This window comes from Lontra canadensis, unplaced genomic scaffold (assembly GCF_010015895.1).
Source record: "Lontra canadensis isolate GAN:19392208 unplaced genomic scaffold, GSC_riverotter_1.0 scaffold319, whole genome shotgun sequence".
Taxonomy (NCBI): Eukaryota; Metazoa; Chordata; class Mammalia; order Carnivora; family Mustelidae; genus Lontra; species Lontra canadensis.
The window spans coordinates 11,954-84,042 of NW_022631313.1; the positions used below are offsets into that span (position 1 = coordinate 11,954).

Genomic DNA, 72,089 nt, shown 5'->3' on the forward strand with positions numbered 1-72,089 from the left:
TGCTATTTTTGGCCATTCTAACTGGTGTAAGGTGGTATCTCAATGTGGTTTTGATTTGAATCTCCCTGATGGCTAGTGATGATAAACACTTTTTCATGTGTCTGATAGCCATTTGTATTTCTTCATTGGAGAACTGTCTGTTCATGTCTTCTGCTCATTTTTTGACATGATTATCTGTTTTCTGTGAGTTGAGTTTGTCTCCAAAGGCAAAGGAAACAAAAGAAAAAATGAACTTTTGGGACTTCATCAAGATCAAAAGCTTCTGCACAGCAAAGGAAACAGTCAACAAATCAAAGAGGCAACCCACGGAATGGGAGAAGATATTTGCAAATGACAGTACAGACAAAAGGCTGATATCCAGGATCTTTAAAGAACTTCCATGCCTTCAATTTCATTCTTGACGTGTCCTTGCCTCTGCAATGAGTCTCTCGCAGGCAGGGTATTGAAGTGTCTTGCTTTTCTTTTAATGTATGTTGGTACCCTATTATCTTTTGATTGGGGCATTGAGTCCATTTGCACTCAGAGTGATATTGAAATATACGAATTCAGTGCCTTTGTATTACCCACAAAGTTGCTGTTTCTGTAGATTGTCTCTGTTCTTTTCTGAATTTTTGTTATCTTTGGGCTCTCTCTACACTCAGAGGATCCCCAAAAATGTTTCTTTCAGGGTTGGTTTAGTGTTCACAATCCTTTTTAAGTTTTGTTTGTCCTGGAAAACTCTTTATCTCTCCTTCTACTCTGAATGACAGGCTCCCTGGACTAAGTGTTCTTGGCTGCATAATTTACCCATTTAGCACATTGAATATATCATGTAGTCCTTTCTGGATTTCCAGATGTCTGTAGACAGGTGTGCTGCCACCTTATGTATCTACCCTTAGAGGTTAATGTTCTCTTGTCCTGAGCTGCTTTCAGGATTTTCTCTTTATCCCTGCAATTTGAAACCTTGACTCTTTGATGTCAAGATGTTGACATATTTTTATTGATTCAGAGAGGAGTTCTCTGTACCACCTGGACTTGAATACATGTTTCCTTCCACTAGGTGGGAAATTCCTCAGCTCCAATTTGTTGAAATAAACCTTCTCCCCTCTCTGTCCCTCTCATCATCTCTTGGTATCTCTATTATCTGGCTATTAATTAACTTTATGGAAGTGCTGAGTTCTCAATATCTCCCTTTGTGATCCAATAGTTTTCTTTCTCTCTTTTTCACCTTCCTTATTTTCCTTTATTTTATCTTCTAGATTACTGACTTCCTCTTCTGCCTCATTCACTGTCCTTCTCCTAGTCTTCATTTGGGCTTGATTCTCTGTAATAGCATTATTAATTTGGGTCTGTCTACATTTTTGTCCTTTTATTTCTACAGTGAGGGATTCTCTAGTGTCTTCTATGCTTTTATTAGTCTGTCTAGTATCTTTTGAATCATTGTTTTAAATTCTAGTTCAGATATTTGATTTATATCCACAGTGATTCAATCCCTGGTAGTGAGTACTACCTCCAGTTCTTTCTTTTCAGGTGAATTTCTCCACCTCATCATTGTGTCCAGGAAAGAAAAGAAGAAAGAAAAAAAATAAAATACAATGAAAAGAATAAAACTAAATAATATAAATTTAAAAGCGAATAAAAATTATTAAAAAGAGATAATAAAGAGAGAGGACAAGATGGCAGGGAAGTAGGAGGAGGCGCCCTTTCAACCTGTACCCTAAAGTGAGCTGATTACCTTCCAGAGAACTCCGATCACCCACGAAATCAGCCTGAGATCCAAATTGTACAAGTCTGGATCTCTACAGGGGCAGAAGACGCCAATGGGCAGGTAAAGCGGAGTGGGAACATAGGAATGATATCGGAAGATAAACAAAAGGGGGAGGGAGCCACCAGAGGTGATCCATTGGAAAGTGCTATCTCAGTGAGAGAGTGCCCTGCATCTGGGGACCAGCATTAACTTGCAGTCTGGTAGAAAGCACTCAAAAAGAGCAAAGGATCATGGTGGGGGGAGATTGTGGGAATTGGGGCAGCTAGGGACAGGGGCTTAAGTCCCCAGACCCAGGACAGCCTCCCCTGGCGCTGAGCCAGAGAGAGTGCGGGAGGAGAAACCAGGTCTTGGTCCCTGAGCCGCCAGCGCGCCCAAAATTGCGTGGGGTCTGGCTCCTGTGAGGGGCTGGGAGTCTCGCCCGACGGCAGAATGCCAAGCCCTGCTACAGAGCCTGAGACCCATGCGCCCCTCACCCTCCCCTGAGAGAGGTGTACAAAGGCCGACCCGGCGCTCTTAGACCCGCACCATTGTTTCAGAACCTGAGACACGCGCCCCAAACTCTCCCCTGAGAGAGGTGCGCGAAGGGCCAGCCTGGTGTTTTCAGACCTGCGCCCCGCCCGCTCTCAGAGCCTGAGACGCGCACCCGTGACCCACAGCCTCCCCTGAGAGAGGTGCTGCAAGCCGGGTGCTCTTAGACCCAGAAAGACCAGGCACTCCCAGCCTGGGCCAGCGGGAAAAACTCAGTGTGCGATCACTGCTGGGAACCTCTCTGGAGTTCTGGAGCTGCCCAGACAGCCACCGATGCTGTGGTTTTGGGTACAAGCAGAAGATCCTGCATCCCCAGGGACTCGGAACCTACTCTGCCAGCGGCCAAGGGGGGATTTATATGGGCTCTGCAGCCAGACTGAGGCTTCTCTCTGACAGGGAGGTCAGGGTGCAGTTTGCTTTCCTCTAAACCTACAAAAACCATCAAAAGCCGTCAAGGTGAGAGGAAAAAAAAAAGTGAACAAACATAAAAACCTCCAGAGAACAAAAGCCTGAAAAACCCGGTTTCCTCAGAGCCCACCCCCTTGAGGGGGGCAGGAGGACTTAACTCAGGGAACATCATTGACTGAAAACCCACGTGGCAGGCCCCTCCCCCAGAAAACCAACCGGGAAAGAAAAAAAAAAAAAGACTACAAGAGAACAACCACCACTACTTCATAGGACAACTTTTATTTTTAATTTGTTCCCACTATTCTGGCTCATTTTTTATATATAGATAATTTTTCAACCTATTTACCATCATAGTGAGTTGTCCAGTACATCAAATTCCATAATAACCTTATAACCTGAACTTTTTGATACATACACCTGTGTTTTTCTTTTGCATTTCTATTTTTTAAATTTCTTTTTTTAATTTTAGTTTAGTTTACTCTAGTTTATTCCTTTTTTATTTTTATTTTCTAATATTCATATAGAATTAAACTTCAAATTAATCCCCTTTCCCCAATCAATACTACCCCTATAGGTAAACCAATTTTTAATCCCCCTTTATCTTAGGAAAGTTGAGTCCTTTAACAAAGATATCAAGATACATCCAAGAAGAATCAAAATAACCTTCCTCGCCCACACTGAGAATTTATAACCACTCTCACATCTTTTTCTGCCACCAGTGTTTCTGTGTTTTTGTTTGTCCTGATAGTATATAAATCTTACACTTGGGGATCTTTTTGACAAGGTTCTTCCTTTATTTGCTTATATATATATTTTTTTCTATTGTCATATACTTTTATCAGTCTTTTTGTTTGTCTGTTTTTGTTTGTATACTTCATAAATCTTATCCTGGGGCCCATTTGGGCTAAACCTTTTCTTTTATCTTCCCTTTCTTTCCTCTCTCTCTTTCTCTCTCTCTCTTTCTTTCTTTTTTTCTTTTTTCTATCGTTTGGGTGGGGAATCCTGATTGCTCAGAAGTGTTCCAGGGTGCACCTTGACTGCACCACGGTCGATACATCCAGCTACATCTGTTCAGTCATCTCTCACCAAAATGACTAGGAGGAGGAATGCCCAACAGAAGAAAAATACAGAGGATGGGCCTTCTGCAACAGAGCTAATGGCTATCAACATAGACAATATGTCGGAAAGAGAATTCAGGTTAACAATTATCCAGGCAATAGCTAGGTTGGAGAAAGCCATGGATGACCAAACGGAATTGATTAGGGCCGAACTGAAAGCGACCAGAGATGATGTTCACAATGTTAGGGCAGAGCTAAAAGCTACCAGGGCTGAGGTTCACAATGCTCTCAATGAGTTCCAATCTAATCTAAATTCTCTCAAAGCTAGGGTAACTGAGACAGAAGATAGAATTAGTGATCTGGAGGACAAACAGATAGAGAGAAAGGATCAGGAGGAAGTCTGGAACAAACAGCTTAGAAGCCACGAAAACAGAATCAGGGAAATAAATGATGCCATGAAATGTTCCAACATCAGAATTATTGGAATCCCTGAAGGGGAGGAGAAAGAAAGAAGTCTAGAAGATATAGTGGAACAAGTTCTTCATGAAAATTATCCCAATCTCGTGAATGGACCCAGTGCTCATGTACTAGAGGCCGAACGGTCTCCACCCAAGATTATAGATTCCAAAAAAACATCAAGGCACCTGATAGTCAAATTGAGGAATCATAATTATAGATATAATCTCTTGAAAGCCACTAGGACAAAGAGGCTCCTTACTTACAGAGGAAAGCCCATCAGAATAACGTCAAACCTGTCCACAGAGACCTGGCAAGCCAGAAAGGGCTGGCAAGATATATTCAGGGCACTAAATGAGAACATGCAGCCAAGAATACTTTATCCAGCAAGACTGACATTCAAAATGGATGGAGAGATAAAGAGTTTCCAAGACCGGCAAGGCTTAAAAGACTACGCAACCACCAAGCCAACACTGCAGGAAATATTAATGGGGGTTCTATAAAAGAGGAAAAATCCTAAGAAGAGCATTGAACAGAAATATAGAGACAATCTACAGAAAGAAAGACTTCAAAGGTAACACGATGTCAATAAAAACGTATCTATCAATAATCACTCTCAATGTGAATGGCCTAAATGTGCCCATAAAATGGCACAGTGTTGCAGATTGGATAAAATGACAGGACCCATCCATATGTTGCCTACAAGAGACCCATTTTGAACCTAAAGATACACCCAGACTGAAAGTAAAGGGATGGAGAAGCATCTTTCATGCCAATGGGCCTCAAAAGAAGGCCAGGGTAGTGATTCTCATATCAGATAAATTAGATTTTAAACTAAAGACTGTAGTCAGAGATACAGAAGGATGCTACATCATTTTTAAAAGGGACTACCCACCAAGATGATCTAACAATTGTAAATATCTATGCCCCCAATATGGGAGCAGCCAATTACATAAGAAAACTGTTAATCAAGATAAAGAGTCATATTGATATGAATACATTAATAGTAGGAGATCTGAACACGCCTCTCTCAGAAATAGACAGATCATCAAAGCAGAAAATCAATAAAGAAACAAGAGCATTGAATGACACATTGGACCAGATGGACCTCATAGATATATATAGAACATTCCACCCTAAAACAACAGAATACACATTCTTCTCGAGTGCACATGGAACCTTCTCAAGAATAGGCCACATACTGGGTCACAAATCAGGACTCAACTGATACCAAAACACTGAGATTATTCCCTTCATATTCTCAGATCACAATGCTTTGAAACTGGAGCTCAATCACAAGGAAAAGTTCAGAAGGAACTCAAACACCTGGAAGCTAATGACCACCTTGCTTAAGAATGCTTGGATCAACCAGGAGATCAAAGAAGAACTTAAACAATTCATGGAAACCAATGAGAATGAAGACACTTCGGTCCAAAACCTATGGGATACAGCAAAGGCAGTCCTATGGGGGAAATACATAGCCATCCAAGCCTCCCTCAAAAAAACTGAAAAATCCAGAACACACCACCTGTCTCTACACCTTAAAGAACTGGAGAATCAACAACAAATCAAACCAACTCCACACATAAGAAGGGAAATAATCAAGATTAGAGCTGAGATCAATGAGGTAGAAACCAGAGATACAGTAGAACGTATCAATGAAACTAGAAGCTGGTTTTTTGAAAGAATCAATAAGATCGATAAACCATTGGCCACACTAATCCAAAAGAAAAGAGAGAAAGCCCAAATTCATAAAATTATGAATGAAAAGGGAGAGATCACAACTAACACCAAGGAGGTAGAAAGAATCATCAGAAGTTATTATCAACAGTTATATGCCAATAAGCTAAGCAACCTAGATGAAAGGGATGCATTCCTGGAAAACTATACACTCCCAAAATTGAACCAGGAAGATAGTGACAACCTGAATAGACCGGTACCTAGTAACGAGATTGAAGCAGTGATCAAAAACCTCCCAAAAAACAAGAACCCAGGACCTGATGGATTCCCTGGGGAATTCTACCAAACTTTCACAGAAGAAATAACACCTATTCTCCTGAAGCTGTTTCAAAAAATTGAAGCAGAAGGAAAACTTCCAGACTCTTCCTATGAAGCCAGCATTACCCTGATCCCCAAACCAGGCAAAGACCCTACCAAAAAGGAGAATTTCAGACCAGTATCACTGATGAATATGGATGCTAAGATTCTCAACAAGATCCTAGCAAACAGGATCCAACAGCACATTAAAAAGATTATCCACCATGACCAGGTGGGATTCATTCCTGGGCTACAAGGATGGTTCAACATTCGCAAATCAATCAATGTGATAGAACAAATTAATAAGAAAAGAGAGAAGAACCACATGGTCCTCTCAATTGATGCAGAAAAAGCATTTGAAAAAATCCAGCATCCATTCCTGATTAAAACGCTTCAAAGTATAGGGATAGAGGGATCATTCCTGAACTTCATAAAATCTATCTATGAAAAACCCACAGCAAATATCATCCTCAATGGGAAAAAGCTTGCAGTCTTCCCATTGAGATCAGGAACACGACAAGGATGCCCACTCTCACCACTCTTGTTCAACATAGTATTAGAAGTCCTAGCAACAGCAATCAGACAACAAAGAGAAATAAAAGGTATCCAAATTGGCAATGAAGAAGTCAAACTCTCTCTCTTCGCAGATGACATAATTCTTTATATGGAAAACCCAAAAGACTCCACCCCCAAACTACTAGAACTCATACAGCAATTCAGTAACGTGGCAGGATACAAAGTCAATGTACAGAAATCAGTGGCTTTCTTATACACTATCAATGAAAATACAGAAAGGGAAATTAGAGAATCGATTCCATTTACTATAGCACCAAGAACCATAAGATAGCTGGGAATAAACCTGACCAAAGAGGTAAAGGATCTGTACTCGAGGAACTACAGAACACACATGAAAGAAATTGAAGAAGACACAAAAAGATGGAAGACCATTCCATGCTCTTGGATCGGAAGAATAAACATTGTTAAAATGTCTATACTGCCTAGAGCAATCTATACTTTTAATGCCATTCCCATCAAAATTCCACCGGTATTCTTCAAAGAGCTGGAGCAAATAATCCAAAAATTTGTATGGAACCAGAAGAGACCCCAAATCGCTAAGGAAATGTTGAAAAACAAAAATAAATCTGGGGGCACCACGTTACCTGATTTCAAGCTTTACTACAAAGCTGTGATCACCAAGACAGCATGGTACTGGCATAAAAACAGACACATAGACCAGTGGAACAGAGTAGAGAGCCCAGATATGGACCCTCAACTCTATGGTCAGTTAATCTTCGACAAAACAGGAAAAAATATACAGTGGAAAAAAGACAGTCTCTTCAATAAATGGTGCTGGGAAAACTGGACAGCTATATGTAGAAGAATGAAACTCGACCATTCTCTTACACTGTACACAAAGATAAACTCAAAATGGATAAAAGACCTCAATGTGAGACAGGAATCCATCATTATCCTAGAAGAGAACATAGGCAGTAACCTCTTTGATATCAGCCACAGCAACTTCTTTCAAGATATGTCTCCAAAGGCAAAGGAAACAAAAGCCAAAATAAACTTTTGGGACTTCATGAAAATCAAAAGCTTCTGCAGAGCAAAGGAAACAGTCAAGAAAACAAAGAGGCAACCCATGGAATGGGAGAAGATATTTGCAAATGACAGTAGAGACAAAAGGTTGATATCCAGGATCTATAAAGAACTCCTCAAACTCAACACACACAAAACAGATAATCATATCAAAAAATGGGAAGAAGATATGAACAGAAACTTCTCCAATGAAGACATACAAATGGCTATCAGACACATGAAAGAGTGTTCATCATCACTAGCCATCAGGGAGATTCAAATCAAAACCACATTGAGATATCACCTTACACCAGTTAGAATGGCCAAAATTAGCAAGACAGGAAACAACATGTGTTAGAGGGGATGTGGAGAAAGGAGAACCCTCTTACAGTGTTGGTGGGAATGCAAGTTGGTGCAGCCTCTTTGGAGAACAGTGTGGAGATTCCTCAAGATATTAAAAATAGAGCTTCCCTATGACCCTGCAATTGCACTACTGGTGATTTACCCCAAAGATACAGATGTAGTGAAAAGAAGGGCCATCTCTACCCCAATGTTTATAGCAGCAATGGAGACAATATATTGAAGCCTTAATGTCTCTATGAAAAACCTTGTAGAACTAACAGATGGATTAACATCTATGAAGTGAATAATACCGCAGAAAGCCCTGAATAGCCAAAGCCATTTGGAGAATGAAGAAAACTAGATGCATCAGGCTTTCTGAATTCACAGTGTATTACAAAGTTGTAGAGATGGAAATCGTATGGTATCAACCTACAGACAGACACACAGATCAATAGAACAGAGTAGAAAGTCCAGGGGAAAAAAAACACACATACGTAGTCAATTAATTTACAACAAAAGCTCCAAGAATATAAAACAGGGAAGCAAGAGTCTCCACAATAAGTGGCTTTGGAAACACAGGGCAAGCTCAAGTGAAGCAATGCAACTGAATGTCTATCCCACCCGCTCTACAACAACGAAGTCACCATGTGGCAAGGACTTCAACAAAACAGCTACATCCATAAAATACCTAGCTGAAAATTGGGCAGAATATTAACAACACCCCTGCCTTTTTTAACAAAAAGCTCCATGACCAAAATTTGAACTCCAGATTCTAAAATGAAGAGTCAGACGCTGTGCTGACGGAGCCAGCCAAGAACCTATTACAACTATGGGGCACAGAGGTGCCGGAGTAGATCTATTCATTCATCCTCTTTAACACAATCTTTTTTTTTGGAAGACTGTTTCTTGAGATCCCTCTTGACACTGATTTTTGGATTTGACACCAGAAGCAAAGGCTACAATGAAAAATAAACAACAGGGACTGCATCAAACTAAAAGCCTTCTGTGCAGCAAAGGAAATCTCCAGTCATCAACACGTTGAAAAGACAACATACTGAAGAGGAGAAAATATTTGCAAACTACCTAACTGATAAATGTCTCATATCCATAACATTGAAGAACTCAGACAACTCAATAACACAAAAACAGAGAGCAGTTACAAGATCAGCAGAGTTCAGAATAGATACTTTTCCAAAGAAAACACACAGAGGGCCAACAAATACATGAAGAGATGTTCACCAGGGAAATGCAAATCAAAGCCCGAAATGATGTCTCCTGTCACCTGTCAGAGTGCCTAGTATCCAGAAGACCAAACAAGAAGGTTGGCCAAAATGTGGAGGAAAGGGAGCTGGCTCTATTGGTGGGACTGTAAATGTGCCCTGTTGGTAGGACTATAAAGAAAACAGTATCAAATTTTCTCAAAAAATTCAATGAAGCGGCACCTGGATGATGCAGTCAGAAGAGTGAGTGACTCTTGATCTCGGGGTCATGAGGTTGAGCCCTACATTGAGGGTAGAGAGTACTTAAAAAATGGATATAGAACAACCATATCAGCCAACAATCCCCCTCTTACGTATTAGAATGAAGCCAAGTCTTCTCTCTTCTACAATAAAGGTATATAGGAGTGCCTGGGTGGGTCAGTCGTTTAGTGTCTGCCTTCAGCTCAGGTCTTGATCCCAGGGTCCTGGGATCGAGCCCCACATTGGGCTTCCTGCTCAGTAGAGTCTGCTTCTCCCTCTTCCACCCGCCCCCCTGCTTGTGCTCACTCTCTCTCTCTATGCTGTGTCTCTGTCTCTGTCAACTAAATACATAAAATTGTAAAAACATAAATAAATAAAGTAAAATAAAATAAAATGAAGGCATATAGTTTGATGTGCCCCGCTGTTTCATTCCAGCACTGAGTGTCTCTGCTCCTTTGAAGTAGACTGTGAAGGGCCCTGGCCCCCAAGCTAAGGTTTAAAGTCTCAGGTTATCTGCCCTCCAGAGCTCTACTCAAATCCTGAGAAGTTAGCTCTCAGTCTATTTCCCTTGTACCCACAGCTCTGTCTTCCCCAATCTCTCAAGACTCAGGCCCCCACCCCCTGGGAACTTGACATAGCTTGTGGTTTGGCTGACCCAGGACTTGCTGAGTCAGCCCTGGGCCCAAAGTTATGTCCTGGCTGCCCCTACAAAGAGGCCTGGGTCAGAGAAACTTAGTAACTACTTAGCAGAATTCTCTCACAAGCACAGGCCCCCAACCTGTATACCTGCTGATCAGGGAGCATCTCCCAGCCATTGCAGTCCCACTGTATCCAACGAGCCATCAGGTGTTCTGTGCAAATTCCTTCCACTCTTGTCCCTCAAACAGCCGAGACTCTCCCCAGCAGGTGAGAACAGGTTAAGTCACATGCACATGATCACCAAAATCTTGCTGGGCTTTAAGTCTTCTGTTACTCATGAAGATATTTCCTTCCTGGCTCAGCAGTATCTGGAAGTGACGATACTTTACCGAGGCTTCTGACCTTGAAACCTCAGACCCTTCATTGATCCCATGATCTGATGTGCCTGGTGTCTTCCTTCTGCCCTCAGGAATCTTTTTCTCCATAAGGTCCAGCCCTCAGCTCTGAGTGCTGAATTCACCCATGGGGTCCACTAGGTAACTCTCATGATCCTTAGAGCCTTCCTGTGGATGGCATGGGAACAATAATCTAGAGTTTATGGATTTCTAGGAATTTCTGGAGTGAATAAGGGACATATATCAATCCAGCTGTCTCAGATTTTGTTCTGTGGAGGGAAACACTGACACTGGCAGGGCAAACAAAGTCCATTCAAATGCAATATATTTCATACATGCACATGATCAAAAAGGGAAATTCAAACCATAATTTGCCTCATTTTATATTTATATTTATTCAAAATGATGACCTAAGTTTGCTTAATTCAAAAGGTCCACAGAAGACAGCAAGAGGCTATTTTAAGTGGTCACTTTGACAGAAACTTAAGTGGTGCTTTTCCTCTCCCATCGCTGAGCTTTTCTTCCTCCACCTTGCAACACACAGCCTGTTCTTTCTTCCTCTTTGGAAGGAAGCCAAGTGGCCACCTTAATGCTCAATCCCTGAAGAACTTCTTTTGCTTCTTTTTTTTTTTTTTTTTTTGTAGGATAGTGTCTTCTGGTAATCATACAGAAACCATGACTGGCCCAGGTGAAGAAGACAGACTATCAACAAGGGAGCTGCATTTCCACTTTTGGCAACATTATCTGAGGTGAAATGTTAGATCTCAGTTGGGGAAATTGGGAATGAATTTTCCTCAACTCCTTCCAGATGAGGGTGTGGGATGTGACTGCCCCAGGGCCTGACTGCCACAGCAAGGAGCACTGCTTCAGAACTCCAGACTTTGAAGACTGTGGGAGGATTAACTCTGAAACTGCCTGTCATCAAAAGAGTTTGGGGATGAGGGAAGGAGAAACAGGGAAACATCAGTGTGGGATATACTCACTGGATGCTAAAGTACTTGCTGCTGAGCAAGGATGGGGCCTGGTGTCTTGCACCTAGCATGTGCTCCCCACAGAAGGCTCCAGAGCAAGGACTAAAGCCACAGTTGATGCCGAACTCAGAGTAGAAATTTACAGTCCCTTCCAGGCAGTGGAGATGTGAGAAAAAGTGCGTGGGCTTCTTAATCAAGGCACCAAAACTTCAGTGCCCCGTTTCTCATATGCTGGCCCTGTGCCTACATAGTCAAGTCTCTGTTCCCTCACATAGCACACAAGGACCACGAAGGTGCCTTTTCTTTACTCAAGCTAGATCAAATGCCATGAGGGAAATCTAAAGCCTGCTCAGAGGTGAGGTTTATTGTTAGATGAAGTTACTACTGATGCAGTAACAGAGATTCTGAAGTATGTTTTTTGTTCATTTACAACCCTGGGAACAGGTTTTTCAGTGGTGATGACATTCTCCCTGGGTTTATTGAGGTACCACTTGGTGTACAATTAACTCCTGAGGCCTAAGCAGCACCAGGCTTCCCTCAAGAGAAGGCACAGGGTCCAAGTGGATGCTCATTACTCACAATCCTTGCCTTGACCTCTGGGCATTACCTATAGGACTGGCATTTGGGAAAGTACCATAAACATGAGTTAAAAATTTGCCATACTAGCATTTGTAGGAGCTTTCACAGTGATGACCCCGTGCCAATGCTCAAGTGGTTCTTTAGATAAACAGAAAACAGAAGGAAAATAAATAGATAAATAGAAAGATAATGAAAACATCCTGTCCCTGTCTATGAAGCCAGCATTACCCTGGTCCTCAAACTAGATAAAGATCCCATGAAAAAGAAGAATTTCAGACCAATATCCCTGATGAATATGGATACCAAGATTCTCAACAAGATCCTAGCTAATAAGATCCAATAGTACATTAAAAAGATGATTGCTATGACCAGGTGGGATTGGTCTCTGGGATGCAAGAGTGGTTCAATATTCGCCAATCAATCAATGTGATAGAACAAATCACTGAGAGAAGAGAGAACCATATGGCCCTCTCAATTGATGCGGAAAAAGCATTTGACAAAATACAGCATCTGTTCCTCATTAAAATGCTTCAAAGTGCAGGGATAGAGGGAACATTCCTCAACTTCATCAAATCTATCAATGAACAAACCACAGTGAATATGATTCTCAATGGGAAAAAGAGGACAGCCTTCCCTTTGAGGTCAGGAACAGGAGAAGGATGCCCACTCTCACCACTGTTGTTCAACATAGTACTAGACGTCCTAGAAACAGCAATCAGACAACAAAAAGAAATAAAAAGTACACAACTTGGAAAGGAAGAAGTCAAACTCTCTCTCTTTGCTGATGACATGATACTTTATATGGAAAAGCTAAAAGAATCCACCCCTACACTAATAGAACTCATACAGCAATTCAGTAATGTTGCAGGATACAAAACCAATGCACAGAAATCCGTTGCTTTCTTATACACTAACCATGAAAATATAGAAAGGGAAATTAGAGAATTCATTCCATTTACTATTGCACGAAGAAACACAACATACCTTGGAATAAACCTAACCAAAGAGGTAAAGATCTGTAGTTGAGGAACTAAAGAACACTCATGAAAGAAATTGAAAAAGACACAAAAAGATCGAAAAGCATTCCATGCTTATGGATCGGAAGAATAAACATTGTTAAAATGTCCGTACTGCACAGAGCAAACTATGCTTTCAATTCCATCCCGATCAAAATTCCACGAGCATTTTTCAAAGTGCTAGAACAAACAATCCTAAAATTTGTATGGAACCAGAAAAGAGCCCAAATTGCCAAGGAGATGTTCAAAAAGAAAAACAAAACCGAGGGCATTAAATTGCCTGATTTCAAGCTTTGCTACAAAGCTATGACCACCAAGATCACATGGTACCGGCACATAGACCAGTGGAACAGAGGAGAGAGCCCAGATATGGTCCCAAAACTCTATGGTCAAATAATCTTTGACAAAGAAGGAAAAAATATCCAGTGTATAAAAGACAGTCTCTTCAATAAATGGTGCTGGGGAAATTGGACAGCTATATATAGAAGAATGAAGCTTGACCATCCTGTTACACCATACACAAACCTACACTCGAAATGGATAAAAGACCTCAATGTGAGGCAGGAATCTATCAAAATCCTAGAGGAGAACATAGGCAGTAACCTCTTTGACATCATCCACAGCAACTTCTTTCAAGACATGTCTCCAAGGGCAAAGGAAACAAAAGCGACAATGAACTTTTGGGACTTCATCAAGATCAAAAGCTTCTGCACAGCAAAGGAAGCAGTCAACAAATCAAAGAGGCAACCCACGGAATGGGAGATGACATTCATAAATGACACTACAGACAAAGATCGTTAAAGAACTCCTCAAACTCAACACAGAAAAAACAGATAATCCTGTCAAAAAATGGGGAAAAAGACATGAACAGACACTTTTCCAAAGAAGACATACAAATGGCTAACAGACACATGAAAAAATGTTCATCATCATTACCATCAGGCAGATTCAAATCAAAACCACATTGAGATACCACCTTACACCAGTTCAAATGGCCAAAATGAACAAGACAGTAAACAACGTGAGTTGGAGAGGATATGGAAAAAGCGGAATCCTTTTACACTGTTGGTGGGAATGCAAGTTGTTGCAGCCGCTTTGGATAAAGAGTGTGTAGATTCCTTAAAAAAATAAAAATAGAGCTACCACATGACCCTGCAATTGCACTACAGGGTATTACCCCAAAGATAGAGATGTGGTGAAAAGAAGGGCCATATGTACTCCAATGTTCATAGCAGCAATGGTCACAATCGCCAAACTGTGGAAAGAGGCAAGAAGCCCTTCAACAGACAATGGATAAAGAAGATAAGGTCCATATATGTGATGGAATATTATGCAGCCATCAGAAGGGATGAATAGCTAACTTTTGTATCAACATGGAGGACTGGAGGAGATTATGCTGAGGGAAATAAGTCAAGCAGAGAAAGTCAATTATCATATGGTTTCACTTACTTGTGGTGCATAAGAAATTACATAGAGGACCTTAGGAGAACAAAAGGAAAAGTGAATTGGGGGCAATTGGAAGAGGAGAGGAAGCATGAGGGACTGTGGCTCTGAGAACTTCTCCCCCATCAACTCTACACTTACTCGCTTCACGTTGTTCTTCCAGCAAGACTTTAGCCCCAAGAAGGCCGACACTCCATCTGCCTGCTTCGGGCCGCATTCCCACTCACATTATCCCCAGGCCCCATGCACAGCACAGGTGAGATAATTAGCAGCTCTATAAATGAAGCCCCACTCTGGGCTCCTCATAGGTGCGAAACGTGGGGCGCATGAGGTGACGGTTACCTTTTGGCTAACAAGTGTATTCCTAAGACAGAGGTCCGCCTCCCACCGAGGCCCCAGCCCCCGTAGATGGAGGCCTCTGAGCCCCGCCCCACAGTTATCTCTGTGCAAAGAAGCATCTTCACAAGGCCCCCGCACTCCCCTGCCATCTGTGTCCAGGAGGAAAAGGCTTCAGGCCACTGGCCTTGGGCACAGGGGTTCCGGGATGCTGTGCCTGAGGAGAGATGGAAGCGGGGTCCACAGATGCCTAGAGGAACCGACAGCCTCTGAGATGCAGGTGAGAGGGGCTGGTTCCACTGGCTCAGTGACACTGCTCCTGTCAGCTCACTAACAACCTTCCCGCTCATTGGCGCGTCTGCCCAGTCGCCCCCTCGGCCTGTGGAAGGACTCATTGGATAGCCCCTACATCCACCAAATGCAGACCTTGGCACGGGAGTAAGAATCCTTTTTGGGAATTGTAGTCTTGGGGGCACGGGGAGTGCCCGGGTGTCCTTTTATTGTTCAGAACGTATTATAACTGTCATTCAATAGATCTAAAGCACTTCTAAGTGGATCTAAAGCACTTCTTTACTAAAAAATGGACAAAATATATGTATAGAACACCTTAAGTATGCATAATAATGAACCCGTGAACTATTTCCAAGTAACTTAACCGCATCCCCAAATAAAGCTGAAGAAGGTAAGACTACATGTTCAGCAAGATGAAATTTACAAATGTGTGGCACCCAATTGAAGATTACAAGGTGTGCAGAGATGACTCATAATGAAGATCTGTATCCAAAATTTATAAATAACTCAGAAAACCCAAGAATAAGAACACAAGCATCCCAGCCTTTTAAAAAAAATGGGGGGCACCTGGGTGGTCCAGTGGGTTAAGCCTCTGCCTTCAGCTCAGGTCATGATCTCAGGGTCCTGGGATCGAGTCTTGCATTCGGCTCTCTGTTCGGCAGGGAGCCTGCTTCCTCCTCTCTCTCTCTCTGCTTGCCTCTCTGCCTACTTGTGATTTCTCTCTGTCAAATAGATAAATAAAATCTTAAAAAAAAATGGCAAGAGATTTGAACAAACACTTCACCAAAGATTTGTGGATGACAAATATGCATTTGAAAAGAGGCTCACCAACAGAATTCTTAAAAAATGCAAATTAAAACCACAGTGAGATACCCCCTCACTCTTATTAAAATGGTACAAATGGATCACATTCAGTGATGACAAGAATGTGCAGGACCTGGAAGTCGACTTCACCAGTGGAAATGAGAACTGGTGCCGCCATGTTGGGACACAGTCTGGCAGTTTCTGAAACTGTTAAACATACACCTACTATACGGCTCAGCCATTCCACCACTGGATATTTACCTAAGAGAAATGCAAGCATATCTTGGCACAAAGACTTGCACACAAATGTTCATAACAGCTTTATTTGTAACAGCCCAAAGCTGGAAACAAACCAAATGTCCATCAGTAGGTGATTGGAAAAATCTATCCAATGAAATAATACTCAGATATGGGAAAAAAAGAAAACACTTTTTTAATGCCCTCTTGAATACATACTACACCAACAAATCTGAAAATAATTACAGTGAGTGAAATAAGCCCAATTTTTATGGGAGTACATATTAGTATAAATTCAGTTTACATTAAATCCTAGGAGATGCAAACTAATGTTTGGTGTCAGAGCAAATCAGTGCTTGCTGGGGAATGGAAGGGTGGGTGGTAGGTGGGGTTAGGGGACAGGGGTAACCAAAGGGGATGAGGACACTTGGGAATGATGGGTAAGAACAGAATCTTGGCTGCAGTGGTGATTTCATTTCATGCATATATATGTCAACACCACACTGTACATTTTAAATACATGCAGTTTACTGTATGCCAAGTGTCCCTTGGTGAGGCTACTAAAAATATTACTGGGGGCGCCTGGCTGGCTGGTAGAACTTGTGACTTTTGATCTCAGGGTTGTGAGTTTGAGCCCCACATTGGGTATAGAGGTTAGCTAAAAATAAAATCTTGAAGAAAACCATGTTAATGGGTTCTGCATTCTAGAGATTCTGACCCAACTGTTATTTCATCTTCAATATTAGTTACACTTTGGCAAAAATACTTTAAAAGTTTATTTTTAAAGTTGTACCAAGGAAACCAACAGATATCAACATCAACTCAATGAAAAACACTGTGGTACACACTAAGATAAAGGACAAAGTAAAAATGAAGCATTACCATTCAGTAAAGGAAACCAAATCTCATCTAATTCTCAATGGTGGGGAAAACCGCTTAGAGTCCATCACTCCGTGTTTGCAAGTCAACTCCACCCCTCACAGTGCCGTGGCTTCCAGCAGCCTAATCCTCAGGTTCAGAAACTTGAACAGTCGAGTCAGGTGTTCTCCAAGCTCCTCTATCAGTGGTCGGCACCCTCTAAGAGCCTGGGAAGAGGCAGGTGTCTTTACAGGGGTGCCATCTGCTGTCTCAATAAGGCAGGGCAACAATAAGCAGGGCACTGCTTTCTTCCAGAGAGGGACCTCACAAGGGATCTGCTGTTTTAGATTCACTGCCTGTGAGCTCCCCTTGTTCTGAGTCTGAACCTCCAGTCTCAGAGGACGTGGTGCTGTCTGATTCCTCAGAATCACTGGAGGAAGGGGTCTGCTGCCTGGACACGGGATGGGCTGCTTTTCACGCTGTTTCCTCCTCCTGCACAAGAAGTGTCGTGGCTTCCAGCTTTTCCAGGTCCAGGCCCAGCTGGGCCTTTGTCAGGATTGCTTCCTTTAAGGCTTCTGCAAGAGCTGCTAACTTTTTGGATTTCAAATCCATTTGAAGAAATATTAGGAGTATTGATTAATTGGCCCAGGAACAACTAAAGAAAGCTAGATCCATACTTCAAGTGACACTGAGATAAATACATCTAAATAAATCTATTTATATAAAGTATAAATATAATATAAAGTATAAATATAAAGTATCTACAAAGTATTACAAGGAAATGCAGGAGATTCCCTCTATGCCCCTAGAATGAGGAAGCCATTTCTAACTACAACTTAAAATCCAGAAGCCACGGGGCACCTGTGTGGCTCAGTCAGTTAAGTATCTGCCTTTAGCTCACGTCATGATCCCAGGGTTCTGGGATCGACACCCACATAGGGCTCCCTGTTTAGCGGGGAGCCTTTTTCTCCCTCTCCTTCTGTCACTCCCTCAGCTTGTGCTCTCTTTCTCTGTCAAATAAATAAATAAAATCTTTTAAAAAACCAGAAGCCACCAAAGAAAAGCAAAGACTGACAAGTTCAATTAAAAACAAAAACAAAACAAAACAAAACAAAAACCCCACCAAAGTTCTGTAAGACCACCACCAACAACAACAAAACAAAACATCAAGTCAAAAGGCTAATACAAAATTGAGAAAAATATTGCCAGCTCATGTCACAGAGCAAGGCCTAATCTCCCCAAAATGGTTCCTAAAAATGGGCTATAACAGTTCTTCAGAAAAATGGACAAAAGACATAAGCAGATAATTCCCACAAAAATAAATATAAATGCCTGTAAAACATACAAAATATGTTCAACTCCAGTCAAATAAGAAGTACAAACTAAAGTCACACTGAGATACATTTTTCATTTATCACAGTAGCAAACGTCCAAACACTAGCCTAGCATGACTAGTCGGGCTGTGGAAATGGCACCTCCCTATACTGCTGATGAGAAATTGAACAGGTCCCACCCCTGTGAAGGAGATGTTGGCAATAACTTACAAAATTGAAAGTGTACATACCCTTGACCCAGCAATACCACATCTGGAAATTAAACACATATGCTACAGGACAGAGGCCAAGATTATTTACTCCAGCATTGCTTTCTATACCCGAAAATGGGAACCAACCAAATGCCCACGATTATGGGACTGGTTAAACAAGTTGTGGACTCTCCTCTCCAAGCAAAGGAAGACTCTATGGCTGGGTAAGGAGCAAAGCTGTTCATTGCCTTAACCCATATACCCTGTTCCACAACAACAGCAAAAGGCATGCCGTATGTATATGCTATCTTTTATGTTAAAAAAAGAGAAAGAAATATAAACACATCTATTTGCTTGTATACTTATCAGTAAACCTGGAAAGCTATAGAAAACACTAGCTTACATGGGGGGAAGGGGCGGGGACTAGAAAGGTGGAGGATGATGATGGCAAAGGGGAGGCTTTTCACCGCATATTATTTTTAAACCTCTGTGAACGTTAATACCTATTCAAAAGTTTTAAACATATAAAAAATAAAATGCAGTACACAGGGAGCAGCATAAAGTACTTTTTATTTTAATTGGAACACCATTTCGTGTTATGTCAGAGGGTATTTTTCTAAATTTGTAATGTTACCTTATACTAAATATAAACTTTTTAACTTGGATGAATTTTTTTTCCTTTTGTTATGAAAGAAGCAATGAAAAGCATACTCCGAGTGTCCAAAAACCCTGTCTTCACTCTCCCAGAGAGGAAAATCGGAAGTGACAATGCAAATGGGTGGAAGTGGTCAGCACGTTGACATGGCTTCTACATGTCTATGTTTGAAGGTGAAATGAGCATACAGAACATTTAGTGGCTTTGAGACACACTGAAGGATGGTGAGTTCACAAGGCAAGTTCACTCCTGAAAGAGCAGTCCATCCCATAACATTGAGAAAATGAAGCTTCATTTCACTGGAGCTGAAGTGATTGGTGGGGCAATGGAAACAAGTGAACAAAGGTGGTATTTTTCACCTAAGTGCTTCGATGTATCTGAGACCCTTTGGTCTCAGAATATATGCCATGATATTGACTTGGTGCAAGGGAACTCCGTCCCTGCTGCTGGCCCTCCATGAGTGCAGGCACCATCCATGGACAGGGGCAAGGCCTAGTGAGTGGGGGACATGGCCACGGGCAACAGCAATCATGGAGGGCAACTTTCTTGTATGCAAGGAGACCCCCAAGTGTCAGGGCTGGAATCCCCAGAGCTTAGGAAAAGGAAGAAGGCTAGGGTAAAGAGAAAAACTAGGATAAGATCAGGTGACATCAGCTTATGATTCACCAAAGGGTTATAAACTCTGGATACTCTCACCAGTTTGAGACATCTCGAGGAGCACAGTTATGGAGTAAGATGTTTACAATATAATTTACATCCACGTCCAAGCTGGGTGTCAGTGGTGTCCACCCACCACCTATTTTGAAACCCTGATGACCACTGGTAAAGAATTTGGTCTGAGGTAGTGGACTAGTCTGAGACATGTCTGCCTTGTGGCCCTGTCAGCCCAAGAGCCAGTTCACTGCCATCTTTTTCACTGAAGCAGGTCTTCTCAGGGTGGTAACCTACAGTTTTAAGAGAGAAAGAGCAAGGAATCTGGGAAAGAAGACCATGCCTCTTACTAAATCATAATATTAGAAATAAAATTTTAAGATAAAAGCTCTTACTTCAATGACCATACATCTCACATTCTTACAAGCCATGACAAATACTTCCGAAAATATACAAAAAATGAGGATCCACAAACGCTTACTCCAAATGACAACCTCACAGGTCAGTTTCATCTCTGTCCACATTATAGATGACATAACAGAAGGTTGGAGGGGTAAGAGACCTGCTGAAGTTCACAGCTAATGAGGCACAGTCAAGATCGGAAACCTGTGCCTTAGAGCTCCAGGGCGCTCCCTCCTCTTCCACAGGGCCTCCCACGAATAGCCAGGCTCTGAAGTTTTCAGTCCCAAGACCACATTCTTCACTTCTCCCCAGCTGGAGCTCTATTCAACATCTTCCAAATGAGCAAGTTCGGACAGATACAGGCACAGAAATCTGCAAACATTAATGATTTAGCTTAGCAAGCTTCAATGAAGTACACATCTGAGCCTGAACAACAGAGGCTTAGAACTGGAACAACTGGGTAATTTTTGTGGAAACAGTGGAGAGAGTAGATGTATTGACTCTCAAGATGAAACTATCTGGATCTTTGTTATTGTCTACTCTACTGTATCTGTCGTGTGTAACAGAACCAATTTGGAATTTCAAAGCCTCTCACCTGTAATTCTGGCTCTTTTCAGACCCAGCCTACCCCGCATATGTGAGACTAAAAGGATCCACTCTGACAGTCAGGAAAATGGCTCAGAAGAGCCATGTGACCCTGACAGGACCCCTGCCTGTTACTGGGCAATGTGAATTTTTATCCTGCATTTTATTTCTCATTTTAAGTGCTGTATTACATTTAAAGTGACTGGCTTATATAAAATATGTAAAAAAAAAAAAAATGGAAGCACCTCAATGGCACAGTTAAGCATACGACTCTTGGTTTCAGCTCAGGTCATAATCTCAGGGTCATGCAAATGAGCCCCACGTTGGGCTCTATGGTCAGCACAGAGTCTACTCGAGATACTCTCTCTCTCTCTCTGTCCCTCTGACTCATGCTCTCTTTCTCTCTTTCTGAAATAAATAAATCTTTTTCTTAAATAAAGTATGTAAAAAATAAATTCTGTGTTCATTTATGATTCTTCACCATGCTAACTCATCTCTATTTCTTATTAATTCCACTTTTACTACTAGCTCAAGCTGGCTAGTTTCCTAAATTAATATTAAAGTTGTGACAGAAACCTTAAGTTTATGGAAGAGCATTCTGAATTCACCACCTAAGGAATGCTAGAATAAAAAGGAATTAAAAATTTCAAAACATCACTGATGTTTTGTGACCTAATGGTTCAAGTAATGAAAGTTGGGTTTGTTTCTATTTAATTATTTTGAATAGAATTATTGTAGCAATCATTGTTTACATTAAAAAAAAAAAACTATTCATTTGGAGAAAAAAAAATCAAGCCATGAAGCCTTTTTGAAAAAAAAAAATCAAGCCTTTTTGTTCTTTCAACCACTGGTAAAATTAGAGCTGGTTCTAAGTCTGCCACTCCTTACAAATTCTAGAACCTAACTCCACAATGGCCTTTTCCATTTCAGAAAGCACCTCAATAATGTAGTTAGTGGTTTTTCCACTGTCACACTCAAAACAGACCAGCTAGTTCATGTCAAAAAACTCTGTCAAGGGGCACCTGCATGGCTCAGTGGGTTAAGCCACTGCCTTCAGCTCAGGTCATGATCTCAGGATCCTGGGATCGAGCCCCGCATTGGGCTCTCTGCTCAGTGGGGATCCTGCTTCCTCCTCTCTCTCTGCCTGCCTCTCTGCCTACTTGTGATCTCTGTCTGTCAAATAAATAAATAAAATCTTAAAAAAAAACCTCTGTCAATCGAGTGACATTATTAGTTAACTAGAATGCTTACAAAAACCAGGTACATTCAGATACAAAGCCATGAATACACTGAGTTACTATTGTACTTACAGAATATATTTTATATCTAAGTGAAGATCACCTACTGGTTAAGAGTGTATTCAATCAGGAGGGAAGAGATTCATCCTTTAAAGGAGACATGATTGGATCACAGTGATGTCATATTTTAATAAAATACTCAAAACGGGTTTTCCTTAGAAAGTTTTCAGAAATGTAACGCTACCATGTAACTTGTAAAAAAGCTTTCATTCTGTTTGAGTATGTGAAATAATATCTTACTTGGAGGATTTTTTTTAAATAAGAAATGGCTCTTTGACAAGTTGCAGTGAATACAACTACCATGACAGAGTAACAGTCACAGCGGGAAGTACATGACTTTACCATGGCTTAGCTAACAGAAAATGCCCTCAATTATTTCATATCCTGGTGACTGTGTTAAAGGGTAGGGGACTGCATGGTCTTATGAAAGAACCAAAACAAAGTGCAAAAGGAGTCCTAAAATGTAGGAAAACCTGGGTATAAATAGAAAGCATACATCCTGTTTTTTGTTGTAGAATTTTGTCTCCAACTGTCAATCAACTTTTCAACCACTTCTTGCAATAGAAGATCTACTATAAATCTCATAGTAACTGACTAGGTTTCATTTCCTCTGCCAAAACCCACTAACCTGCCAGGCATGACATACTGACACTAGAGCCAGCAACTGATAATTTAAGACAGGGTGCCAGTGAGGCAATTCAACAAACATTTTATACTGGATGATAGAATACACTGACTTGGCCTTTGAATTTCAAAGGAAAAACACACACACACACACACACACACACACACACAACACACCAGTTTCTGTCTGGGGACAAACAGTACAACTTTCTTTTTAAAAGGTACTGATGATAATGGCATATAATAATAATCCATGTCCATTGAGAAGAACCAGTTCCAAACTTCAGAATCCTCTGTACAAAATGCACTTATGGAGCCTGGTGTGAAAGATGATGCATTAGTTTTAAGTAGAAGTTGCTAGAGACAGTTTTCCCTTGAAAGCTACCATGAAACAGACTGATGTACAGGTGAGGAGAGAAGTGTGTGCTGTTACACTATACTAGTGAAAACTGCCCGCAGCTCAGTTATTAACAGAAACAATCCATTTCTTTAAACAAGAAGCTACCTATTGAATACAGAAAATACTGCTAGTTATTTAAGCCATATTGAGTTTGAGCCAGTGAAATCACTTTCCACCTATTTCCAATATGATGTAATACCTCCCTGGGCTGGTCTATGAAGATTGACATGTAGTCCACAAAACAGCAGAATAATTTTCTGAAAATGCCCTGTATTAGTTTCCTAGGGCACAATAAACTACCACACACTGGGGCTTAAAACAACAGAAATTACTTTTCTTACAGTTCTAGAAGCTAGAAGTCCCTTCTAAGGCCCTGAAGGAGAACCTGTCCCATGCCTCTGGCTTCTCATGCTGCTGGCAACCCTGGGCATTCCTTGGCTTGTAGACCCATCACTCCAAATTCTTCCTCTGTCATCACAAGGCACTCTTTCTGTTGTGTCTCTTTCTTTACATGCTGTCTTCCTCCTGGAAGTATCCCTGTCTCTTCTCCTCTCCTTACAAGGATAGCAGTCATACTGGATTAAGGGGCCACCACACTCCAGCATGACCTCATTTTAACTATTACTAAAATCTGCAATATCCACGGCGCCTGGGTGGTTCAGTGGGTTAAGCCTCTGCCTTTGGCTCAGGTCATGATCTCAGGGTCCTGGGATCAAGCCCCACATTGGGCTCTCTGCTCAGCAGGGAGCCTGCTTCCCTATATTTCCCTACATTCCCTACATTTCATCTATGCTTCCCCCCCCACTCTCTGCCTGCCTCTCTGCCTACTTGTGATATCTCTCTCTCTCTCCCTGTCAAATAAATAAATAAATAAATAATCTGCAATAACCCTTTTCCAAATAAGGTCATATATTCAGGTTCTGGGAATTTTGAGGAGATACTCTCCAACACACTACACCCCTTATGGCTGAAACAAAGAGTGGAGATACTCATTAATACAAGATAAGTTAAGACCAAGAAAGGTCACTTAAGGTAAATCAACATAAAAGGCGAAAATTTAATAGTAAATAGTAACCAAAGAAAGGTTAAGATTTCACCTTCAAAAAAAAATTACAAACTACACCAACAAGTTCATAAAATAATGATTTAATATGTAGGTTATGACTGCAACTATGTACCATTTCCCCCAATGAACAAAGAGTGAACCAAATATTGTGTTTTTAACAAACACAATTTTTATTCTAACAAAATTCCAGTGTAGTGCTATATGACATTCATCACTTTAGGTCAGTCTTTTAGAGCAAATCAGAGAAAAAACAATCAGCAAGGCATCATCAGTTTTCTCAAGGGTCTTCCAATCATGTGATACTCAAATGATTCTTCTGGCATTTAAAGACTTCCCACTAATGTTTGTAGAGTTTCCTTCCTCAACTATTAACTAATCTCACACTTCCAAGCCTCAGTGTCAGTGGTTGTGTGCTTCCCTCAAGTACAACTCCTGTATCACTTTCACTGCCCTTGTGAAGTCCTTGATCTTCTGCCCAATCTTCAATTCATTTGCACTGTATGGTATCAGTGATCAACAAGAAGCCGAACAACAAAAACACGGCCAGATGGGTGGGTAGGATGCTAGGAAGGAAACGATATCCTAGAATGGGGACTAAATTAAATGGTTTGATCATTAGTGAATATTTCTGCGTTTTGACTATCATCACTTCTCTTTGTAACTCTAAGTACAGAAATTTGAATGAATATTTAAAAATAAACCCCCCTACCCTCCGGCATGACACACATATGTAGCTGCACTAGATACACAAACACAGACACATTTTAGAACAAAGTAAATGGCTTCACACAAAAAAAAATTGCTATGGTAATCCCACATACATTAGAGCATGCCTCAGGCAGGTGAATGAAGGCTTACCCAAATCCAGAGAGGTTACTATTTACTTCTTCACTGATACCCATCTAAGAAGTGAAAGGGTGAAGGTGATAAACAGATTAAGAAAGGTACAATGTACCTAAAGAACTGTCTGAGGGGCGCCTGGGTGGCTCAGTGGGTTAAGCCTCTGCCTTCAGCTCAGCTCATGATCTCAGGGTCCTGGGATCGAGCCCCGCATCGGGCTCTCTGCTCAGCGGGGAGCCTGCTTCCCCCTCTCTCTCTGCCTGCCTCTCTGTCTATTGTGATCTCTGTCTGTCAAATAAATAAATAAAATCTTTGGTGGGGGGGAAGAACTGTTTGGAAGAAATTGACTCAGTCCCTCCCTGAAATGGGTTTGCATTTATGCCAGACTGAATCAGATTACAAGAGATGGAAATGAGTGTCCCATCAACTTGCCACCTTTCCCTCTACTCCCCTTGCCTCCCAGCAGAACTGCTTTCACTGAAATGCTTCACTGCAATCCTCCAAACTGATGTTCAGAGTTTATTTCAAAACCAGCCCCACAAAACTCTGGGCAGTGTGAAACTGGAAGGCCACCCTCTCCATACTGGCTATTAGGAAAGTAAAATCTGTGACCCGCCTGGCATGATGCAATGTATCCAAAGCTCCATCTTGCCTCCCTTTTCATTTTGTTGCTTTTTTCCTTCTTGGACCACACCTTTAATTAACACCATGCTGTTTTACACACACACACACACACACACACACACAGGCTTTAAATAATTTCTGGTACAAGGCAAAGAATAAACATGTAATTTGAATGAAACCAAATAGCTGGTTAAGTAAAAAATACACAAAAATGAAAACAAAACAAACAAAAAAAAAAACCCACTTCTGTTGGATAAAAAAGGATATGGGGAAGTGAGGATTATGGGTCCAAGGCTGAGACAGGTATATTCTTCTCTAAAATGATTCCATGAAGCATGACATTTTGGTATATCAGATATGAACAATTCTGACAACATTTCTACATTTCATCTATGTGAAAAGCGCAGACAGTGTTGTTTAGTAACAGAGGTGCAGTATTTTGACCTCTTAGCTGTTCAGATGAAATGGCTGTTCGGAGACCATTAAACTAAGTGGAGGTCAGTCAACAAGATGAAAAAGGCATTACTATGAAGGTGGTGGAACAAAGGTATTATGGGTGGAAATGTGTCCCCCACAAAGATATGTTCAAGTCCTAACCCCCTGAACCTGTCAATATGACCTTAGTTGGAAATAGGATCTTTGCAGATATAATCAAATCAAGATGAGGTTATATCGGGTTTGGGCAGGCCCACAATCCAATGACTTCAGGGGGACTGGTGTCCTTACCATAGTACTGAATGAAGACACAGACAGAGAAGGCCATGTGATAATGGTGGCAGAGACTGGAGTGATGTATCTACAGGCCATGGCATGTCAAAGATTGCTCATAACCACCAGAAGCTAAGAAAGAGGCAAGGAACAGATACTCCCCCGAAACCTCCAGAAGAAACCAACCCTGCGAGGACTTCTGGCCTCCAGAACTTTGACAGAACAGCTTTCTGTTGTTTTAAGCCATCCAGTTTGTGGTCATTTGTTACAGTAGTTCTAGGACACTAATAGAGAGGGGGTATACCAGGATCTAGATCTTTAGAGCTGAACGGAAATCAGACCGCATCACATACAACCTCTTGGTTTTACAGATGAAAAAATGACACCATCAAAAATATCAACAGCAGCAAGGCACAGAAAAGTTTCCTTTACCAATAAGATGCAGAGAATGGGATCAGTCTGTTTCTAATTCCCCTCTGAATCCAAACACCATTTCTCTATTATGATCATGATGTTTCCCTGTGTAAAAACCGGCAATGGCTTCCCAAAACCGTATAAAATCCAAACCCCCCAGTGAGGACAAATCCCCAGAGATCTGGCCCCTGGGTCCTGCCCACTTCTCAGTGAGGTCACCCCACCATTAGAGTCCCAGTCACTGTGTTCCACTCACTGCCCTCTCTCCATGCCAAGGACACCTTAATGCACTTGTGCCTCAGGGCCCTTGCACTTGTTGTACCCTCCTTCTGGAACACTCCTCCCCTAGGTCTTCCCATGTGATGGTCTTACTTGTTTAGTACTCAGCTAAAACCCCACCTCAGTCTTAGAAAAGCTGCGTAAAGTGGCACTTCAGAAACAATTTCATGTCATGAGACACACAGACAATGCCATCTGCCTGGCATGACACGGGGTCTGCATCCCCGCCAGCCTGAGGACTGAAGGGCCAGTACCTTCATTCCCCTGACACCCATTCACAATGCCACAGACCACCAATTAGTATGCTCTGCCCTTTGCCCTCTAACTACTTATACTCAGACCTACTATTGAACTTGGTGAAAGAGGACAAATTTTAAGGTCTACAGAAGTGGAGTTTTTGAAGGAGTTTTTCAAACATGTCCTTTTGTCTCCACTTGCTCATCTTGAAGGCAGAATGAAAATGACTGCTTCAAATTTCCTGGCATGCTCTGAAAAGGAAAGACCAGATTAAGTGATTTAATGTGTTTATTTCTTTGTGTGCTTGTTCTAAATGCTAAAATTTTCCTTGGTTACAAAATATAAAGTTAGTGCGATCTGCCGCTTTGACAATACTGAGACAGGAAAATACTTAAGTGCTGGTATGTTGACCACGTCCACAGGCTTAAGCATGCAGCTCTCCAAATTATGACAGAAGTCAAAAACTTTGAATATTCAAAATACTTATCCACTCACTGGTATGATACACGGTGGAATGTCTTCTTAAATACACACTGCCTTGGCATGAAGCAGTTAATCCTGTACAGTTCTGTGGTTTCTTAGTGACAAACCTGTTCTATAAAATGAATGACAGTGATACACTGCCTGCTCCCTGCTTTGGCTCTTCCGGAATTATTAATTGCCTGGCATATCACATCAGCACTGCCTCTTCCCACTTGCTGGGAACCATGGTCAATAGGCTCTCTAAAGGAAGTCTGGAACCTTTGATTTCCTGGGGAGAAAACAGGAACAACAGGACGGGACACAGCTCTGGGACAGACCACTCCTCCCAAGGGCCAGGCATAGCGCTAAGTGGCCACCTCTCGGGCAGGCCTGCGGTACCCTCCTCTGCTCTTACACAAGGTCACTCCATGCTGTGCCCATCAGGACAGCTCACTGATGAGAGTCAGGGCGGCGACTGAACCTGCCTCCCCTCTGCAGGGAAGACGGAGCTGCAGCACTGAGCTCCTTCCTAAAGGCAGACCCACTAGGTTTGTTCCTCGTTGGACACGGAAAGCTGTGCCCTGCAGCTGGTGAGTCTTAGCACTGGTGGCAAAGGTAAAGAGGAGAGTGCTCAGACATACACCACCTGGAGTCTACTCAATGCCCAACCTCCCCAATGCCCCCGCTTCACACTCCTGACACAACTACAGGACTATAGGACTAGCTGCGCACCTTCTTAGACTTAATGTCCTCAGACCAATCTGCTGGATTTTTTTAAAGTTGCCCCAAAGAGACCTTTAAGATTAATGCTGAGTTAGAACACTCACAAAAAATTACACTGAAGGAGGGGTGCCTGGGTGGCGTGGTCGGTTAAGCCTCTGACTCTTGGTTTCAGCTCAGGTCTCATGGTCCTGTGATCGAGCCCTGAGTTGGGCTCCACACTCAGTGCAGAGTCTGCTTAAGACCCTCTCCCTGTCCGTCTGACCCTTCCCTGCACTCTCTCCTCACTCCCTCTCTAAACTAAATAAATATTTTTTAAAATGCTTTATGTAAGAATGAAGCCACACACAGAAGAGTATACACTGTGTCATTTCACTCTACCCAGTTCTGTAACTGGCAAAACCAACAGATGGTGACAGAAGTCAGGATGGTGGTTACAGGGTAGGGCTCAGAGAATGAAAGTGCACTAAGGGACATCGAGGGCCCCTCAAGCACAATTCTTGATGTGGGTACTAGTTACACAGGTATTTTACCACAGCCGAGTTCATTCTTTATCTCCTTATAATCTGTGTGTACTTCGACAAAAATTAGCTTAAAACAACAACAAATACACGTCCTGGTTAAAAAAAAAAAAAGTCACAGGCTTCTGAATTTTGCTCTGGAAAAGCGGGCGGAGCCTCTGCAAGGAGGAGTGTGTTCTAATGGGGGGTCAGGATCAGAGAGCCAGATCCCATTTCCTCTAGGCAAACTGGCAGGACCTCTAATGCAACACTCCTCTTTGCAAACGTCTTTTTAAAAGGCATGGCACATTCTACCAAATACAAAGAGAATCTCAAAGTATGCCTAGAGAAAGATCCATTAGTCATCTCTTTCAATGTGCGAACTACACACAGAAAGTTGTTCTCTGCAGAGGTACATAGCTTACTGCTATGGGGGTTATTCCCCAGATAGTGGTGAAAGCCAGTCTGTGGGGGCGTTTCAAGCCACAGTTTTAAAGGCATTTCCCCTCACCCCACCTCCCCAGACATTTGATCTACAGACCAATCCTGGTACTTTCTGACATAAAAAGTAATAATTTCTACTAATTTTCCTTCTAGTCCTGCTTCCAAGCCCCTAAAACTGCTTCATACCTATCAGAAACCTGAAGATGAACCCCTGAAAGTCTTTATACCAATTGGATGAATATTTTATTCAAAGCAAGTGATTTTATTTAATTTGAATAGTATAGAATAAAGCTTATTTTCTTAAAACAGTTTTCTTTTTAAATGAGCATAAAAGGCTTAGAAGACTTCATTCTGTATCTGTAATCCCAATGAAAATTTACACGGTAACAAAAGAAAACTTCCCACCTGGCTTTGGGGGAAACAACAAGACCAAGTCTTCGGATGCTTCATTTATTAATATTATGATCAGGAAACTGAACAGGTGTTTTGGCTGTCTTCAGTTGCTTGTGGATCTTCTGCCTCAATGCTTACTTTTTTTTTTTTTTTTTTTTGCCAGGTGAGTATGTTTACCAACACATTTGTCCATGAAATAATAGAACTGGACATCATGGTCAGATTTTTCAAATCATTTTTCAAAGTCAAGGGATTTCTTTTTCTAATAAACTCTGCCCATGTGTAGATTACATGCACCTGTAGATTAACACTCCAAGTGAATATTTCTTGTGTTGAATGATAAAGTCTCAAGAGGAATCAACTCCTTGGCTTCCATTCTGTAAACTTCCGCTTGACCAAAAAAACTACTGAGTGCTCTTCAAATTGAACCTGGGGCTTTCCTTTACACTAAGTGCTGTACCCTTAGGAGTTACACCATCAGATTTTGGCACTTCATTCTCCTCTCACCAGCCAGAGACTAACCATTTCTGCCTCTGGCTAATTTGCTTCTAAATAAATGATCAATTTCCTCAAATAAAACTTCTACAGAAAGATCCCTAAATTCCACCACAGGTCAACAATGCTTTATCTGAAACCCTTGGACCTCTATGAGTTTTAAAATTTCTATTTGATTTCCATTTCAGAAAAGTAATTCTGGATCTCTACTATTATGTCATTTATGACCTAACACCCCCGGCAACAACCTGTAATCAAACACACTAATATTTTTCTGCCGCAAAATGTACAGTTAGTCTCTCCAAGTGGACTAAATAAAGATTATAGTTTCACAGCAGGTAAGTTCAGGTCAGTCAGGTTTTGCTGCTGATTGCCCCCAAAATACATGTACTTTCAGAACTTTCTGGGTTTCAGAATTGTGCACAAAGGGTTGAGGACAAGAACTGGAAGCAAGGAGACTGGCCTCCAGTTTTTCAGCACAACTGCCTGGGTCCAAGGTCAGTCTTTGACAGATATTTATTGAATACCTGCTATATGCCAGGTTTGGTGCATATAATGGTGAATACAAAATGCAGCCTCTGATCTGAGGATCAGATCATCTTAGTCTGTGGAAGGCAAGAAACAAGCCATCACACCATGGTGAAGTAAGTTTAGGAGAATGATTAGCACAGGATGCCCTGGGAATGTCCGGCTCAGAGGCTTTGAGAGTCTTGAGCATAGAGTCTCTTCCCACAAGAAAATCCTATGCAAAAACCATTCTGTCTTTTAAAATGGAGGCAAGAAGTCCACCAAAGTCCTAATTCTAAGCCCAGATTGATGACTTCAGTGCTTTTCTTGAAATTCCAAATATTAAATTCTTTGAGGAAAGAAAGACATATATTTCTTCTTTTCTATCCCTACTGTGCTGTTCCCTATACCAATGTTTAATCTGTCTATAAGGTATAGGAGATTCTCATTATTCACTGATTCCTTATTTGTGAATTCATCTACTTGCTAAAATTTATTTATAAACTTAAAGTCAATACTCTTCACCATTTTTATGCTCATTCACAGATATGCACAGAGGGGTGAACCTTTTAGTTGCCAAAGAGCACATTCCCAGACTTCTTGTTTCAGCTCTCAGACTGTGAAAAAGTGTCCTTTTCACAATCTAGTGAGTGACACTTTGTTTGCATTTTGGGTTTTTTGATGATAATTTCACTCTTTAAAATGGTCCCTGAACATACTGTCAAATTACTTTCTAGTATTCTTTTTTTTAAAGATATATTAATTTATTTATTTGAGAGAGAGAAAGAGAGAGAGAGCACGGGGGGAGTCAGAAGGAGAAGGAGAGAGAGAATCCCAAGCAGACTCCATGCTGAGCGTGGAGTGTGATGCAAGACTCAATTTCACAACCCTGAGATTGAGACCTGAGCCGAAACCAAGAGTCGGATGCTCAACAAACTGAGCCACCCAGGTGCCCCTTTAGTATTCTTCAGTGCTGAAAGGTTCTAATGTGTCTTATGAAAGAAAGTATTTGTGTTAAATTAGCTTTGTTCCAGCTTGAGTTACCATGCTGTTGGCCATGAGGGTCACTATTAATGAATCAACAATATATAAGGCACCTGTAAACAGAAACACAGATAGAACAAAGGTACATGTTGTTTGATGAAAATGCTGTGACCAGAGGCCCACAGGAACCTAACCCTGTATTTCCCCTAGGAGGAAAGGTTGATTTTGGGAAGTCAGAGTTTGTGGCAACTTTACAGAACATAACTACTGTGAATGATGAGAATCTACTATAATTCAGTTCTAGGCATGAAACCACAGAGGAAGGACAGCCATTTCAGGGTGGAATGGTAAAGAGCAGAGAAGGTTTCCTACACAGAGGGTAATCTACATGCAAACATCCTTAAAGCCCATGAGAGCAACCCCAGAGAGAAAAGTGGGATGGTTTGGGTGGCATGGGAACCAGAGAATCATAGTACAAGACCAGCAGCACTGACAGATCCATGGCTACATCCTTGGACTGCAGGACAGAAGGACAACATCCCACAAGGAATAAACATAAATGGCCCTTGAACGACACGGCTTTGGACTGTGCAGGCCCACTGACATGCAGATTTTCCTCAATCTATACAATAGAGAGCTATAAGGGTATTTTCCCTTATCATTTTCTTAGTAACATTTTCTTTTCTCTAGCTCACTTTATTGTAAGAATACAGCATATAATACATATACATACAAAATATGTTTGGTTGACTGCTTACGTTAAGAGTCAGGCTTCTGGTCAACAGTAGGCTATTAGTAGTTAAGGGGTTGGGCTGGGGGAGGCTCCACAGCCCTAACCCCCATGTTGTTCAAAGGTCAACTGTACTCTATCTTGGAATGTGGCAGGAAAAGAGAGATGCACATAAGATCAGATCATTGATTTACAAGGGAGCTTGACTCTCAGACTCAAATTCTGAAATGTCCATGGGTTTGGATGCTCCTTTTTTCCCTCATTAAATCTTCCAGGACAGGGACACCTGGGTATCTCAGTCAGTTAGGTGTCCAAATCTTGATTTCGCCTCAGGTCATGTACTCAGGGTCCTGGGACCAAGCCCCGAGTTGGGCTCCACACTCAGCCAAGAGTCTGCTTGAGGATTTTTCTCCTCTCCCCACCTCTCCTCCCTGTACCTCTCTTCCTAAAATAAACAAATAAATCTTAAAAAAAACTAAATCTTCCAGGACAGTAGTTCTTTCAAAGGTGTAGTGAGCCTCACACTGAGAGAGAGTCAGGTGCTGCGAGCTTCTCTGTACCATAAAAACAGACATCTAATTCCCATCCAGGCTCCTCTGGGACCAGCTTGATCCGTGGCTTAACATACACACATCCCCCTACTGGCCGCAACCACCTCTCCCATGTAAGGAACTGATGTAAGTCTGCTAAGACTTCAGGTATTCAACAACTGCCTTCAGGAGCCTTGGAACTGAAAGCCGTTCCTGACAAGAGTGCTGACAAGTGCTCAATTACAGAAAAATCAAAACTGAGGAAGGCTGGTTTTCTTGATGCTTGCTTATGCTACCTCAACAACTACTTGAATGAAAGTGGAAAGCATCTATCAGAGCATCCTGAAATGATGGTCTCTAGCCGATTCAAGGGGAATTTAGAACTATTTTTAATGAAGGCAACTGATGACATGACTAAGACTTAATTTCTCTCTGTAATAAAACCTTGCTGCTCCAAGGGTAACCCCTGGAGCACCAGAGTGGCAGGATTCAGCACCTATCACAGCAGCAGGGTCTCAGGCCCCACCACGGACCTCGTCATCAGTCTGCATTTTACCAGGCTCCACAGGGGATCTGGATACACAGAAGTCTGATGGATACAACTATTCCAACCATTCCAGAGTTGTGACTGTGTCAAAGTGATGATTATTATCACCATCTTACACTTTTTTGGTGTAAAAAATTGCTCACTCAATCTCATGAAACCCCCAAAAGGGATGGGAGTCGTGTAAGATTGTCTTATTCCTGAGTCAGCTCTGGAGGGCTAAGCATTTGCTTTCATTTCACACATTCTGGAAAGGGCAGCCTGATTATGAGCCAGGCTTCTGTCACCCAAAGCACAAATATAACCTCTAAACAGCACTCATTCACCAATGATGGTTCCACGTAAAACAGTGCAAGAAGCCCCACTCTGATGATCCTTTTGGCTCAAGAGTCATCACCATGGCCTCTCTTGATCATAAGGCTCATTCTCAGGAAAGTTTTCTTTCTCAATCTGCTTTTTTCATTCATTCATTCACTCAGTATTCATGGAAAGTAATAATGTGCCCAAGCACTGAACGAAACAGACAAGAATCCTTGTGCTCATGGAACTTACACTCTTTCATAGGAAAAGACAGACAATAAACACAGAGTAAGTAAAATACACAATGTGCCAGAGAGTATAAGTGCATGGGAAAAAACAGCTAAAAAGGTGGTGCCGGAGTGCTAGGGACAAGGGATATTCAATTTTTATGAGTGCTTCAGGAAGGCTTCACTGAAAGGTGACAGAAGGGATCCAATATATTTGAACAGCCTGAACTGTGGGACCTGGATTTTCTTGCTTTTTACCTATTTCATTTCTTCTGCGCTTGAATCTCTAGTCTGCTGAGCTATTAAGCTCACTACAGCACTCACACCTACCCCTGCCCCTAGTCCTGAAAACCCCCTGGATAGCAACTGCCACATGGCTGTTTCCAATCTCCACATCATGGATGCATGCGTCAGCTACTGCTTCTCGTATCTTTATACACCTGGGCCTGAGACCCAACCTACACTGTCCTGTGCTCAGGGGAAATAACAACAGGTCACCTTCACCTTCTTTCTAAAAAGAAGACCCAGAGGTGTAGCTAAAAAGAAGAAAAATTCTGGCTTGCCCAAAGTTCATAACACTTCATATTACAAATTTAAACTAGATGTAACTATAGGACAGCTCAGAAACCTATCATTCTACAGCTAACTTCTCTCATCTAAGAAAATGTAAAAGATGCCACAGGAAGGCCTCCTGTTCAGCCACCAAGGCAACGAGGAGTACAGATTCCAACATTTCAGCCCCTGCTATGTCCTGGTGGCAGGGATGACGTGAAAGGCTCAATTCATTCTTCTCTAGGGACCAAGCCAGCCACCTTATTGAAATCTCCCCAATTCCAGATCGGAAGATATCTGAGAGATAAAGGAGTCCAGGGCTGTCCAGACCAGCTTTACATAATCATGGAAGAGCTCTCTCTCTGCACCGTCCAACACGGGAGCCACTAGCCACACATGGCTATGGAGCACTTGAAATGTTTGCTAATGTGACTGAGAAACTAGATCTTCAATTTTATTTAATTTTAATTAATTAAGTTAAAATAGCCTCGTGTGACTATGAGCACAAAACGGGACCACACAGCTCTAATTGGAAGCCCTAATTTTCTTTGAGGAAGGTGAGGCCCAGACATAGCTGGGGTCACAGGGCTGACCACAGTCTTGAGTACTAATCTTCCGTACTGGCACCAGGATGGACGATTTTCCAATGGCTTTCAGATGCAGGAGTCCATCTGATCCTCTCCTTGGCCTCATGAGCTACACAGGTCTGTATAACTGTCCCTCTTTTCACCAGTGCTCAGCCTCGTGACAGAGGGTGAGCCCCAGGGAAGGCCCGAGCCTCTGCGTGCGGACCCACCAGGTCCTGGCTCGCACTGAAGCAGTGATACCATCTGGGTAATTAGAGCTTATTTATGACATGAAACAAGATGCTCGAAGAGGACACTTGCCAGTAAAACTGCTGGAGAATCTTTCCTATGGCGTGGGATCCGATTCTTGTCAAAACAGTTAAGCAAATTAAATCTCCTGGGGTAGTTTTATCAGGACAGGAACTGTAATTTGTTCTGCATTGTTAGGTGGTGACCATCATTTTCAAAAATTAGGACTCAACCAGTTTGTTGGCCAGCTCTTTAAAATCCTGCATTCACTTTATCATCCAGACATATGAGCAAAAAGTCTTCTATAATTAGAAATGAAGAGCTGCCAAAAAGTCCTAATCAGACCCAAATTATTACCTAGAAAAATTACTGATTACTAAAAATAAGAATGAAAAAGTGGCTCAAAGATATTATTTGACTAAATACAGGGATACACAGTACAACCTAAACCTCTCATTAGATGGTTGTTAGAACCAAACCTGTTGGCTGAACAGCATTTAATGTTCCTACACAAACTGGTTGCAAAAGCCTAATTATTGTTTGATTCAAATGATGTTATCAAATGCTCCCTGCACGGGGTCGAGACAGAAATGCTTCTCTCCTTCCATTCCTTCTCAGGTCATCTGCGCTAGTTTTTCTTGGAGCGACCCCACTCCACAGAGACAAATCCTGCCCCACCACGAACAGTTTACAGGAAAGCAGGGACTGCTGTGGTGGGAGCCCAGACGCGGAACTTTGATTCAGCAGTCCCACCTGCTGAAAAAGGCCGCTCTTCATCCCCCTGCTCAAAAACACCAGAAATCAGTTGAGCTAAGCTGACGGGGAAAACACTACACAAACCGCTGACCCTGCTGCAGGCAGCAAAGAGCGGCCTCAGCTTGGCTTTGATTTTCGGGAGCTGGGAGCCCGAGGGGAGAGGCAGTCTGACTTTTTTCTTTCCTAGAGCTCCGGATGGCAAGGTGCATTCACACGGAGCCCCAAGGGATGCAACGTGCAGAAGAAAGGGAAGTAAATAAATAAAACAAGAACACAGGCTAAACTGCAGTGAGGGGTACCACGAGCAGCCAGGAGAAAGATCATATCCCTGGTTAAAAGCAATTCGGTTTTACCATTTTTTGCAGAACTGTACAGAGCCCCGAGCTCAGGCTGTGATCTCCGTCGTGCCGTGGTCCTGCTGAGTGAGGCGACGAGAACGTGCCACAAGCCTTCCTTATGCGTTCCGATTGCTCCGTGTCGGCAGAAGAAAACAGCAGAGTGGCCGTCCACGAGCGGGAGAGGCACTGGACACAGCGCTGCATGACCGTCAGTTTTCCCCGGAAATGCACACGCACCACTGTCTCCTTTCTAAGCCATTTATTTGCTGTTTCATGGTCACCTGCAGTTTGCCTTAAAAACGGGACTCAAAATGAACTGTACAGTGTGTTTCCTCCTTAGCATTCTAGAGGCCTGTGGCAGCTTCCAGAATGCACCCCACGCTAACGTGGTCAGTGCTGCCACCCAGACACCCTGGTTCCCGAGTCCCCGGCATCGGCGGGGCTCTGGCGAGCCCTGGCAGTGAAGCGGGGAACGAGCGCTAAGTGTGGCTCCTGCTCGCAAGGAGCTTGCAATCTGGCAGGAGGCAAGCACAATGAACTTCTGATGCAGTATCAGACCCCTTGTCTGTTCCGCGGCCCTCACAGCCATGCAGATGGGAGTCGGGGTTGGGTGGGCTGGTCTATGCCAGAGCAGAGAGCCCTTGTCCCACATAATGGAGGCAGCTGGCCTCAGCTCCCGCCAGTTATTACCATGTGTGGATGTGGGTCCAGCAACTGCCAGAACTTCCGGTATTTCCAGAGCAGCTGTAAATCCAGACTTTTACATCACATCTTCCATTTTTTTTTTTTTTTTAAGATTTTATTTATTTGACAGGGGTGCCTGGGTGGCTCAGTGGGTTAAGCCTCTGCCTTCCGCTCTGGTCATGATCCCAGAGTCCTAGGATCAAGTCTCACATTGGACTCTCTGGCAGGGAGCCTGCTTCTTCCTCTCTCTCTCTACCTGCCTCTCTGCCTAGTTGTGATCTCTGTCTGTCAAATAAATAAATAAAATCTTAAAAAAAAAAGATTTTATTTATTTGACAGACAGAGAACACAAGTAGGCAGAGAGGCAGGCAGAGAAAGGAGGAAGCAGGCTCCCCGCTGAGTAGAGAGCCCGATGTGGGGCCCCCATCCCAGGACCCTGGGATCATGACCTGAGCTGAAGGCAGAGGCTTTAATCCACTGAGCCACCCAGGCGCCCCCACATCTTCCAATTTTTAAGTGCTGACACCCCATTCAAAGTTTTAAAAACTCACTGAGAACTACATGTGACCCAAGGGCCGCTGGGGTGAATGTTCCCATTCTACAGACTTATTCTCTCACATATTCTGTACACCCCACCCATACTTGCCACACCAGTGTGACCAGTTTCTCTCCATTCCCACACCCAGCACACCACTGTGACTGTGGGGATTTGCCTCCAGTTGGGTCCCTGCCTTTCTCTCTGTGCCCCGCCAGACTCCACTCACCTGTCCTTAGTCTGTCCTTAGTTCCCAGCGTAATACTCTACACCCTGAGCCTCACAAAACACACCAAGTCCCCTGTCCCCGAATCCTGATCTTTCTTATGAGCGCACTGCTGGCAACAGAACTTCGTCAACAGCATGTGCAGTGTTAAGGGGGTTAGGGTGGTATCACCGGCTCTTGAAGATGACAGGGAACTGACTGACCACAGCAAGGTGACTAGGAGCCTGGGCTCTGAAGACAAACAGGCCTGGGTTATCTCATCTCTCTGAGCTTCAGTTTCCATCTGTGTAACCTGAGGCAATCATAAAATGGGGACAGAGCCAAAATTCACACGGCACCCATGAAATGAAGAGAGATGAAGACTGTAAAGCACTCGGCACAATGCCCGACATGTAGTCAGCTACTATTACTACAGACTGATCGCCTAATCCAGTCTGTGAGATTGGTAAGCAAGCATTGCATCACCGGCACTTTGTTTACAAACCATTCATTGACTACTTACTCTATGTGAACATGCTCTGATCATACTGCACACATCTCCTCATCTGACTTGCCCCACTCTACAAAGAGCTAAAGCAGACAGGGTTTAAATGAGTTGTCCAAGGCCATACAGGCAAAGGGGTGAAGTCAGCCAGCTGGCTCCCATACTCTCAACCATGGCACTCTACGGTCTCTCTACATTTCTAATGGCCAGGGTCAAATTTGTGAGCTCAACCATCTCAAATTAAAAGCAGGACTTGGCTTTGTGGACTGTGGCTTAAGAAGATCAGGGCTTGGCTTGGGCCAGACTGTATCTGAGAAGTTCCAAGGAGTCTGCTTCTCTGTCTGACTAAGGGCTGTTGGTCCATTCAGTAAACTTGAGAATAAAGAGAAGAGGAAAATGTTCAGGAAGAACTATAAATTGAGAGCTGTTATTATGGAAGGCAAATCCTGGGACACTGATTACAAGAATGGAAAGACAGTTTGTTGATCACAGAAAAGATACCTAGCGGTGGCATCAGAATGATGTTTCTAGCCTTTAACATCCACAGAGAAGACAGAAAAGACACAAGTATATCCTGCTCAGCTTCCAAAAGGTGAAAAAGGAAAAGTGATGAGTCCAAAGACAGTGAACCCCAAATCCATGAACGGCAGGCAGGTAAAATGGTAGGCTCAGAAAATGACACGGGTGCATGAGAACCAATGCCATCCCCCCTACTGGCCTGAGCCTGGGAGCCGTGTACAGAGAAGGAGCCTGGGTTTCAGGACAGCATATCACAATCTCCCGTGGCCTCTCTACAGGCAGAACATAGAACATAGGGGGGATGAGATTATAAAGCTGATGGGATTCACATCTGACCTTAAGAGGGAAGATCAATTCAAGCTGAAGGAAAGTATCTGGTGGAAGAACACAAAGTTATGGTGACAGACTGCCTCCTGGAGCATTTCATTCACTGTCGTAGGTGAAAGCAGAGAATATTTGTTCCAATTCCTTAAGGGCAGAAGCCCTATCTAACACCTTTTCAATCCCCCAGGGCCCTGCCTTGTGCGTGGCACATCCTAAGTGCTCCGAAAAGGATTACTGAAGGGATTTCAAGAGTCGGGTTTACAAACAGTATTACAGCAGATGGCAGATTCCAGTTCCAAAAAGACTTAACAGGTGGATGGAATAAACCAAATCCAAAAAAGTGTAAATAAACAAGAACAAACACAAAAGTCTTCAACCACTAATACAGAGCAGAATTATAGTTAAACAACAATGTCTGCAGCTAAAATGTTAAGGGTTTTGGCAATGGCAAACTAAGAATAGTGCATTGAGGTTTACAGCAATGAGTAGATGAGCTTCCACACTACACGAACACAGTAATGTCTACAAAACCCCTGAAAACAACAGTTCAAAGGCTCCCCTCTACTTTCTGGCCAAACATGGGAGTATTTTGTTTAGCCTGAAGGATACTTAAAAAGGACACTGACCAAAAAAGGAGGGTGAGGGCAGCACTGAAAAGTAGAGTTCGCCTAAAAAGAGACCAGGAAGGCCGAAGATTTGAAGTTTGGACCTAGAAGACTAACTTCAAGACAAAAAAAGTTTGATCTGGAAGTCTTAGAAGGGATAGAGCAGGGATAGAGAACATTTGCAGATAGAATGGGACTTGCTCTATATGGGTTCGGAATGAAAACTAACGTGATGGAAGTAGATGTCAGTCCAACTTAAAGGAGGACTTATAACCCATCTAAGGTGCTTCAGAACAGAAGAGGCTCCCTCACTCATTAGTGGGTTCCTAGGCACTGGAGTTCTTTGTGGCCAGGCTAAGCAATCACACAGCAGCAACAGTGCAGGGGGACCTGATCCTCAAACAAAGCCCTGCAAATGAGAAGACTGTGTCAGGAATCTCAATTCTATAAATGACAGAATTAAAGATGATCATCACCAAGAAAAGCCTTCCAGTGGAGAAATGACTTTGCTGGGGTCAGAAGAAAAATGTTCAGGCAAAATGTAATACTTCCGATAGAGAAAACAGAATACACAAAGGCAAGAAAAAGCTAAAGTTTATGGCAAACTTGGGAAATGGTGAGTTAATCTGTTTGGCAGGAGAAAGACAGGGAACCCAGTCAGCAAGAGTAAGGGAGGAAGCATAAAAGACGAGGAAGAGGATATAAAGCTGGGGCTCTGAACCCAGCTCAGGCACTCCCCTTGTTGGCAAAGGGAAACCACTGAGAACTTCTGAGGATAGCCACGATCAAAATGGCACTTCAGAATGATCATACTGGGGGCGCCTGGGTGGCTCAGTGGGTTAAAGCCTCTGCCTTCAGCTCAGGTCATGATCCCAGGGTCCTGGGATCGAGCCCCACATCGGGCTCTCTGCTCAGTGGGGAGCCTGCTTCCTCCTCTCTCTCTCTCTCTCTCTCTCTCTCTGCCTGCCTCTCTGCCTACTTATGATCTCTGTCTGTCAAATAAATAAATAAAATCCTTTAAAAAAAATCTTAGAATGATCATACTGGCATTACTACAGAAAAAAACAAGAGAGGGAATGAGATTCTGTTGTCAAGGAGAAGAGACAGAACACTCTGGCAACAATGAGAAAATAGAGGCCTGAATTAAAGGAAAGGAAGTAAGGGGCACCTAGGTGGCTCAGTGGGTTAAAGCCTCTGCCTTTGGCTCAGGTCATGGTCCTGAGGTCCTGGGATCAAGCCCCGCATTGGGCTCTCTGCTCAGTGGGGAGCCTGCTTCCCCCCATCTCTCTGTGCCTGCCTATCTGCCTACTTGTGATCTCTGTCTGTCAAATAAATAAATAAAATCTTAAAAAAAAAGGAAAGGAAGTAAGACCAAAAAGTGGAATTTAAATGAAAGACATCATACAGAAGAATTAAAAGGACTTTGTGACTGATTCAGTGTGGAGTGGGGAGTCAAAGACAGATACACTTGAATCAGGGAACCCAGACATGTCAATATGCCTAACAATAAGACCAAAACCCCCAAAACATCTGAAGTCACAAGTGGTTCCCAAATTACTGACCCATCACAGCTTTACATCAGATGCTGAGAGTATATTTTTCACATACAAAAAATATAAGATTTCATAATTATCTCAGAATTTGAACTAGTCACCAAAAGTTCACTGAAGCATGTCTAGAAAAATTAACTCCTCTAAGGACAGAAAGGAGATAGGCCAGGCAAGTACTAACCAAAAGAAAGCTGGGATCTCCATATTAATATTAGACAAAATAAACTAAGGCAAAATAACATTATTAATGATAAAGATAGCCACTATATAATAAGCATTTCAACTCACCAGGGAGATTATAACAATTATAAACTAATCACAATGAATAACGTGCCTCAAAATATAAAGTAAATATTGACTGTCGGTCTAAAGGAAAATGACATGATCACCAACTTAGTAGGAGACTTTGAAAGAACTCTTCCACTGCAAAAACTGATACATGAAACAGACAAAACAAGTCAACAAGGATATAAAAAGTTTGAATAGCTCAACTGACAAGTTTCATCCAATGGACACAGAACACAGCCACTAATGACGAAAGGATACACATTATTTTCAAGCTTTAAAATTTATGAAAATAACTGCATAGAAATCTCAAGCTCCAGCACGTGAGTGTCTATGCCTTCAACTCAGTTCAAGCAGCTGACACAGACCAACTAGAGTCCCTAAACCCCGCCTCCCACGTGCCTAGGCAAGACACCCCCTCCTCTGCCATCATTCAGAAGAAACGTATGTGCTTCTCTTTGGAAATAAGTTGATTGTTCCTCCAAACTTCTGATCAAGTATCTCATCACTGAAAAATGTCTGGTAGCCATCAAACATGATTTTTGCGAACAATCCGTATGTTAAATACTAATGACTTCAATTTCTTTCTTTTAAAATAAACAGATATGTCTATTACGGTCTTCCTCCACTACAAGAAGATGGTTCTCTGTGCTCCATGGGATAAGTGCAATTCACTTTGGAGGCCAATGCGATAAAAGATTTGGAGAATGAAAGTATAAATCAAAATCACAATTCTACATTATAAAACTCTCCAGGGAAAGGAAGTAAGAGAAACATAAAATAAAAGCATAAGCGGTGCCTGAGTGGCTCAGTGGGTTAAGCCTCTGCATTCTGCTCAGGTCATGATCTGGAGTCCCAGGATCAAGCCACATTGGACTCCCTGCTCAGTGGGGATCCTGCTTCTCCCTCTGCCCCTCACCACACTAACGCTCTCTCCCTCTCCCTCTTTCTCTCAAATAAGTAAATAAAGTCTCTAGAAAAAATGAAAACAGAAAACATGATGTGCTTTATGACAGTACCAACTAATCATTAACTTTAAGAAAAGCACAGAGCTTCTATAAGGAAAAGACGATACATTTAGCAGCTACCATTTTCTTCAGTTTAAACGTTTCAAAAGGCCATATTAAGTAAAAACATTTATTTATTTATTTATTTATTTATTTATTTTTAAAGATTTTATTTATTTGTCAAGAGAGAGGGAGAGAGAGCGAGCACTGGCAGACAGAATGGCAGGCAGAGGCAGAGGGAGAAGCAGGCTCCCCGCTGAGCAAGGAGCCCGATGTGGGACTTGATCCCAGGACTCTGGGACCATGACCTGTGCCGAAGGCAGCTGCCCAACCAACTGAGCCACCCAGGCGTCCCAAGTAAAAACATTTAAAAGTGAATCAGAAATTTGTCGATATCCACCCATTTAAAATACAGTCTGTCAAATTCTTTCAACGTTCTTTAGTATCTATTTTTTAAGATAAAAACCATTTCCTGAAAGCTGTTTAAACTGAGAATGGTAAGCAAATAATCACTGATAAAACCATCTAAAATAAATATCATGTATCCCTTAAAATCTGGAACCGTACCTCAAGCAGGCCTGTTCCCTACCCCAGTCCTGACAATATACTCTATAGCTCTATTTATTATTTTCCCAGCTTCTATTTATTCAGAAAAGTAGTCAGAGCAGGAAATGGGACAAGTCAAATGATCACAATCAATCTCATCACCTTCACAACACGCTGTGAGTGTAATTAATCCTCTATTTACTTAGGGGACTTCACACCCCTTACATTAAGGCAGCGACTCCCTGCTGGCTTCCGGGGAGATAATTATGTTATACCAAGGATTGGGTTTCAATCATAATAGGCAAAAGACAAAGGAAATTGTACTTGAAGTTGACAGTTTTTTTTTTAAAGCTTTCTTGTAACTCCATCCAAAGGACACTCTTGACAAAGCTCTCCTTAGAGCACTTTCCAAGTGTGACAACCACAGTTACGCCCCATTAATCAATGTAAGCCTCTTCTCTGAATGATACAGGAAGACAATCCAAGCACTGTGACAATTCTCCATGAAGCAGAGAGTACTGGTTTACAAAACCAGACTACATCAAGCCCACCCGAACTCACCTGATCCTGTGAGCGTCCTCCAAACACCCCCGGTGCATGGACAGGCCTCAGAACAAGGAGGCGAAGCAAAGTACCGGTCTGCTCGCGTAGTAGCTAATCATACACCGTATAAAGCCCTGCCTCCAGCAAGCCAAAACCAAGGATCTGAGAAGTCCCAGAGCCAAGAACCCGGGCCCAAAAATGAGTAAGGACAGAGACAAACCTAACACCAATACCCAGTCATGGCTCCACAATGGGCTTCATGCAGGCAAACTTCCTTGTACCATATACGCAGTGTGTTTTCCAGTTCAGGGCCTGCCTATTTCACCTCTGAAAGTTTCCATCTTTTTTTACCAGAAGCCACAGTGTTAGGGTCCATGATCAAAGGAACGAGACTGATATAAAGTGAAAATCAAACAAAGCTTTATTTCACGCCAAGCATCAAAAATCAAACTGACCAGTCAGGGCTGTCTCTTATGAAAAAACGACGACAATGATTCCGACAAGGTCACTCCCAAGAAGGCCACTCCCCAGTTGGAGCCGCTCCCAAGAAGAGGCCACTCCTAAGAAGGCCGCTGCTGGTGAGGTCGCTCCCCGGGCAGGGCCGCTCCCAAGAAGAGGCCATGACGACAGCGACGATGACAGGGAGGACAACACCAATGACACAGATTCTGCTCCCCATGATGCCACTCTGACAAGGCTGCTCCGGCGAGGCCGCTCTGGAAGAAGCCTCTTCCCTGACGATGCTGCTTCTGCAGGGCCATTCACTGAGGAGGCCTCTTCCCAGACGAAGCCACTCCCTGGAATGACACAGCTCCGGTGAGGCAGCGGCTCAGGTTGCTGCCATCTAGGCCTTTTCTGCCATTTAGGCCATTCCCGCAGCGCCGCTGCTGAGGGTTGCAGTGTGTGGGTGGGGCCGCTGGCGTCGGGGCCACTGGCGTCTCCCTGCCGCAGGCGTCTCGGGCCCCAGGCATCGGGGTGCTGGTAGCGCGGGACCGCTGGCGGCAGGACCACTGGCGGCGCAGGACCGCCGGTGGCTTGGGGCTGCCCGCGGCATGGGACCGCTGGTGGTGGGACTTCTGGTGGCTCAGGGCTGCTGGCGGCCGAACTGCTGGTGTCTGGACCGCTGGCATCTGAACCGCTGGTGGCTCGGGGCGCCGGCAGCGCAGGACTGCTGGCAGCGCGGGACCGCCGGCATCAGGAATGTTGGCGTCGGGGCCGCCTGCTGCTTGGGTCCGCTGGCGTGCTGGGCGCCCCCTGGCGTGCTGGGCGCCCCCTGGAGTGCTGGGACTGCTGGCAGCTCGGCGCTGCTGGCGAGCTGGGACCACTGGCAGCGGGACCGCTCGCGGCGGGACCGCCACCGGCTCCTGCCACAGGCCTCTGACCGCTGGCGGCTCGGGACCGCCGGCAGCGCTTATAGCTCTTACAAGAGCTGTTACAGCTCTTCTTCTCCCGCCGACTCTTCTCCTGCTTCTTCTTCTTTCTTCTTCTGACAGTTCTCCTCCTCTCGCCAGCCTCGCAGACCAACATTTATGGGGGTGGTCGAGCCCCGCCACACGGGCGGCCAATTGAATCCCAATTCACCCCAGTGGGTATACAGGCGCCCCACTGATTGGACGTCTCCACTGGGCTTGCCCCGCCCCTACATCCGGGGTCCACAAGCCAGTTCCTCTGGGAGGGGCAGGCCCTTACAACAGTATGCTTTCTCTTCTGATCTCTACCTTAAGAAAATTAGCAGGAAAATATAAAGCCTTGCCAATTATATATTTATACTCTGTTTTCTTATTAAATGCACATTTTTTATTAAAATACCATAATCATGGCCACAGAGCAAGTAAAAATGATATGAGTTACGTTTCCAAATTCTCAAATATGCCAAACCTTTTGTTTTCAAGGTCTGGATTCTTGAAGATTCGAATATCTGTATGTATCAAGCTCTGGAGGGAGCTCAGCATTTCAGTAATCATTCACTACCCTTCAATACCTTTTAAACTCTTGGATAATCAAAAAACGTGCAAGACACTGAACATTACTGATATAAGTTCCAGTTCTTAGTAAAAACAAAACAAAACATGCTATCCAGGAATAGTAAAAGCTGTTAGGTAAAAACTAGGAAATCCTAAAAAAACTATGGACTTCTGTTTTTAATAATGTATCAATAATGCATCATTAATTGTGACAAATACACCTACCAATGTAAGATGTTAATCACAGGAGAACTGTGTGTGGATTATTTGGGAACTCTGTACCATGTTCATTTTTCTTTTAGAAATAATAAAACTATTCTAAAATAAAAAGCTTACCTTCAAAAAAAACAATAGGAGAAAAATTACAGATAAAGAAAACTTAATAAGCCACACACCCACATACACAGACACACACACACACACACACACACACACAACCCCCCACGAAATGTTAACATTCAGATACAGAATTCTTTCGCTAGTTTTCTCAATACATAGTTACAGGGAGCATTCACATCTTTACAAACAGTTATTTTAGCCTGAAATCTGTGGGAACATTCATAATCCTATGATTTATTGGCACATTTCTTGTAAGAGAAGCCTAATGAGAGCAGCGGTCCCCAGTGGGCCCTGATGAACTACTGGTGATGAAGGTAAAGAACCGTTTAGTAAATCCTTTCTATATGAAACCCCACAGAAGGGATACAGGTGAATGAATATTGGCATGCACTAATCTTTTCTTATGGAGATAAGATGCACTCCCATCCAGGATGAATTTGTGGATTTAATTAAAAATAAACAGTAAAACCAAAGAGCAACTTGATATGCCAGAATAAGCACCTTACCAAGAATGACTTCAACTCAAGAGAGGTTTAGCTTGCTTGAAATTATGCACAATTGTTTCTTGAAATTTCTATATGCTAATCATTAGCAGCTAATGTAACACTTGAACATTTTACCATTTATTGCAGAAGTAACTTCTCATACAAAAGTAAAACATAGCCCTCTAGGTGGCTTTATCTTCTGGTACACCTGAAATCACCTTCAGTACTGTATCTTTACTCTGAGTATCAGTGCCATGAGGCATGGTAGCAATGTCAAGGTTCTTCCTCAGCTAAGGCTCAAAATAGCATCATAGAATTATAGCAGTGTCCTCTTAAGGTGTCTGCATGCCCTGCATGTCCACTTTTCTGAGAAGGCCACTCACTTGTGACAGAGTGGGCCCTCCTGGCACCATGTGTGTGCCACCTTAGAGAGCATCCCCACTGGGATCAAGGCAACTGGACCAGGAAAAGACAGACCCATGGCCAGGTCAATCACATTCTTCCACTCAGAATTACAAGCAAGGGACTTCATAGTTTCTCTCTCCTGCAACCAGGTGCACGTGAACTCAACTGCACGACAGCCATTCTCCACGTGCATCCAGAGAGAAGGGTGGCATGGACTTGTGGGAAGGAGCAACACGAGAGACCACATGTCACCAGACAGTAAGCTGACTGCTGCACTTCTTCAGGATCTGAGCTCATGAGGACCAGCTGCCCTCGCTGCTCCTGGCTTCCAGAAGATGACCTGTAACCTCCTAATTAAACTCCTATTTTTTTGCTATAAATGTCTGAGTGCATTTGCCTTGTGTAACCAAATAGAGAAATAAGGATTTCAAATGTGGTCCTCTTACCAAAACATCATGACCCCAAGCTAACTGTGAACTCTCTTATTCACAATAAAGGGATACTACAAGGATAGATAAAACTTATCTAAATGAAAAAAGCCTCACACCCCTTCTCACCCCTCCAACACACCACAGCTACAACCAGGAAACCTGTCCATCGTGATGTTCATATGTTTTATTCCTCTACTCCTCTGCATCATGGTATCCACCCAGCTTGGAATGCATCCATTCCTGATTATTATGATGTTCATATGTGTAATAGTACTATGCAACCAGATACCATTGTTTATGTTTTGCTATTAATTTATTTCCCTTCTTTGTCCAAACTCTCTTCCATACTTCTTTTCCAGCTGTGATCCAAATGTTCCTGACTACTTCTTTATGGATATTCCTTAGAGACCTCAAATGGACATTTCTAAAACTCATCTTCCCTCCCTCTGTCTTCTATTCCAACCTATGCCTTCTCTCCACTCTTGTTTACTTTCACCAAGTATGTTAACTGGCCAAGTCAAAGTGTGGATCCCCTCTTTGATGTTTCCCCTTCTCACTCTCCCTGACATCCTGTCATTACTAAGTTCTGGCCCATCCACCCCTCAGATCTGACCAGCCTCCTTCACTGCTCACCCCCCCGGCTCAGTCTAAGCCTTCTGCCTGCATCCCCCACAAGCTGGTGAGGCTTTCTGGGTTAAGTCTAAGCTCTGCCCCACTCAATTCATTCCCTGGAAGGGGACCTGATGGCTCTTCACAGACTCTGAATCTCATCACATCACTCACCCAGATACTGCATGGCTTAACCTCCTCAGTTGCTCCGTACTCTCCCAGACAGAAGGCCAAGCATCTTTAAGTGGTGAAGGCTCCACATAAATTCCTTGGCCTCATTTCTTTCTTCTATGCCTATACCTATGCTCCATCGATCCTGAGCTTTTGAGTTCTTTAAAACAACCTTATGCTTCTGTCCCTACTGTGAAAGAGGCTTTGCTCCTGCTTCCCCATCTGCATCTGACCAACTCTTACTCCTCTTTTAACTCTCAGCTTCCACTGTTCCTTCCAGAAGCTGTTTCCTCTACCCCAAGGCTAGATGTATGGTTTCCTAAGTGCCTCCACAGCATCCACGCTTCCCTACTGCAGCCGCTCGCAGGCTACAGCACTGCGCTCCCCTTCCATATGTACTCCCCCCTACAAGAGCAGTGGGAACAAGGGGTGTCTCTCATCCACCTGAGTGTCCCCATCACCCATCTCAGTACCTAGAACATAGAGTAAGGCTTCAGAGTCAGTGGTTGAAAAAGTAAATAACTGTGCTTCTACATTCAATGGGGATGTTCTACCAGCACCTGAGTTACTGCCACACCCATGACTTTTGGCAGGTAAGTCAGGAAAAAGAGAGGGCCCAATGGAAGAGATTTATGCTGTTCCCAGGCACATGACCCTCTCCCCTACCAAAGCACGTACACAGAGGAAGCAATGATGAGGTCCTAAGTTTTCTAAAACTTTAAGATTCCAGGGCTGAAATGGCCTTATGTTCACCCACAACTGAGGAAACTAAGGTGCAGGATTTATCAAATTAGAATTACCCAGTGATAGAATGGCTTCCCTCCACTGAGTTTGTACCTTTGTAGCCAACGGACCACAAATAAGATTGAGTGGAGCAAAATATGATAAAAAGCAGTGAAAATAGTAAGTGCACCAGATGTATTAATCAGGGTAAACTATCAGTTCAATGTAAAAGGGCTAAGCACATCAAAGACATTTTTGTTCTTTTCCCTATAACCTACTACTTTTAAAAAAATGTACTAAAGAGAAAAGGTGTGATTTAACACCTTCATGACTAGCTCAAACTTAGACTAAAGACATCCAGCATTTTAGATTTTAATTTTCATTTTTTTAAAAAGAAACAACCAAAATTTTTCCGTATAGCAAAAAACAAAGTCATACTCTATTTGATCTCTCATGTTTCAAAATACACCATGCATTAAAACCGTAAGGTATCGAATTTTCTTCAGTGGGCAGATACTTCTTTTATAATGAGAAAAAAATAGTTACTTTTTAAAAAATACTAAGCTATAGGTATTATGTTATAGAGGAAAATGATTTCTAGGGTACCATTATAAGGATAAGACAAGTTACAAAACGATTAAGTGCAGTATTATTTTCACTGGTTTAAAAAAATGCACTGGAAAATAGAGGAAATATTAAAATACTAATGCGGGCTGCATTGAATAAAGTGATGAAGTGACTTGCTAAAGTCTTATGGCCAATGGGAGTAAAACACAGAACCTATTTTACAGTTCATGCTTTTCTCTCCCCACTTACATAAAAGGTTGTGAACTTTCAGAGGGTCAGAACTATCCCTGCTACTGGTAAGTTCAGCTCACCAGGAAAGAAATCAGGGAAGGGCAAAATCCACTGAATGTAGCAGAAAATTGTCAATTAAAATAAGAGGAAAAAAAAAAAGTAAGAGCCAGTGCATAATTTTGAAAGTGCTATGTTTGTTTGTTTATTTGTTTTTAATGATGAAAAATGCTCTTCAATTGGCTCTACTAGGTAACATTCAATTTAATGAAAACTGACTGTGTTCCTAAGGGACTGGGATGGGCCCAGACAGGTGCTTATTCACAGGGACCTGAAACTTCAGAGGGGGAAAGAGATTAAGCACTTAAATTATTACAAAAGAGGCAGGCATGAGATGTGCCCATATGGTCTTAAACCAAGTACTATGGGAACATCCAGGAGGAAGATGAGTGAGTCATTAATTCTTCTTCCTATAGAAAAAGCTCCCTAAAGTGAGGGCTTTTTTTCCTCTTCTCTCTCTCTCTCTCTCTCTTTGTGTGTGTGTGTGTGTGTGTGTGTGTGTGTGTGTGTGTGTTTTCCCACATGGCAGGGGTAAAGAAAACTGGTTGTCTAGATGGCCTGTCTGGGAAAACATAAAATCCAGACCCAGAAACCCGCAGACTGTCACACACCTATCTCTTAGAGGCTACATGACCTCAAGCAAATCCCTTTCTCTGGTGGCCACCTATGGAGCATCTGCGGCCCTGACCACCACAATCAAAATTTCCAGAGAAGCTTAGGGTGAAGGATGGCAGGGAGTGTTTCTCTCCAGAAAAATAATTTGCCATCTGCCACTCAGAATAAGAATATAGGACCTTCCATTTTGAAAATCTTCCAATATGCTTTAAGAGACACCAATATCACAAGTGTTGGGTCCCCACAAAATTGGGTACCCCAATAATGGGTCCGTGATTAAAGGAGCAAGACTGATACAAAGCGAAGGTCAAGCAAAGAAAGCTTTATTTCGCGCCAAGCATCAGGAATCAGACCGACTGTCTAACAGACCAGTCGGGGCCGCCCCTACATACTAACTTTTATAACTTTCCAGACTAACTTTTATAGAGCAAAGGCCATGTGGTTGGGCCTGGCCACACAGAGGTGGCCAATGAGATTGTAACACACACAGGAAACTCCATAGTGATGGTAGGTGACCAACTGAATTACAATTTACCCTAGTAGACATTTGAACCAGCCTGTCACACCTTGGTTAGGATTGGCGCCAAAAGGCTCCCAAAGGGCGGGGGCCCATACTCCTCGGTAGCTAGGAGACAGTAAGCACCCTCACTGATTGAATACCTCCACCTGGCCTGACCCACCCTTGTACTTGGACTTTGTTACTTGGGACTGGTTTCCCAGACTTGCTTTTAAATAAGTTCCCCCTGCGGGGGGCAAGGTCAATTTAAGTTTTACAACAAAATGGCAGTTCAACTGGGGTGGGGCTGCTCTGGCTGAAGAGGCCCTTACACAAGGAAAAATAACTACACAGTATAGACTACAATTTAGGATTTAACTGTTGCCTGAATTTCATTACCTCAAAGGAAGAATGACTTTGCAATCCACATTCCAGCAAGTTTTTGCTAAAGTGAATGTCTGATTGTAAACACAAAAGGAAATGCGTTTCTTTGTGCTCATTATAATTTAGAACTTGTCTGCTATTTTAAATACAATTTCAGTCTTTATTATTCTAATCAAAAACATCAAGTAGAGATTAAGGAAAATAGAGAACTATTTGAAAACATAAAAATAAGGAGCTAGATTTCACTGATAAACTAACTGTATGGGAAAGAAAGAAACCAGGTGAAAGGTGAGGAAGAAATTCATTATGAAAATCATGAATATTCACTGCAGTATAATTAACTTAAACCAAGACAGTTCGGATATTGGATATTGGAAAGCTCAATTGTGTTGTGTTTGAAAAATCAAAGATTAAATTAGAAAGTCTAATAAAATTAGGGAAATGAACAAATGTGTTATTTCAGGGAGAGAAAAAAAAAAAGCCAGACTCCACCAGAGTTAAAATATAACACACAAAATGAAAACAAGATAGCCTATTTAGGGAAAAGAAAGTTATGAACAAATCGGTAAAGTCAAAAAAATTTTTCCAAAGTAATTTGAAGAGTTCTTGCTGTCTTTCCTCTCCTGTCTCACTTCCCAATACACTATATCTCTTTGAAAAAATGACTGTTATTATAACAATTATTAGGGACCTAAGCATTGAATTTCATTTCCTGCCACTTCAAACCAAGGGAAAAAGGATTTTAAGCACAAAGGGTGGCTAATCCCCACACAGACATGAGGGCACACACCCTTCCTCGCTAATGAAACACGATCTTCTCTCTAGTTAATAAGGAATGCCACAGAGAAAAGAGGCGCTCACAGAAATGGGATCCACACAAATCTCAATGCTGTTAGGTGTTTATAAAATCCTCACCCTGAAGGGAACAAGAAAAACCTAAACCCACACAAATAGTCTATTTCAATTGAACTTTATTATGAAAACAACAGGAAATGGCAGCAGGGTACTTGATAAGCTCAATTAGCAGGAGGATGAAATGAAGTGATGACTAAAGTGCCATGATGACCTCAGGGGTTAAAGGTGCAGTTTTCCATCTGGCCACACAGAGATTGCCACCACAACCACCGCCGCCTGCTGCATGGCGGTAGGCATTATGCGAGCAGACCATCGGTTCCTCCTTATAACACGTAGAGCCCCAAGTTGTTTCTTATTTCACTCTGCATATAATTGCTTCCCCATCAACAGAGACCAAAAATAATTTCTACACAGTGGCTCACTCAGAACAAGCACTAAAGCTAAACTAAAGCACTCACTGACCAATCGCAGCAACGCAACAACGACCACGACTGTTTCTCTTTTAAGTCCAGAATGACACCACGCCATCGTTTTCTGGAGCACCTAAGAGGCACCGCCATCCAGAGCTCTATTTTTGTGCTTTCAATTAATCGTCCTCTGCTACTGAAATGGATAACGTGGGCAGAGCTGTTGAACCTCTTCACAAAATGAAAGTTCACTGCCTTTTTGAACTCCATAGGATTCCCTGACGGAGGAGGCTATGGTAAACACTTCGGGCAAGTCTTACCTATACCACATTGGTGAGTATTCCGTCCCTTAGACGCGTGTGTTAGTTACCAAGAATAATGTTATGAAGATTTGAAGGCTATCTTTTTTAATACTCTGAAGAATGGATTCTGTAAGCTAGCAGTTAGCCAATGGGATGACAGCTGATTAGGTCTGTGTCCTGTGAGGTTTGCAGAAGTGCCCACATGCACACACATATACACACACACACACTCACTCACACCCCCCACTGTAAGTAATCTACAGACACAAGTTTGGATACTCAAGGATGAAACCTTGAGATATCATATTGGACAGTCAAAAACACAGCAATGAATACTCACAACTCTCTGTCTGTATGCCTGTTTTGTAGGCTAGAACCATGCTTCCCAATAAAATTAACTTTTCACCATCTGTACCTCCTGCTGTAGCAAATTTGCCAAGCTCCCCATGTTGATCTTCTTTAAAATGTTTGGTAGCTAGATGGGGTTTCTTTTTCTTTACAATTTACCTCCCAAGCTACTTCATTTGCTTCCTCCTGGGTCAGGAGGCATTCCAGAACTGGAGGCATGTAAAATTCATAAGTAACTCAAAACTTACTTGACTTTCTGAATTCACACACAGTAGTCTGAGATGTAGAGATCATTCAGAATATAAGCGAGGTCGTTTTCCTGAAAAATTTTGTGAACATCCAGTAGACACTAAAATTGCACTTTTACCTAACGAAATTTTTTAAAAAATGAAATCATTCTTTAAAAAAAGAAAAACCTGGGGCTGCCTGGGTGGCTCAGAGAGTTGAAGCCTCTGCCTTCAGCTTGGGTCATGGTCCCGGGGTCCTGGGATCGAGCCCCGCATTGGGCTCTCTGCTCAGTGGGGAGCCTGCTTCCCTTCCTCTCTCTGCCTGCCTCTCTGCCTGCTTGTGATCTCTGTCTGTCAAATAAATACATAAAATACATAAATACATCTTCATTGTATAAATTCATCTTCATTTGAATTCTTCAAATTCATCTGAACTATAAGATCCTCCTCCTCCCTCATATGGCAGACTCTCTCCTTCTAGTCCTCTGACATGCATCTCTATGTGCTGCTTTCTTCCAGTCCCTGCCCCTGCACATGCTTTCAAGGTCCTCTCCTCAACTGGCTCCCATACCCGGGGTTGTCTTTTCTTCTCCACTCCACTTAATGGCATCTTACCCTGCCTTCACTGCCTAGCCTAAGACTTCACCCTTCAGGAAGTCTGGGCTCACCTCCTAGTGTTTGGAGCTCTTTACTGACTGCTGCAAAGAAACATGGAAAGGAAATAGCTGATCCTCCCTGGAGACTTCCCTGCTCATCTCACAGCAGCAGAACCTAAGGTTCAAGGTAGTAAGATACTCACAGGACCCAAATTCTGAACTGACCAGCTTGCAGCTACCCAAACGTTCCTGGCGCATTCTGTCGCCAACATATTTGTTTATTCCAGAGTTAAAAATGAAGTTCAAAGCAGGGGCCATGCCTTTTTCAAAAATTTTAACTATGCGGCTTCCTCACATGCAGATGGGAAGAATGCCAATAAAAACCCCATTGCTCAATTGGTTAGAGAAACAAATGTTTAGAAGGCCTAAAACTACATTTGGTTAAGTCGAGACCAGAACTGTGTCTATCAGAGTGGCCCAGGTTAACTGTATCAAATGACTAGTGTGGACCCCCATGGCAGGCCTATTTTCACTAGGAAATATGTAATGTTGAAGGCAGAGTTTGATGACAGGAGGCAGGGAATACAATCAAAACTCACAGAAGTGATGAAACCAAGTTAGCCATGTTATCCCAAGAGGAAAAAAACAAAAACAAGAAAGAACTAACTAAAGTGTAGAATTTCTTGAGCAGATTTAATTGCCAAGAGATGAAAATATCAAGGCAAGCATATGCCAATTTCTTACTTTCTCTCTCTCTCTCTCTTTTTTGGGGGACAGGGTTCAAGGAGGAGTTTACATTTATAACCACCAACTTAAAGTTTTAAAAGTTAATCCTAGGTCTCTACAAAACAACAACCAAACAAGCAAAAGAAAAAAAAAAAACACAAAAAAGTATTTACTTGAAATTTTCACAAGCTCCTCTATAGTGTGACACCCCAGAATCCTGTACTTTGAGATCCCATGCCTTACTAAAAATGCAGGATTTGGGGCAAGACCTCACAGCAAATAACAGAGTGAAGAAAAAGGGGGAGATATACTGGCTTGAAGGACAGTAGGAAAAGGAGCAAAAAGGAGACTTAAAATGGGGTGGGTTCAGGGAACAACAGGAAAAGATCATTGGGTTGGATCAGGTGGTTCAAGCAGGGAAATGGGGAAGAGGAAGCAGGTTGAATTGGGAGGAAGTGAGAGTGTCAAGGGCTGGGGTGACAGGTGTAAGAAAGATGAGGTATGAAGGCTTGAATGCAGTTGTGGACAGCAGGGATAAGAGGCCCAGCTCCAGGGATTTTTATTAAGAAAGGTATGGAAGTAAGGTCATGTGTTTAATGAAAATCCAAGGCAACCACTACCTTAATGAAATTACGTAGCTTCCCTTAGCAGACATGCCTCATGTAAGTTTGTCCTCTTGTTAAAGGCCACAGACAAATTCACATCTTCACTATCACCGAAGAAAAATAATAATTTAAGAAATGTCAAAAATAATAATTTTTTTAATTTAAAGAGAAGTTACATTTTGATTGTATGTTTTGGCTCTGATTTTCTTCAAGAAAAAAAAAGAAAACAAATACACATTAGGAAGAAACCCATTTATATGTATTTTTACACCCAAATGATATTAACATGTATCTCTGCATTCACTGAAAAGGTACCTAAGTGCCTGACATGTGCCCACAACTGTTTTACAAGTGAGATTACCAGTGCTTACTCCTCTTTGTATGTTCCCCTCTTTTCAAGATTTCCCCACAACAAACATTTATTTGTTTAACAAAAAGGTACACAACCAACCCTTGAAATACTGTTAAAGTATGCTAAAAATTTTTAATTCATATTTAAATTCTCTTTAAATTGTAGTTTTGAACAACTAAGAAGCAATATTTAGATCAGGTAATTCTAGAAAATCGCATGCAAGGCAGTTTTGAAAGGGAAAGTTGTGTGCTCTTGGAAAGCTGTGTTTTTATGGTATGTCTCATTCAAACTATTTTCATAGTATGCTATGTGACCAAAAAAAAAAATTAAGAGATAACTAGGCTACTGGCAGTTGACAATCTAGGAAAATGAGTACATTTAAATCATCCTTTTCCCAACAATGTGTATTGTTACCCCAAGGTCGTACTTGGGTCTCTTTTGTTCCCACTAAATCACCATAGACAATTACAGCCACATAGACAGGAGACTTGTGAGGCACGCAGGTTTTTTTAGTCTCTTTTTTTTTTTAATTTATTTTCAGCATAACATTATTCATTATTTTTGCACCACACCCAGTGCTCCATGCAATCCGTGCCCTCTCTAATACCCACCACCTCGTCCCCCCAACCTCCCACCCGCCCCCCGCCACTTCAAACCCCTCAGATTGTTTTTCAGAGTCCATAGTCTCTCATGGTTCACTTCCCCTTCCAATTTCCCCCAACTCCCTTCTCCTGTCTAACTCCCCATGTCCTCCATGCTATTTGATATGCTCCACAAATAAGTGAAACCATATGATACTTGACTGTCTCTGCTTGACTTATTTCACTCAGCCTAATCTCTTCCAGTCCCGTCCATGTTGCTATAAAAGTTGGGTATTCATCCTTTCTGATGGAGGCATAATACTCCATAGTGTATATGGACCACATCTTCCTTATCCATTCGTCCATTGAAGGGCATCTTGGTTCTTTCCACAGTTTGGCGACCATGGCCATTGCTGCTATAAACATTGGGGTAGAGATGGCCCTTCTTTTCACTACATCTGTATCTTTGGGGTAAATACCCAGTAGTGCAATTGCAGGGTCATAGGGAAGCTCTATTTTTAATTTCTTGAGGAATCTCCCACTGTTCTCCAAAGTAGGCTGCACCAACTTGCATTCCCACCAACAGTGTAAGAGAGTTCCCCTTTCTCCACATCCCCTCTGACATATGTTGTTTCCTGTCTTGCTAATTTTGGCCATTCTAACTGGTGTAAGGTGGTATCTCAGTGTGGTTTTCAGTCTCTTTTGTACTGACTACTCTTTCTTTCAGGCTGTCCACCACTTATCTAACAGCTATCAGCAAAGAAGAAAACTGGCCTTGCTCTTGGCTGTCATGTGGCCAGTGGCCAGAAGCCTTTGGGACTCAAAGCACCTGGCTCCCATGGGGCTTTATCAGGTTGTGCACTCTGCACATAGCACATAGGTATAAAAAAAGGCCTTAATCAGAGGACATTTTTCCTGCTCAAAGGCACTGGAGGAAAGAGACCAATTTTAGCCAGTTCACCACCTGGTCCAAAGCAGGAAAAAAGGAGGTGCCTTGCACAGTACCCACAGTGACTGTTTTCATTACAGCAATGCCCCAACAGGCCTTTCCAAGATGCTAAGTCTCCAGAGTTAGGGATTCTCCAGATCAACCAGTCTTTACTTAAGCCAGCTGTAACCATGGAAGAAAGGCTTCTGGGACTCAGATTTCTTGTTCACTCATGAGGGCAGTTTAAAATTAGTATCCTGGTATTGTAAGTGACAAGCGCCATGAATGTATTACCTCAAGGAAAATGATCATATAATAACAACACAGAGAAACATAATGACAACATAAAGAAAAATACATATGCTAGCAACAAGCAGGTGGACAATAAGCAGTATTTAACACATTCTCTGGCTACTCCTTCTCCAGCTTTCCTTTAAAGAGAAGGCAAACTGGGGAACCTGGGTGGCTCAGTTGGTTAAGCGTCTGACTTTTGATCTCAGCTCCCGTCTTGATCTCAGGGTTGTCAGTCCAAGCCCCACACTGGGTGCCAAGGTGGGCATGGAGCCTACTTCAAAAAAAAAAAAAAAAAAAGAGAGAGAGAGAGACAGAAGGAACAATGTCTGGAAGAATAAACCTTCTTAACATTCCAACACAGTTAACAAACAGAGAAGGATTTCAAACAGCTAACAAACATACAAAAAAAAGTTTACACTTCTGGATAAGGGAAATGTACAGTAAAAGAATGAAATACCATTTACCACCCTCCCATTATCCACTCTCTTTTCTAGACCTGAAACCTGATAACCACAACTGTTAGTATTCCACAAGAAAAAGGGAATTCTGCTGTTTACGCAAGCTAGATCCAGTATCAACATGGTTGTATCTCACACAATGCTACGTCAAAAAAAAAAAAAACCACAAAAAACAAAACAACAACAAAAATACCAACAACAAAAAACCAACAATAACAAAAACCAAGGTGCAAAAAGATATCTAAAGTACACCATTTAGACAGATTTTCCAAACTATGAGAAAAGGTTTATAATAATGATGAATTCATACAAACATGTACCAAAAAATAGGGAAATATGCAAAAAAATGATATATATCTCCTTCAGCAGTAGTGGTTGGGAAAAGCGCTGAGGGAGAAAAAGTCAGAAGAGGTGCCCACTGTTTCAATTCCTACAAAATGTTCACTGTTTGAATATTTGAATCAAAACTATCCAAATGAAATATAGAAAAAATGTTAACATTTCTTAAATTTAGGGGATGAGCATTATTTGTATTTTTCTATTAGTTTAGAAGATTATGTTTTCTCAAAGCTTTTAAAACAGGAAAGTACAGGGGCACCTTGGGTGGCTCAGTGGGTTAAGCCTCTGCCTTCGGCTCGGGTCATGATCTCAGGGTCCTGGGATCGAGCCCAACATCAGGCTCTCTGCTCAGTGGGGAGCCTGCTTCCCCCTCTCTCTCTGCCTGCCGTCTCTGCCTACTTGTGATCTCTCTCTGTCAAATAAATAAATAAAATCTTAAAAAAAAAGAAATTTTAAAAAAAGGAAAGTACATTAAGTCAAAGGAAAAAAGGAGATGCAAATTCCACCAGGAATCAAGAAGAGACATCATTACAAGTTATAGATATTGAAAGGATAAGGGAAACTTACAATATGTGTATGTGACAGCTTAGATGAGATGTCTCAAAGAATTTCTATTACCAAAGGTTACATAAGAATAGGTGATGTAAACAGACCTATATATATTTAAAAAAACTGATTTGTACTTAAAGGCTTCAACAATTAAAACAACAAAACCAAAAGAATACCCCCAACCAAAAGTAATTCTTAGTGAATTTCTACCAAAAATTTAAGAAAATATTACATCAATTCTTCTTTCGCAAAGGAACACTTTTAAACTCAATGTTATGAAGTCAGCGAGCACACACTCCCGGGGCGCACGCAGACACCCTGGCCCACGTCCGCCAGGCCACGCCAGGCTGCGCCACACGCGCTGGCCCCGCCCCTCCTTAGTCACTCAGCGGAGGCTGCGCAGGCCGGAGCTGGTCTCCGCGGGAGCTGGTCTCCGCGGGAGACTGACTGGTACCTGGGGAGGCGCAAGGGGCAGCGGCAGCGGTGGCAGGAGCTTGAGGCGCATTGGCTGAAGTAGGGCTGAGGTAGGGCTTTGGTCAGGCACGGGGAGGGGAGGGGGGCGGGTCCCTGAGGACTCCGCGGATGGTGTTTCTCCTCCGATGGGTGCCGCCTTCGGCTTTGCAGGGCCTGGCAGGGGTACAGCCCATCCATGACCTCCCGGGCCGGGGTACAGCCCATCCATGACTGTGGCGACAAGAATAGCCCGATCAGGTACCTTCTCGGAGCTGAGGGGGTGGAAGTGGAGGGAGGGCTGGGGGCAGCAGGGGCCTGCAACAACTAGTCTTCAAGGCCACCCAGGGCGGGGGGCGGGGGGGAGGCGCGCGCTGCTACAATGGAGATCCTGGGCGTGGGGGAGGCGGCAGCGGCGTCGGCGGCGTCGGCGGCGTCTGCATCGTCGGCATCCTCTGCTTTGGTGTTGGCGGGCGGTGGCAGTGTTGCTCCCACTCGAGGCTGGCGGCTGTACGCGCAGCAGCCCGGGCGGCTCCTCCTCAGTGGCCCTCCGCCACCGCCACTTCTCCCACGCAAAGGGAGATTTAACCAGGTGGGGTGGGAGGGAGGGCGGGAGCCTGGGAGGGGTGAGGGAAGGAGCCCGCCCACTCCCCGCGGCGGACCTCGGGCTGCCCCTGTGCACTCCCTCCAGATCCGGCTGGCGGCTCCCCTGCCAGGGGCCCCCCAGCCCCACGCTCAAGTCCACAAGTCCACCGGCTTCCTGCGAAATCCACGGCCTTTCCCGGGCGCCACCGTCGCCGCCGCCGGCTGTGCGAGGCAGCACAGTCCCCGCCCAGAGGTTGCGGGGTGCCAGTGGGGGCGCCCTGTGCACTCCCCCAGTCCCTGTTTTGGGTCCCTGGAAAGGGTGGGTTGGTGGTCGCCCTAGCGAAGTTTCCAGCCCAACTCCTAAGAACTTGAGAACTTTACCAGTGAAGAGCAAAACCAAATTCAAGTTTACATCTATTGTGTTGCTGGGAATAATTATCTTCTAATGAAATGTATTTCAGTTTCTACATGTTTCTTACAAAAAATCTGACTTACCAACTTTTTGGAAGCATGTGGGAGGTTTTGATTTTAAAAACCATAGAAATGTTTGAAGTTTGTTCAAGAGTTACAGATGACAGTGACTTTCCGATTTTCAACAAATATATTAAATTAATAAAGATGAAATATTTCAGGAACAGGATACTTCTCCATTCTCTTTAAGGGTTTTCATGTGATTTTTTGAGGTCTCTCGTTGAGTAAGATGTGAACACAGATTTCCAAGATATGAGGACTTAAAACTCTTAAAAGCTGGGAAAAATAAAATAAGCAAGAAAATAAGCAAGTAACCAGAAAAGTAAAATAATTTTGGCCAGTGGCAAGTGTTTTGAGAAGTCAGAGCAGAATGTGAAACTACAGAGGGTCCAGAACCTCTTTCTAGACAGTGTTAAGGTACACATTTTTTTTTTTGAGCAGCACGCCATCTCCTTTCTTTAGGGGCAAGGGATAGTTACAGTTACTTCTGTAGGTTATTACTGTAGGCTTTGCCATTTAGCTCATTGGGTTGGGGATAATGTAAAGTTGAAACCTTTGTGTAGAGGCTAGTCTCCTTTTCCTTAATTGCCTGCCATATCCTGAGGCCAGGCCAGCTAACTTGTCAGTGTATCCTGTTAGTTACTGGGATGGGAGGTTGGAGTGCATTCCTCATGTGGCGTAGGCTTCTCCTGTGCTCTGTCAATGCTGAAGAAATTTCAAGATTAATAAAAGCTATTTTGGTAAATGGCATCTACTTGAGGAAGTTGTCAGCACTAACTCAGTTTGTTAGAACTTCAGGTAATAGTGGTTCCCTGAATGTCCCCTTTGCAGTCTGAACTGAAACATGCTGCAGTCTTTTGGCTCTCAGTTTCTCTTTGGCTCTGTCACCAGGGCCTTTTTGGTTGTGGTGTCTTCCTCCCCATGGGTAAGTTCCCTCCTTCTTTTTAAGGTAAGGAGGGTTTTGTTTTTGTTTGTTTATTTTTTAGGGCTTATTTATTCTCTTAAAGATACTTGTTTCTTTGAGAGAGTCTCCATGGGGTCAGGGGAGGGCAGAGGGACAGAGAGAGAATGTCAAGTACACTCTGCACTGAGCCAGGAGCCAGACAGAGGGCTCCATCCCAGGACCCTGAGATCATGACCTGAGCCAGAGTCAGGAGTTGGATGCCTAACCCACTGAGCCACCCAGGCACCCCTTTAAGTAAACTTTTTGAACCACAGCATATATACAGAGAAGTGCATAGATCATAAGCAAAAGGCTTGAGGAAACTTCACAAGGGGAACACACCATGTGACTTGCACCCAGGACCCCAGAGTCTATGATAAACCTCTTGACAATCATTTCAGCCACTGTTCTTGACTTCCATTGCTGGGGAGCTGTTGTGCATGTTTCTGAATTTGGTGTAAGTGGAGTCATCCAGTTAGATGCACTCCTGGGCCTGCCTTACGGAGAGTCATCCATGTTTGTGTGCGTAGTTGTGAGTTTACCAGTGCTGCTGTTTCATCCTCAGACTATTTTAGAGCTCCACTCTGCATGTATACCCTTACACATTCTAGAAATAGGATATCTCCTTGGTATCTTTTTATTACCTGCATCCTTGAACACAGGTGTCTTTCGGCTGTGTAAATTCACACATCATTGGGTGTAAAGATCAAGCCTGGTGTGTGGAACTCTTTCTACAGCATATAATCAGAGTAAGCTTTTGCCTCCTCAGTTGTAGTGTTTTATTAGTCGTTGCTATTTCAAGTCATTGGTGAAGTAGATAGAAAATGCCTGCTTTCAGGGAACCGAACAGATGTTGGAAAGCTGATACAAAAAGGTCTTCAGTGGTGGGAGGTGCACCCTTGGAATAAATGAGTCCATAGGAGAGATAGTTGGTCTGTGTGGGTACATTGGGAAAGGCCTTACTGAATCTGGGATTTATGATTCTTTGAGGTCATTTGTTGGGCAGGCCGATACAAGTTAGTTGTTTGTTTCCTCCTCCCTCCTTTTCAGCTCTTCCTTCACTTCAGAGGTCATCCACACTTTTCTACTTCTCCCCACAGGCTGGTAACTCTCATTTACTGTATAATAACCATCACCAGCCTTATGCATCCATGCTCAAGGCAGGCAAATCCAACTTTCTCTGCTTGGTCCACTTAAATGACCTCCTAGTTCTCATTGCCTTTAAAACAAAGTCCAAATGCCAAGCATCACAAGGGGCTTCTGATTCAGTCCTTTCGTGTTCCTTTAGGATTTCTGCAAGCAGACTGCCACCAAACCCCATCTGCCCTCGACATATAGGGGGTGTGTGTTTTCTGCCAAACTGCTTGTGTCCTGGGATTGGAACATGATACCTCATTTCCATACCTTCACACCTTCTCTTCCTCTGGATTTTCTCTGAAATGCTTTCCCTCACTTCTGTGTCCTGCCTCACTACCATTTGGACGCCTAGATGTCTCAGGAAGCCTTTTCATCACTCCAGTCAACTGTAGCTCATCTTTGTAACACCTGAATTGTATTTTTATTTGCTTGCCTGACCCTCCACATCATGTATATCTCATTTAACACTTGAACAAAAGTTTTATTTGATCACTTGTTATGTTTTACCTTTTTTGAGGGTAGAACCTTTTAAAAACAAAACAAAACAACATAATAATTTTAATTTGAGAGAGGGAGGGAGGGTGGGGACAGAGGTAGAGAGAGAGTTTTAAGCAGTCTCCATGCAGACTCTGAGCCCCATATGGGGCTCCATCTGATGACCCTTGATCATGAGCGCCTGATGCTTAACTGACTTGAGCCACACAGGTGCCCCCGAGGGCAGGACTTTTCTTATCACATCTTTATTTTTCTTAGCCATGTAGTACAGTGCCTGGCACTGACAGGGGCTCAGTAAATGTATATAGAATAGTTGAAGACGAGTTTCATCTTAAAACTGTTCCATCCATTTAAAAGTTTTATGTAATAAGTAAGCTTTCATATTAGAGCTTGAATCCTGTGTGTGTAGTGTTACTAGTTTAGGGGAAAGTTGTCTTTATGAAGTGTGTCCTTAAAAGTAATACACCTGTTTTTCTCATTTTGTTTTTCTCACCATGGGCTGGAAATTAAACCCAGAACTTGAGTCTTGGATGCTGTAGGCAGTGCGTTGAAAGTACTTCCTGGAGTGGTTTGGCACTTCAGAGCATGAGCACATTGACCTGAACAAGAACTCTGATGATTCCTAATCCTTTTTGGTTGTCCATTTGGTTATTTAAGTGGCCGAGAAAGTCTTAAAAGTCTGCTAAGGAAGCGGAGATCAGTCATGTGCAAAATCAGTTTTGAGGAACTAGATGGGTGTGCATGTAACCTGGTGTCTAAAGGCAGTTTAAGAATGGGAACAGAACATGTTGGGTATCGGTGGAGGGGTTATGCTGTCCATTGTGTAAGTTCTCTTGTGTTTATATACCTATAAGTTGGAAGTTGTACATGGAGTATATTCTGTTGAGGACTGTGTATTAATTCTGTTAAATTGAAGCCTTGACTCATCCACTTCATGTATTTAGCTTTAATTTCAGTTCTATGCAGTGATTGACTGTCATGTCAAAGAAGAATTGTCAGTAAAGGCAATGCAAGAAAACTGCAGTGTTAGAAATCAGGAATAGTTGAAATCATAAGGTAAACAAGTGAAATTTTAATTTTTTGTAGGATTAGATAATGCTCTTTCCCTCCCTTTCTCATTTTAGAAAAACTATTTAAATGATCCTTTGGTTGAGAGAAGAGACTGGTAGAAGGGATATGTTAAGAAAAAAAAAAGAAACTAAAAAAATCTTACTTAAAACTTTATATTAAGAGCATTCACAATACATTTTAAGATGAAGTTGCTTTTGTGGGGAACAGGAAATTAAAGGGGATGTAGGATACCAGTTTTATCAGCCTGTATTGGATCTTAAAATCTATCGAGTACTTGGTAGTTAGGGAGAAAATAAACCTGATAACTGTTTTCTGAGAAGACATGAGATTTCCTATGTAGGGTAGAAGGTTTATACACTGTTCATTCTTTTCTAGAACTAAAAGTTGTTGAATATCATAAGTCTGCCAGAATATTCCAGGTCTCAAGAAATAAAAATTCAGCTTAAAACAACCTTTAGTCGAAACCAAACCATTCTGTTGTCTTGGGGTGCCTGGGTGCCTCAGTTGGTTTAGCATCTGCCTTTGGCTCAGGTCATGATCCTGAGGTCCTGGGATTGAGCTCCACATTGGGCTCCCTGCTCAGAAGGTCTTACTTGGAGGGAAATGGGACAATTACCCAGGGGGATAGGAAGTAGCTACCATAGTAAAACCCCTTTGTAACTGGGTTAATACCCATGTGTTCACTTCAAATTTCAAACTTAATAAGCATGAAGGCTGGAACTCTGTTTATCTGGTACTACCCAAGCCTCTTGTAATTTTTTTATCACACGAAGGAAAGAGATTATCAGCGCATTGGTAAAATTTAAAAATAACTAATGTATTTGTAGGGTATTTTCCTGTATCATTCCATATAGTCCCGATTCTCCTTTATTTTGGTTGTGAAGATGGTAATACATGCTTAGAAGAAGTTAGGGGACAAAACAACATAAAGGTCACTTTTATTCTGCCCATGTGGAATTATTCTTATTTTATGAATTTATTTGTTTATTCCCTGGACCACAAGTATTTGTATAACTATAGTTTTCCAGGTGCTGTTTAATATGCTAGTTCATTGAATTTTGTGCTATAGGTTGTAGTTCCATGTAGGAATGGGGTTATCGGGCAGAGTATACAAGACTAATTGAGTCTCTGGTTTGAAAGACATCAATTCTGACCTGTTGATTTTCTATGGTTCATTTTGCGTTTTTCTTCTCTAAGGAAATTTTTGTGATCACTTCATAGTTTTAGAGATTCCTTTTTGTAGGAAATAAAGCTAACATCCACTTTCCAGTTTTCTTTTTTTGTTTTGTTTTACTTTGGGAGAGAATGAAAATATGTCTTGGGATTCTTAGTATCTGTGGCGTGATTAACTTTGCCAAAGTCTTTCATGAAAAGAATAAGTATATAGGGCAATCCACATTTAATGTTTTTCTACTAAATTTAACGTTGTGATTCTCCAACTTTCCTATGTATTGGAATCCCTTGGAATGCTTGTTGAAACACATTGCTTGATTTCCGGCTCTACCCACCACCTTCTGGGGTTTTTTTATGAAGTAGGTCTGGGGTAGGGCCTGTGAATTTGCATTTATTTCTTAGAAGTTACTAGGTGATATTAGTGCTGCTAGTGCTGGTCTAGGGAGCACTATTTGAGAACTATTGGTTAGATGAACTTCAATTCGAAAGAGAAGCCAGCCATGTTTCTTAATGAAACTGGAGATAGTTTTGATGTTATAGAAAATTGATGTCTTGGCATTTCACAGGGAATTTAAGAGAAGTGATCTCCATTCATGTTTTTATTTATTTATTTATTTATTTATTTAAATGATTTGATTTGTCGGGGGAGGTGGGGGAGAATGAGGAAGCACAAGCAGGGAGAGCAGCAGGCAGAGGCAGAAGCAGGCTCCTGGCCAAGCAGGAAGCCCCATGCAGGACTCCATCCCAGGACCCTGGGATCATGACCGGAGCTGAAGTCAGTTGCTTAAGTGCCTGAGCCACCAGGCATCCCTACATTCATTTTTTTAACTTAGAGCTGGAATTAGAGGCGATTTCTTAATAAATATATTGTGTGTAGTAGAAGAGCACTTATCAATTGGGGAACATATCAACTAAATTTTTATCTTCCACATTGAAAAGTCAGATATTGTCTTGGGCTATTAATATGTGTGTTGGATTTCAGATACATGTATTGTAAAAGGCTATTTCTTTGAAACGTATGTTAGAACCAAGTTTGACAGTCCGTAAACTAACATTTCAGTAGAATGTTGGCCAAAGAATATGAATAGGTAGTTAATCAAAGAACAACAAATTAAGTCAGGAAACATGAGAAATGTATAACTTCTATTACTTCAATACAAAACAACATTTTTGACAAGTTAAATTTTAAAGACTACAAAATTGTTAGTGTGTCTAGGAAGAAGTGGACATTGTAACAGAGCCTTGGTGGCTAAGATAAGCTGCTTTAAATTTTCTGAAGGTCAGTTGGTAGCAATTCCTTTAAAAATATTTGTAGCTCGTGACCCAGCATTTTCACTAGGAATTAGTGTTCTCTGCATATACATTTTCTGTGTAAATACATTTGTTGCATCATTATTATAACAAAAAATAGCTGCCTGGCCAATGTACTCATTCAATGTTGGTAGTGTGCTTTGTGAGGGGCAGGTCTTTTGCTAAGACCACAAGGGTCTATGGCCCAAAAAGTGGAGTTTGATAGTAATTCTTGCTGCAAGTTAAAAACAAACAAACAGGGCGCCTGGGTGGCTCAGTGGTTAAAGCCTCTGCCTTCGGCTCAGGTCATGATCTCAGGGTCCTGGGATCGAGTCCCGCATTGGGCTCTCTGCTCAGCAGGGAGCCTGCTTCCTCCTGTCTCTCTCTGCCTGCCTCTCTGCCTACTTGTGATCTGTCTGCCAAAAAAAAAAAGAAAAAAAAATCTTTAAGAAAAAACAAACAAAACAGCCTACATAGAGGTCAGGGAATTGATACAAAACTATGCAGTAGTTACAAATATTTTGCAGCTCTTAACAATGCCTGCTTTACTTGTAATACGGTAAAACTGGAAATGACCCAAATGTCCTTCAGTAGATGAGTGGGTACATCCATACCAGATGGAATACTTCTCAGCAATTAAGAAGGAACAAACCTTGGATGCATACAAAACTGGTGTGGATTTCAAGGGCATGATGCTGAGTGAAAAAAGCCAATCTGTGCAGGTCTCACACTGTAGGCAGCCACTCACGCTTTTGTTATCACAAAGTTAGATTAGCAGTCACCAAGGGTTAGGGCTGATGAGGTTGTGGGGGGTGGGTGGTCGTGACTGGAAAGAGCTACTGAGAGGGAACGTTTTGTGTTGATGAAATCTAATCTTGATTGTGGTGGTTGTTACCTGAATCTACACATGTGATAAGGTGACCTAAAATGGTACACATGCGTCCCAATGTCAGTTTCTTGGTTTTGATGTACTGTAATCCAGAGGATGCAACCCTGTCTGGAAAATGGGGTGCAAATTATATGGGACTTCATACTGTTTTTGTAACACTCTGTGAATCTGTAATTATTTCAAAATAAAATGTGAAGTTTTAGAAAGAATATATAATAAAAGGAAATGTTTACAGTATTAGAATAAAACAAGTTTCAAAGTAATAAAACATATGATCCCACTTTAATATTTCATATCACTTAATTTAGTATATTTACCTGGAAGTAATGAGTGATCAAAATATTCTGAGCAGTAGCATGGTGGATTCTTTTGGATTCTTTTGTGTGTGTGTATGCTTCTCTATAATTTCTACAGTTTACATGAGTTGATATCACTTCTGTAGTTTGTAGAGCAGTCTTCATAATAAGTTCCAAAAATCTAATTCTGGAATGTTGAAATTTAAATAACATTTACATTGAGATTGTAAAGTTTTGTTTATATTGGTTACACCAAGTTAGCATTTAAATAGCTATTAGCTGAGATTGGAGAGTATATTTATCCTCTAAAACATTTGTGTATGTAAATTTAAAGCTGTTTTTTGCTCTTCGTATTACAAATGTCCTGTATGGTGTTCTGACTCCCCAGTGTTGTCCAATGTAAGTATATATATTGCAGGCCACATGAAATTTTAAGCTTCATTAACCACAGTGAGAAAGTAAAAAGCAGCCGAAATGATTATTTTTAAAGATTCTCTTTTATTTTTTGTCAGAGAGAGAGAGAGAGAGAGAGAGAACGTTCTCTCGCACCCAAGAGCCCGTATACCCGTGCACAAGCGGGGGGACGGGGCAGGCAGAGGAGACAGGGCAGGCAGAAATGAAGCAGGCTCCCTAGTAAGCAAAGAGCTGGATGTGGAATTTGATCCCAGGACCCTGAGATCATGACCTGAGCTCAAGCTTAATTAATTGAGCCACCCAGGTGTCCTTTGGTGAAATCATTTTTAAGAAATTTAGTTTGTTTAATCAGTTATATCCAAAATATTATCATTTCAGTATGTAATCAGTATAAAATTGCAGTGAGATATTTTACATTCTTTTTATCATACTGTAATAAAAATCATACTGATGTGGGAAACAGAAGCAGAAGAAAAATTATTAAATTTCCTTACCTCCTGACAAGCCCTTAAAACAGGCAGAGTGACTCTCCTCTAGGGACTCAACTAACCCCACCTTAAGGCTTTGCTAAGGGCAAAGGGCAGTCCTAGCCTGACCAACCCCCTACCCCTAACCAGGGCCCTGTAAGTACTTTAACAATTCCTTTGGAAACTTTGTCTCTAAACCTCAAAGATAGTGCTGACAATCACTCCCAAGCATATGGCCTACTGATAGACTTCTAAAGGGTCTCACTAAAAGATTTTACTACTGGTAATGAATAACCTTTTCCCCAAACAATAGCTAGCCCATCAAGGTCCTAGAAACCTTGCTTCGAAAATTCCTTAGAGACTGACACCATCCCTAATCCCCTCCCCACCTTACAAGTATGTAATAGACGACTCCTGACAACCCGGGGCAGCATCTCTTCCTGCCCACAGGTACTGTCCCCGTGCTTTAATAAACCACCATTTTGCACCAGAGATGTCTCAAGAATTCTTTCTTGGTCGTCAGCTCCAGACCTCATCCCAGCGAACCTTACCTATGTTCTCGAAGTTCATCATTTGGAGCCCAACGTGGGGCTGTGAGTCTTTACATTCGGACTCTGAGCTTTGGTGCAAAATTGGTGAGTAGTTTCTCACTTCTTCCTTTACTCTCACTTCAGGGCTTTTCAAGGAGTATGGTCTTACTGGAACACTTGCATGTCGATTGCTCAGGCTGTAATCCTCTAGCCCGTGGCTACTCCACGGGGAAGAAAACGTCTGACTTTTCGCTGGAAGTTAGTACCCTGGCTGGAATGGTAATAAGACCCAGAAACTTGATGCCCTTTCTTACATAAAGTTGTCTCTCTTGGGCACAGGACAGCCACCTAAGTCACCAGGAAGGACAGCTGCCAATCTTAAGACTCCCATGTGAGGTTTCTTCCTGATTGATCTAATGTGATCCCCTCCACACCCCTGATCTAGCGACTTCTGGCCATGGGACCTCCACTGGGAGCCGGTGGGAAGCAGTACCCGATTGAATTAAAATGCAACCAGGGATCATTTCCCAGGGAAGTGGGCTGTAAGGACCACATGTGTTGGAATGTCACACAGACCGTGATGGATTTCAGTCTTTACTGTTTCACGTCAGTGTCTTCTCCAAACTACTTAAAGCTACGAAATTGGGTAATTTCCCCTTGCCAAATATTTTTTTGTTTGTTTCCCATGGGTTAAAAATGGCAGGGCAGTCACACAACTTTTAGAGTATAGGATGGCACAATATCCTAGTCCATTCACCGGGCACCCCTCTGTAGCCCAGGATGCGATGGGGAAGAAGAGGGATGCTGACACCCTTCCAGGGCCTTTTATGGCAGGAATGCCTTCCTGGGAAGGTAGAATGGTGATCAATAGCGATGTCTTGAGGGACGCCTCTGGTGGCTTTTGACACACGGGCACCTCTGACATATCCTGCGTGGGACGCCACCCAGGCGTTGAGGGGATTTGGTAATGGACCTTCTTTACTTTTCTGGGAACATGGCCTCAGTAGGCTTCTTTGGTCCCAAGGACTCTACCGTGGGATGCCTTTTAACCCACTGGAAATAATTTGGATTGCAAAACTTAGGAGAGGACCAAGATCCTGTAACACTGTATGGCCTCAGTGGGATCTATCCATTAGATCTCCTCTGCAGGAAACAGGGTGAATGAACCTAGGGTACCTTTATTGCTCATGCCTAGGCCTTCATTGCTCTACACCAGGACCCCAACCTAAGGGCCTTTTGCAGAATGTGTTTGCCTGAATGTGTCAGCTAGTAAACTGCCTCCTGACATATTGGGTGATAATTATGTAAATAAGCCTTCTAGTAAACGCAGGTTGCTGGGCCACCCCTAGGAAAGGGGACTCTGACTTTATCTCTCTCTGTTTCTCCTAATAGATGTGGGGGCTTCTCCTTTACTCATTTCCGTGTTAATGGCTATAACTGGAGCCCACTAGGGTTAGTCTAACTCGAGACAGAGACTTTGAGGAATATTCCCAGGCAGCTGCCAATACTCCCTTTGTTTCGGGGAAATTCCCTGTTTTCTCTGGCCGGACATGGACTGCTTAACCCCTCCTCCCTTCCTGGCGGGAAAACATGGCTTCTGCTCCTCTGTTGGAGCTGATGAGCTCTAAAACCGGGAATCCTTTCTCTGCTCCTGGCAGCACTTTGTTTCTTCTGTCTCCCCCTTCTCCTGCTTCTGCACCAGCTGGGGTGCGGCCTGCATAACTGGCTTCCAGACTATCCTCGGTGCTTCCTGCACTATGGCTTCTTCTCTCTTCACTGTCATGGAGGAAGAAGAGCACCCCCTGGACCTAACAACCCCCCACTCCAGATCTTCCCACCCGTGTCTCAGGTAAACATTCAAAGTGGAGTGGGACCAGGTCAAATGTAAATCATGGTTTATTTTTAAAATTTTGGAAGTCACATACAACAGAAAACCTACATCCAAAATGGAAAGGTCCATACAGGGTCATACTATGTACTCCCACTGCGGGAAAGCTAGAAGGACACTCTTCATGGGTGCATATATCTAGAATAAAACCTGTACCTCCTTCACAGGAACCCAGTGAGCAAATTAATGTGCCTTCTTACTCCTGTGAGCCCATAGAAGACCTCAAACTTCTCTTCAAACAAAAATGAAGGTTGTAATTCTCTTTATCTTCCTTTCACCTATCTTAACTGACAGTTCCTTTCTTCAGTGGGCACAGCATTATGCTGAACTACATAATCAAACAGATTGTTGGATATGTGGAATTTTGCCTATGTCAAGTACATCCAGGTTACCCTGGTGTGTTTTGCCTTTATAGGGCACTGATTGGCATTCTCTGCAGGATTATATTTCAGATATAATATATGGAGACAGTATGTCCCAGGATAAATCTCTCACTAATCAAGATGTTTCTTCCTGGCCCGTGCTCAGTGAAACATGGAGTTCACCAGGACATGACCAAACTTTTTCATACTCTCAAACTATTAAAGTCCTAACTGACCTTACAAGCCCACAAATTAATACCCTCCAACTAGGGCCTAAGCCTAAGCTACAAAACCCTCCTTATCGCTATACCAAGGATGGCGTATATCAAATCTGGGATACATATTTTTGGGTCATACCCACCATTGGACAGCTCAGTCGAAAGGCAGTTTTATGCCAGGAACAAAGAAATCATACATACAATACTTAGGCAAATAACACAGGACATCTAGGATGGCTATCATTAGAAATGTGTTCCCAGATAATAGTA

At 42.6% G+C, this 72,089-nt stretch overlaps 1 non-coding gene and 1 pseudogene across 1 annotated transcript; one reads left to right on the forward strand and one right to left on the reverse strand.

Annotated features, from left to right (window-relative positions):
• Window positions 1-17,327: 17,327 nt before the first annotated feature.
• Window positions 17,328-54,566, reverse strand: LOC116862773 (annotated as a pseudogene).
• Window positions 54,567-66,848: 12,282 nt separating this feature from the next.
• On the forward strand, window positions 66,849-66,998 carry LOC116862775. Its single transcript, XR_004381702.1, has one exon. It is a non-coding gene; the product is annotated as a small nucleolar RNA SNORA62/SNORA6 family (small nucleolar RNA).
• The last annotated feature ends 5,091 nt before the right edge of the window (window positions 66,999-72,089 follow it).